The following is a 50,686-nucleotide window of genomic DNA, read 5'->3' on the forward strand; positions in this document are numbered from 1 at the left end:
TCTACAGCTGTGCAAACCTGGAGGTTCTGTTTCCCATAAAGCTCAGCTGGTTTTGCCAACACAAGCAGTTGGTCTAATAAAAACCCCTTCTCATTAAAACCTTGCCTTAAGCATCTTGTAAGCAACAGGGGAAAGCCAAAACTTAAAAGCTCTCCTTGGACCACATTGTTTATGATGAAAACAGTTTATAAAAGTCTAAATAAAGTAACTGATGGACAGCTCTATCACTGCCAGTCTCAGGCTCTGTGTTTTGGTGCTCTTGTTCAGTAACAACTGACTTCCACAGCTGCACTGCCCCCAGGGCAACCAGTAACTGTGCTCATTCCCCAGAAGGTCTGTGGAGCAGCTCCCTCATACCACCTTTTCTTCTGTCTCCACAGCACAGGCAATCCTGGAGCGTGCTGAATTCATGTAGCTCAGTAACTGTACCAGGTTACAGCCTGCTGTTGCAGTTCTGACATGGTAGCTCTTGCCTTCAGGGGCTCCAGGCCATCACTGTACTTTTTGGGGTGCCTGCCACTCAACCCTGGCTTCCATTCCAGAACAGACACCTTTTGTCACAGGGCCTTGGTGCTCCCATAGACAGAGCAACTTGGTGGTTCTGCTGGCTCTGCCAAGTCAGGAAATGCAAAAGGTGGTGGGCATCATGGGACCTCACAGAGGGAAGCTCTGAGAGACCCCAGGAGGCCCCTTGGCCCTACAAAACTGAGCAGTTTTATCCACGACTCCCTGTTGCAAATTCTGCAGCTTGTGCTTTTCCACAGAGACATTTGCTCTAAGTCACAGCTTGTAAACTCTTCGGGTGGTCTCCTAAGGCAGCCAAGCACACAGGCAGTGCTTTTATTTTAAGGAGAAATGGGAAAACCATTTGATTACAAAGGATGCTCATGGAGGCCTCTTTAATTTTGATTTCTTCCCGCTTTACGGTATAAATATAGCTGAAGATTACAAAGGGTTCTAAAGTAAATACCAAAAGACAACATTTAGAGTTTTCCACACAGCTACACCCTAAACCAATAATATAAGGGAATCTGTCCAAAACTTTGAAGTGTTATTATAGTTTGTGACATGGCAAAACACTGGAGTTTCTATGTATTTATTTAGCCAGCTACCACTCCCTCAACAAGCTTTTACATCTGTTTTTTTGCTACACCGAAATACACGATGTTAAGAGTTATAATATTTTCAAGGTATTTGTATCACAAACTCACGTTCACAATGTCTCCTTAGCTTTTACTTACACGATAAAAATGAAGATCTGTTTTCAATCTATTTTGAGAAGGAAAGGAAACCTTTGATACAATCAATCTATTTTCTCCTTAGTCGTTTCCTTCCCACTGAATGTTTTTCCCATGGTTCTAGCAATCAATTTTTCTATAAAATACTTTTTGCATTGGATCCTATTAAATAAACAAAAGAAGACAGATTAGTATTGTTGTTTGTGACCGCTTGGTAGCGCATAGAAAGCATCAATTGGTACAAATGATGTAATTTAACTGAATGATATAATAAAGCAATTGCAATTAGGTTGCTTTTTTCTTTTTAAATTGTCCACCATTTGAATTACAGTAACTCATGCGCCTTCTAAAATCAGATTCAGTAACTGAATTATTTCAGAAGACCAAGTTTTATGGTTTGTTTTGTTTTAGTGTTGGTTGATTGGTTTTGATTTGTTGAGATTAGGAATTTGTCAGACTATATTACTTATTATGTACTTTAATCTCCTTCCAAAATGACTTTCACCTGCAGTTCTCTGTAATATTCATACCCTAGGCAAAAGTGCACTCTCCCTTCAGGTAAATGTACTGCACTGCAATTTCTTTTAAGAGCACTGCCAGCAGATTTAGCGGGAGTTAGATCCCAGTTCTTTCCTTGCATAGTTTGGAGTACTGGAGTTTATGAAAACACCTTAATAGACTTCAGTATCTCAGTCAGGTGGGGACAAAAAGATCAGAATGTTTATTTCTCAGAAACAAATGCTAAACTTTACAGTGGGACTGAAGTTGATATTTACCATATATTGCAGCTTCTCTTTGCTACAATTATAAGAAAGCCATTAAGTTTATGCAAGAAAGCTCAAACATAATCCACTGAAGTCACGTGCAATTTGGTTTCTAAGGTTTTTATGGAAAGTCAAAAGAAAACATTTGGATAAAACATTGAATTGCAATGTTGGGTTCTTGGAATGAGAACAAAAATATTTTGCTATTAAACAAAAATATTTTAATTACACTGGAAGCCACACAGAGTTTGTGATGCCTGCTCAAACCCCTGCTTCTACAGAAACGCATTAACAATACATTTCAAGTATTCCTATCAGACGGGTGCTACGTATTGGATGGAGTTCTTAGCACATATAATTCTACAGTACTATGTAGTAATTGCATCTCAATGTTATTAGAAGCTATATTATTTTAAACAGTTCTGACAGTTCCTCAGTAAAGTACTATCCACATAAAAATTAGTCGGAATCCTAGAGCTATATGGATGGCTGTGCATGGGCAGGTGTTTGTTCCAAGCACCTCCATGTATTGATGGATTACTGGAGAAGTAAAATATATTTTTCAGGAACATGCAACAAGTATTTTCGAAACTCAATATTTATAGGCAAGCCAACCTGAAATCCAGTGTTTCTGCAGTACAGAGTTGCAGTTGCAAAGAGCACACAGTTTATTTCTTCTTTAACTTTAGACAAGTATGGAGCAATGCTAAATCATAAAGCCAACTGCAATTATTAAAGCAATTTACTGAGACTACCCAAGGATATAAATGCAGGTATGTGGAATGTGCTGTAGTTTTTATTATACCCGTAAGTGCATAAGACTCTTAAATATTCTTTGCTCTAAGGTTCAAAGGTAGAGATGGTAATAACTTTCTAGTATTTTTTCTTAGCCAACACAATGCATTAAGTGTAACACTGGCTTGACAGATTTATAGCATGTTGCTAATACAGAATATCAGTTCATTGCCTAGAACTATTGAAGAACATTTGAACTCTAAACTACAACAGTGAAGGTGAAAGGAAGAGAACACAGAAAGGAAAAGCTTCAAAAGTAAAAAAAAATAAAAAAATAATAAAATAATTAAAAAAAAATTAAACTATTACTTCATATTATACATAATACGCAGGCTGCCCACAGAAATGGTAGACTTTCCTTCTCTGAATATATTCAAGCCTTACCTGGCTGTCTACCCATGAGACCTGCTGTAGGGAACCTGCACATAAGGGGAGTAGACTTGGCAATATCTAGAGAACCCTCCCAACCCCTACAATTCATTGATTTTCTGTAATGAGATGAAAAACACAACAATGACAGCAAAAAAACCTACAGGCTACAGTAAGTGAGGACTTGCTCAAATACAACAGCCATGTAAATAAGGAAAAGAAACTGCTTACCTTCAAAAGGCCCCAAGTACACAGAAACCTCCAACAAAATAATTTTACCTCCACTGCCAACCCTTAAATGAGGTCTGGGAGGGGGTGGATCCTGTCTCCAACCCTTCTGATCACTCAGGTACATTGTATGCTGAGCTCCCTTGGGTTGGTGCTGCCTTCCCACCAGGTGCTCCATCACTGGTTCAAGCCCTGACCTGGCATTTCTACTATGTCTTTGAATGTTCCTGGATAGATACTCAAAGAAGGTGGCTTTTTAAAATATTTCCTATTTCACATAATACTCCTGCAACTACTAATACTGCCTGAAAGTTTACTGACTTAGTCATCACATCAACTGGGATATTATGAGGGTTTGTATGGGAGCTGTTGAATCACGGCCTGAACCACTGATTGATCACTTGAGGAGAGCACTGGGTCAGCAATGGGAGCACAGGTGAAGGCAATTCAGCTGCGTAAGCAGAAGGGGTACAGCCTTTTAAGGGCCCCATTTAAGGGCTGACTGCTACTGGGTAAGGATGTCTTTTTGTAGTTTGCTCCCTTTGGAGGTTTTTACTGTGAGCCTGGGGCATGAGTGACTGTTTCATTAATCTTTGATTATCTTTTTTTATCACAATAACCTTTCTAACTGTACAACCTATACTATCCTAACAGTACCACCCTACTAACTGCATATTTGTTGATTATGCATACAGGGTGTGTATGCAAGAACTGCACAACTTCAAGAATAGTTAAGAGAGATGCTTTTGTTGGCTCTTCTGAGTATTGCTGGCAGTAATCCTGATCCTAGATCCCTTCTTGATACTAAAAATTTTGTGACTTCTACAGATTAGGTGGAAGAAAATTGACTAAATTTGAAGTGAGAACTTGTTTATTACTGCTCACTTAACTTCAGGGTCAGATTATTTTAATTTCAATCTTTATCTCATTGCTTCTTTTAGGACATGGCAAATAATCTACTAAATTGTTCTCCAGAGATTTTAGTTCTGTGTATTTAAGTGATCCATTTCATTTAATTTTAGCAGAACGTACATTAGAATTAAGATGGCTATCTAATCTACATCTACAACTGTGAGGAAGAGAAGATAAATGATTTACCAAAGTTGCTTTTGGTGGATTTGCTTATTTTCTGTCTTTTTAAATTGGTTAAATAAAGTCTACATGATACACAGTAAATACTGAAGTCTTAAAACAAGTCAGTCAAAATAGATTTCATCTTTGTCTATATCTCTTAACAATTCCGAAGCACAGCTTTAAAAATAACTTAATATTTAGGAGTTATCTGCTTGAATATGTATTTATGTTTTAATTCTTAATAATAAATATGACTTATATAAACACTGAGAGGAGTTTATACTGAAGAGCCTGTGGAATCAGACAAGGCAAGGGAAAGCTGCAATAGGGTATTTAAAGCAAATTATAAAGGATAACTATTTGAATAACGTTAATCTATTTTTATTTTATAAATAGGAGTGGTTTAAATACAAAGCAAGTTAGATGGCTTGGGGCAACTGAAAAACAATGGGTTTTGTATTGTATTTTGTAAGACTTATTTTATTGGTATCCTCCCTTTTTACGTGTCTTTCTGGATATGCTTCATTGAAGTGAAGGGTGAATAAATATATCCAGGCTTGATTCAGAGTGGGTACAGATTTCAGCAAACTGAAAATCAGACTAAACCAAACTTCTTTTTTCAGAATACAGTCAATTTACCAATTCAGTAGTACATCTTTACTTGTAGATCTGTGAGGTGTTAAAAGCAGGAAAGGCTATTCTAGAGCTGGAGCAGTACTTAACAGTAAAGTTTTAAAACAAACAAACAAACAAAACAACCAAAAACAACAAGCTGAAACCAAACAGCTTTTACTTGAAGATGCAAGTTCCATATGGCTCCTCATAACATAAATCAACATCTTGGAATGCCTTGAGTATATCCTGAGGAGTTAATGTTGTTAAGGCATCTCAAGAAACACTTCTAAATCCAGCTGGTTTTATGCTCTTTAGCATGTAATCACTTCATAGTCATCATAGAGCAATTGTGCTTTACCTATAATGCTTTTTTCTTGTTGATATATGTAGCCTATTGCCTCGATATTTTATATGTTGTGGTAAGCAAACAAACAGTAATGGTAACTCAATGATAGCTGAAGCCATAGATTTGTAAAGTTATTTCTCTAGCATTTTAAATAGCAACAAGAGCTACATTCAAATGAACTAGCTCAGCTACTGAAAGTAGCGTAGCTATGGCAGCATGCAGTTCAGTGTCAGCTGTAAGATGTGCCTGTGAAAGTAAGTAAATATTTGGACAACTTGTTGGCAGAGTTCTAGTGCTGCAACAGTACCCAGCCAGCACATGTGGCACTCAGAAAGAGCTGGGCCTAACAGCACTGCTATACCTATCAGCTGCTCAGTGCTGCAGAGTGGGCTCAGGAGCAATCATGAACTGGCAAAGAAAAGGAAATAAAAACTGTACTCTGCTTATGAGTGTGTGTGGTAGACTCTTAATCAAAACTGTAAGACTCTAACAGTTGCTTCTGCCCAGCTTTGAGCTGTCAGTTACTTTTCCAAGTACACAAGCATGATCGTTATCTGCACATCCAAAGAACACTACTGCTTCCTCTCTATATGTTTTCTATAAATGTTTACATGTTCATCTAATGATGATAATAATCAGATGGTCACTTTACAAACTTATTTTAGTTTCAGTACTGCCAGACTGAGGAGCCCAAGCAGAGGGGCTTTGCCAGGAGTGCTTCAGAATGTTCATGAAAGGCCAGATGCCATTCCTCTAGAAAACTACAAACCTGGATCATTTCACAAAGTTGCTTTATAGTGCAGACCCAGTTCAGGGCAACATACTCATGACCAGTGTGTGCTAGTCTCAAACATCTAGGGTTGCTCATTTAATATCTATATGAGTTTGTTTTCTGCCTTGGAAGAGTGTAAGCAGGCTAACGCTGTGGGGGCAAACAGATATCCCACTGAAGTGCATTCCAAGGCCTGTCACTTAAGCTGACTTTGCACCAGTGCCTTAAGATTCAGTGTCTGAGGGTAGTTTTAATGTGCTGATTGAGGTATTATTAGCAACTAAATGATTGTTAGAAACCGCTCTAGCTAAGCCAGCTGACTTTACAACTCTGCTGCCCTTAAAACTGATTTCAGGAAAGCTTCTTTTTTTTTTTTTTTTTTTTTCCCTAGCATCTAATTTGTTTTAGATATGAATAATTTACAAGCTTTTTTTATGATACACCACAAAGGATCAATACAGATATAAAACATACTCACTACTGTATATGCCAGCTATTGCAAAATTCCATGCTGTTCTTTCCACAGTACAAATTTCAAATATATGCACCAATTCAATACAAATTGTTTTTCTTTATATCATAGGAGCTATGCATTAATTCAATAGCTAATAGTATTTCTTAGCTTTCTTTTATCTTACTTCTAATTACCAAGTCAGATATCCCCGTTACTTTCAGTGCTCAGCATAGGTATCAATAATAGCCATTCTCTTCTCAGGGTTCATTTGCTGGAAGTTTCTGCTGGGGAAAAATAAGGTAAACTGAAATAAGGACCAGTGTTCATAATTAGAACCTGTGTTTCCGAAATGGGGGTAGTATCAAACATTAGTGCTTGATACATATTTTATCATACTTATGCTTTTAGGTACTTACTATGCACAGACACTAGGAAATACTGTTATTTAGATGGCCTATACTCATTTGGCTTTGAGGTTTCTGACAGACAAAGGTATAGAAATGCACTTGCCTAAGAACATCTAAGTTCTGCAAAATCCATACTGTTACAGCTAGGCTTCAGAAATCAATATTGATATGGCTGATGATAGTTTGCACTGTCCAGAATGACTTGAATCTGATTATAAGGTTCTACATTTAACAATTGAGTTATTCGACAGGAGCAATTTACATAACAGGATTGAAGGGAACCTAGAGCATAGCAGTGCTTCAGTTTATAACCTGAACATTCAATTGGCACTAGTATCTATCTGGAATTTAGTTGGCTAAACACAAAAAGTGGACAGGAAGCAGAGAAAGTGGTTAGTTACTATACAGAACAACATCTGAAAGTACATGTAAGCCGTGAATGCTGAGTATATTAAACATTTTTTCCTCAAATGTGTATAAGCAGAGTTTGCCACCCACTGACACAAGATACTGTCATAGCCAAGATTTGGCTGGTTCTAAAAATAGCATAAAATATACAGATTTTAAGCTTCCTTTAGTTTGGAGAAAATAAATATTGAGAAGTTACGTTTATTTAATTTATAATCAAAACAAAATTTTGCCAAACTTCCAAGTCTGGCAGGTTTTACTTGTTCTTTATTTACAAACTTGTTTTCAGTGATGAATCAACATAGCTTTTGTCCTCGGGGTAATCGGTCTGGATAATGTCCAACACGTGGCTCTCTGGAATATAATACAAAGCCTTTGTAGGTCTGACCACTGTTGTAATATGCATCTACACTTTCATTTGACCCTGTCAGCTCTCAGTGTTTTAAACCATATTTCTCTACTTCCTCTGCTCCTCAGATGTTTTCTTGTGCATTTTATATTCTGTATTAAAACTAATGTTAGCCACCTACCCTTCTGGGGTTGTATACATATGTATAATATTGGAATGACTCACATCCTCCTGTACAAGGTCCTAAAACTGTTGTGGTCTATTGATGTGTTTAACTTGTAATCTTTCCTTTAAAATTCAAAAATATCCTTCAATTTTACCTCTCCTCATTCCCACTGTATATAGCAGAAGGAAATTTTGAAACAAAACAACCTCACTTCTGTTCACCATGGATACTTTAGTTTCATTTGTAATGTTGGCAGAAAAGTGCAGGGCTTTGGAAGGGATTAGTTCCTTTTCAGTGCTAGGAGCTCAGAGGTACCAGAAGCTGTGTATATAGCAGCAGTGAAGGCAGGCCATCACTGGCAATACCAGTTCTTGTCCCTGGGTTGGATTACACATGATTTTGAAATGCCTCACTAACCAAGCACATACCACAGAAATTCCCATTGGGAATTCTTATTCTAAAGACAAAGCAGAAAGTGGTACTTCTCAGGTACTGTGCCAAAATAAAGACTCCTACTTCTTTTTTTCAATACAAAATACCATAAGATTACAAAAGTCTTCAGTTAATACTGCTGCATCCTGGTAGATCTTTAAGAAGCTCTTTATATTTCACTTGAGCTATTAAAAAATGTATAAAATATCTCCCACTGCTGCAGCGTGTTAAATCATATGAACCTCTTTAATTGGCATTGCCATCCTGGGAGAACACTTGACGATGCCCCACAGGTCTTATTAATGATCACAATTATAATGTATAGAATAACTGTTAAAACTATACAATTTTAAAAGTTAAATTGATTTTCTTGATTGTACTGCCTGTGTGCAAATTATAAACAAATTGCACACAGATTTGCACATAATTGTTTCTTTTTCTTTTTTTCTTTTTTTTCTCATAGAATCATAGAATTGCTCAGGTAAGAGAAGACAGTAAAGATCAAGCCTTGTTGCCCTTCTTTGGATCTGTTCCAGCACCTCAATATGTGTTCTGTACTGAGATGCCCAAAACTGGACACAGTACTCGAGCTGAGGCCTCACCAGTGCTGAGTACAGGGGCAGAATGGCTTCCTTAGTCCTGCTCACCACACCATTCCTGATACACGCCAGGATGCCATTGGTCTTCTTGGCCACCTGGGCACACTGCTGGCTCATATTCAGCCGACTGTCCATCAGTACACCAAAGTCCCTTTCCATCAGGCAGTTTTCCAGCCACACCTCCCCAAGCCTGTAGGGTTGCCTGGGGTTGTTGTGACCAAAATGCAGGACCTGACACTTGGCCCTACTGAAATTCATATGATTTACCTTGGCCCACTGATCCAGTTGATTCCATGTACTAATACTTTATCCTGTCGTTTGATGTGTGACCACTTCAGCAAACTGTGCAATTCAGACAAAGTGTTTCATCTTTGATAAGAAAGCGTAACAGTTATAAAATATCAAAAATGTCCACTAGAGCTGTTTTCTCAGCTTTAATTACCTGACAGTATTTTTCACATTATCGAACAGAACTTTGAGATCAAAAGTAATAAACATTCCTGTGGAGATATTAAAAGAGAGAAATGTCAGATAGATAAAAAGGGGGGAAAAAAAAGTCCCTTTTAGGTGACAGAGCACTGGAACTTCTTGACCAAAAAAATTAGATAGACTGTCATTAGAGTTACCCAAAACTTGGCTGGACACCCCTAAGCAACCTGACAGAGCTTGGAATTTTGCTCTGTTTCTACAAAGGGTTGAACTACACGACCTCCAGGGGTGCCTCCAGCATAAGCTTTGTTGTGATTTACAGTTATCTGTCCATGTCCTACATTACCTTATATTTCAATCCCAGAAAGAGATGGAAATACTGTAGGCAACAACTTATAATAGGAAATGAATGCTCAGTATAAATTTATGTTTTTGTTTCCACATGTACTATTTTAAAACTTAGTTCCCAGACTAACTTGTTTCAAATACACTTTTTAATATGTTTATAGGCTGAGCTGCTCTGTATTAACTCTAAGAAAGGCATTCATCATGGAAAGCTTGACCCAGAGTTAATTTTAGAGGTGCTAGTAAATGCTGCTGTTATAAAGCCCCTTTTCCTGTTTATGGTAAGAACAGGTATTTTCTCCATATACTTACTATCTTGCCAAAACCAGGGGTCATTCGCAAGGTAAATCTCTGCTTCTTTAGTGTCAATAAAATTTAAGGAAACACACAGAACACCTCTACAATATATATTTTTTTAACTCATGGAATATTTAAATAGTGAAAGAAATAATGTTTTAGTCTACATTTTTTTTTCATTACTACTACTGATGTTATTTGTATTTAGAAGGTGGAATATTAAGATAACTTACTTTTTTCCAATTCACTTTTGAAACATGAAGAGGTCCTCACAGTTTATCTTGCACAGATAATTTCTGTGAAAAGATAAAGGTGACCACAAATAAGATAAAATGATGTAGAAGTATACATCCATTAGTGCTTTGAATATAAAGCCAACTGCCTATTTAGCAAACAGTCATGCAAAACCCTGGGAAGTCATGAAATATATATGGACAACAGTAACTTTTCAGCCAAGTTCAGTAATAACAGTGCAGACATACAGTCAGGTTTGTATTTTTATGTGAGGATCTCAAAATTACTTGAAAAAAAAAAAAAAAAGAAATGGGGAGAAAAATATGGACTTATTCAATACATGTAGAAATTATGTGTAGGCTTAAATACAATCCCAAACCCTCAAAACCTTTGATGGAGAAGGCTGATCTCAGGTCCCTTATAAATACATTCTCAAAAAACACTCCAAAAATACAGTTAGAAGCAACTTCTAACTGTGTGGAGCTGAAAATAGAACTCCAGTATTCTATTTAAAAACCCCAAGATAAACACTAGATTTACAGTGTTCCCAATAGACTATACAGTTGTTGGGGTTTTTTTTGTTGTTGATGTTGGCTTATTTTTTTGGTTGGTTATTTTTTAAAGTTCTTTTGGCAGGATAATGAAGTTCAGCATTACACTGTTGGCTTTTATGACCTTCTTTCCTTCTGTAGCATTCTTGGAGCAACGTTATAATGTGGTCATGTTAAAAGGATTTTTCCATTACCTTCTGATTCCGAGGTTGTTTCTCATGTTTTGTCTTCCATACTGACCTGCCTCACATCTCTCACATCTTTGCAAGCACACATGCTGACACTCCCCCTGACAATAATATGATATATTAAAAAAAAATATTTATTCTCATAATTATTATAATATTTTAATGATAATTACTATAAGATTTATTCTAGGCACCCTGTATTTTTCTAAATAAAGCCTGGATGCATATGAAGAAAAAAATACTGAATATGATGTTACAAATAACCAAATGCTTACAATAATCAACTAAATATCCATTACACGTTAACCTTTCAAGCAGGATTGAACACATGAAAAACTAAACTTTCTTTAATGCTTAAAATCTAAATACCTGTATGGTATGTGAAAAGAGTCTGATTTTGATTCAGGGTAACATGTCAAAATGCTGCTTATTCTCACTGATCAGAGTTAAGTAGTTACTTACCATGCATATAATTGTCAGGCCATTAGATGCCAATGCTTCCTCATAGGAGTTACTCAGTTATTTCTGATTGAGAAAGCAGCACTACTCTTGAGTAAAAACCTAATACGCCTTATCTTTCTTCATAACATGAGAGGAATCCAAGAATCGTCATATTTCTGGTTCTTATATAGTTCCTTCTTCAAAGTTGATCATCCTGTAAATGTTTTATACTTTTGTATGTTTTATGCCTATAATTGAACAGGCATAATGCCAATTCAGCTCAGAGCATACTTTGTCAGTATTGATCGTATTCAGACTAGATACAAGAGTCCCATCAGCTTCGGCCTGTAGGATGCTGTTCCATTGCCATCATACCTTCTATGGCCTTTCCTGGTGTGTGCAGCTCTGGAAACATCTACAACTTGTGATTAATTCATAAAAGAAGAAGAATCTTCCCTCTTAACATCCCAAAGGTCTGCCTACATATAAATTTGTAGTATCAAAAGCAAGGTTATGCCACGGTGTTTTCCACTGAGATATAGAATACTGTCAGCCTCCTCACCTCTTCTATGATCTGCCACTCTTAAGGTAATTTACTATTCATCTTTGTCTCACCAGACGATAGGAAGAACTGGTCTCCCTATGTTATGAGTCACCCTTTCTGCATTCTCCTCCAAATCAATTAAAAAATATTAATCAAAGGAAAAGACACATTAGAACATATTTTAACTACAGCAAATGTACATTTGGCAGGATATAACACTTCCCAGATCCCTTTACTTTGGCTTCATACCCATCATAAGCCATCTAGTCACATCTGTGTGATGATACATACAAACTGGCATAGAGACTCGTCAGGAAGTGTTTTTTTCAGTCTAAAAAGTCATCCATCTTTTAACTGTTTCTCAACTGAGGCCTTTGTGCCACATTTCTTGGGCATGACTTTCCATAAGTAGAATGAGGGCATTTTAGTGTTATGTAAGGGAGCTCTGAATTACTTCTGATACATTTCAAATGCAGTGGAACAAAGGCTTTCATGCACTTTTTTTTCAACAAGTTCATGCATCTTTTGGATCCTTTAAAACAGAAGACATATTAAAGGCCTGCTAATACACAGAATATCAAAAGAAGTGTGTCATGTTTGAAATTCAGACTGATCCATGAGTCAACCGTCTTTCACTTGTTCATATCTCCATGGTTCATGACTTATTCACTCTCTTGAAGGATATCTGTCAAAATGTCTTCAGCCACCACTTTGCTTTCAGTTTTGATTCTCCAGCCCTGCCCAATACGATGGAGAGATTTCATTTGAGATTATTTGTATATCTTTCAGTATTTTTAAATTATCAGAGGAATAGGTTTGGGCTTGTGTTAAGGCATTACATATTTGAGGAGCATCACACTACACTCAAAAAAAAAACCTGCACTAAGAGCAGCAATTTTTTTTTATTCAATGCATAACTAGATTAAGCTTAATTTGTTGGTTGTTGGTCCTTTTTATTTAAAAGTTTTTTAAAAAAGCAGCTCTAGTTGTGCTAGTCAGAAAGAAAATAACAAACAAGTACTGTGAGTAATAGACAAGCCACTGGAATAAATAAGCAGTACAGTCTTATTCTGCCACTTCTGAAGCTTCTTGCATTGCCTGCTATCAGAGCTAGGGGAGCAGACTGGACATGAGGTTAACCTAGTATTCTATTTTTCACTGTATGTTCCATTCTGAATTTACATTCAGGTGACAACAGCAGTCATATTTTTTAAGTAGGCCAATTGTCCTTCATGCAATTATGTCAGCTGCTTAGGTATAAAAATAATTGTGTCAAAAAAAGTCTTCAAACTAATAGAATCCTAAAATGTAAGACAATGAGATAAAAATTACACCACATAGAAGCCTCAGTGAGCTGTGGTAAAACTTAGTGCTTTTGGATTGCTCATTCTCCTTCAAGTCTTACTTCTTTCTCATTCATTTTCTCCTCCTTTCCCAGATTAATAAGAAAAAACTCTCCTTCATAGAAAAGGCACATACAGAGAACAAAAAGAGATTATCTAGCAACTTCTGTGTTCAGCTACTGCTAGTTTGCATTAGAATTTATTTAACTACTTTTTGTTTTGTATTACCAAGGTGGAAGGAAAGAAAGAAAGAAAACACTGTAGAGTTTTTGTTTAAGAGGATAGTCGCTAGCAGTGAAATCTTTAGCAGAACTATTCTGTTTCAGAGAGGCCTGCTGCTTCAGCAAAAATAGATAAGTAAATAAAAATCCTTAAGCTTAGGAGAAATCAATTGAAATCCTTAGAGGACATAAAAGGAGATCTGCACGAGGTCAGAGAGGTTAGATAGGAAACCCGTTCTGAAGTCTGGTGAGAAGATAAAGTAGGTAAGACTGAGTATCAAAGAAACTGGGCTGATTGTAGTGACTGTTGACTAAGTGGTAATTGTTACAGCTATGCCATCTTCTTTTAGTTTTCATGCATTTAATGTCATATCCAGAACTTCTAGTGATGTTAGAGAAGAGCATTAATAAGCCTTTTCATCTGCCTGGCATCTTCTGATATAGTAGTTGTTTCCATAAATGTCACCTCTTTTCCTAAAGAGGTTGAGAATATTTCCTATGCTTCTGCTTGACACAGTTTCCTAGAAACATCCTGATCTTCTGACTTGCAAATACAGAAGACAAACTAGAGCTGTTTATCACTGATACCATTTCGCTTCTGTGCCTTTTGTCAGGTATCTGTGCTCATACTGTTTCTCCCAAAGACTTGTTTCATATGAGCAAAGCCTTTATTCCAATGATACCGTGTACAGAAAGAGCTCTGAATAATAGAATGGTTTGGGTTAAGGGGATCTTACAGACCATTTAGCCCCACCCTGTGCCATGGGCTGGGTGCCCCCACCAGCCCAGACTGCCCAGCACCCATCCAACCTTGGGCACCTCCATGGATGGGGCACCCACAGCTCTGGGCAGCAGTGCCAGCACCTCACCGCCCTCTGAGTAAAGAATTTCCTCTGCACATCTAACTTAAATCTCCTATGCAGTGATTTGGTACGCACTTATTTTTAGATAGACAATCAATTTTTGGCTTCAGTAGTATGGAGACCGTTAAACATTTCTCTTATTTCACAGCTTCTAAAGCACTTTAGATAGTCCAAACACTAAAAGCATTCCCAAAGCCAAACAAACAAACAACACTCCCACCCAATACAGGAGGAAAATAACAAACAAAAGACATGGGAGTATCCAAAGGAAAAAAAAAAATAAAGCAGCATGACTTTGTGATACAGCTTTTCCTGGTTTTGTAGCTGCAGTGCTGAGAAGGAAACGCAAAGGTTTTGTTGTTTGTTTTTCCCAGTTCTTGCTTTGCTTCTAAGAAGATCACCTTCATCCTAAATCCGTGTTTCAATTTCCTATATGCTTTAGTAGGGAATGTAAGTTCAAGCAAAGCTTGAGCATTTAATTTCCCCCCAAAATTACACGAGGATGTTGTCCAGTAACGTATAAACTCCTGAAAACCCTAGTAAAACCGCAGCGCTTCTGCTCCGTTAATTTTGGTAACGACAAGAGTCAGCACAGCTGATCTTTGAGGCACACAAACCGCAAGAACCACTGAGCGCAACAAACAGCCCGTGGCACGCTTGGCAGGGTCCAGCCCCTGCCCGACCCCTCCCGGAACCCGCCCAGCACCTGAGGGCGGAGCACAGCACACCCCCCCCCCCTCTCCCCTCCGACCCGGCCCACCCCGCCCCGCTGCCGGCTCGGCGGGCGCCTGCCGCCTCCTTTGAAAGCCGGGCCAGGCGGCGGGGTAGTTGGGCTGCAGCATGAGGCCGCAGGTGAGCTCGGGATGTGTTGTTTGCTTTGCCTGGGGGGGTCTTTCCTAAGGCTTTAGGGCACATTAAGCTCGCTTTGCTCAGTTGCGCAGAAGTTAATCGGAGTTCTCAAAGTTTGTGCGCTTAGTGGAGTTTGCCTTAATAACCTGCTGTTTTTCAATGGGTAATAGTGTTCTTTCATTTGGGTTTGGCTTCCACCGGCTTGCTGGGGGAGGATTGCTACCAGGGAAGCTGAAAATGCGGTTGCCAGTTACTTCCTAAGGCCCAGGCTGTGATAGCAAGGCAGGGTCGTATGCTTCTGAGCTGTCGTTCTTGGGAAGCAGCAATGGGAAAACTTCTTGTACAGTCCTTATGGCTTGTCTGCTTCTTTGGTTGCCTGTCAAAATACAGTGATATTATTAATGGTGAACCTCTAAGGCAAGGTATGTTTTGTTGGTGGCGGCGTTTTTCCTCTTGTGTGTTCTAAAGTCCTTGGTAATAAGGAGGAATTAATGAACTGATTAAACAAAACCTCCCTAGAGACTGAGAACTCATCTCCTCTCTGAAAAGTGGCACTTCTCAAAGCTTGAAAACTTACTTTGTGAAGCACCGTTCAGTACTCTGAGTGTGAGCTGTTGAAGAATCTCTTTGTGAGTTGATCTCTTATGTGTGTTTGGCTTTATTTCATAACTGATTGGGAGTAATAACTATGGAGTTGCCTCATCTGTTTCAGGGCAGGAGTCTCAGCTCACACCTCACTAGATAGGAGGCTCTTGTGAGAATCAGGGTCTGGAATACAGTGTCAGGCCTGTGTAGAAGCAGTGTGCAGAATTACCCTCATTTATGTGCTACTTGAAGAAAAATGAACATGACCTATAAGGGATCCTATGGGGGGGGCATTATGGGACATCCATGTGGAACAGCTGTATGTTTCAGTCTGCCCTTAATGCAGCTGTCATAAAGGCTACAAGTACATGTGAACTTAGAATGTGTATGTTCATACCACACACTAGTTCTGAAACTACTTAGATAGGGAAGAACTGTGTATCTCTTTAGTATGTCTGTCTTGTGCATAGATGTCTGATGTAGCTTAGGTATGCAAGTAGGCTTTCTCTTTTCGTGCTGGTGTTTACTCTTTCTATAAACTGTAAGGTTAGCTTGAACCAGAAATTCCTATATGGCTCTTACTCCTGCCCTGCCCCTTGATCTCCCTCCTGCAGGCCCAGCTCTATCCCACGGCCCTGAGTAGGGTTCTGGTGGTAGCTGCCTTTGAAAACTGCCTGGGTATCTCTTTAGAAATAGAACTTTAATGCACGAGCTGGCTGTGCTCTTTTATAGAATTACCGTTTCCAATAATACCCCCGCTGATCTCGTGAGAAGGATAAATAAATAAACAGTAATGAAAAAGATGCTGGATTTGTTCCAAATGAAATAGAACAGCGATTTTTCTTCTCAAATCTCTCCCCCTCTCTCCATCTTGTACTTGGGTTGGGGCAGAAGGGGACACGATCTGTATCTTGATCTCCTCGTGGAACTTTTTTATGAGTACGGTTTCCCTCATAAAACTGTTCCATCGTTCTGAAAGATTGTTCTCTTCCTCCTTATTTCCATTCTGAAAACAACCTTTTTGAAGCTAATCTTGTTACTATCAAATAGCGATCGAGAGGTGTACTGCTAAGTCCCCTGCTGAGTTCTGTGACTTTACAGACGCCCCCCTTGCATAGCAGCAGGCCTTGAGATTAAGACTCCTGCAACCCAGTAGGTGCTGATGCCAGGCTTCCCTTCCTGGGTGCACCCTCATGGCTGAGCTGTGCAGCACTCAGCTGCTCACCCCCAGGGATGGGCTGGGTGCCCCTCACAGGGTAGCGGTGTTCCCTTTCCCGCTCTCAGGTGCGGTGTTTCAAAGAATAATGTTCTAAACTAAGGCAAGGACAGCACTTCATGTATGTCTATATTTATTATAAATGACGGCCAGTAACTTTTCCCTTTTTTTCCTTCTGACCTTTGGTTTTAAAGGGTGTTTTGGAATTTAATAAGGAAGGATCAGAGGAGGGCAGGAAGAACCCTCTGTCTAGAATTTGCTTGATGCCTTTGCCTGTAGGAAAACAAAATGCATATAATTTACCCCATGACTGTAGCTTGTACTCTGCTACTCGGTTAGCTGTTGCACAGCATCTTCAGTTAAAACCCGCCTCTGCAAAGATGCATGCAACTAGGTATGCAGTTAAGCTTGGGCATGTGTCTTTGTAAGGGTTTGGGAGCAGTCCCCCAGTTTCTGTGCAGCTTCTGCTGTTTAGGTCTGGGTAAAGGATGCATTGCCCAGGAAGTGGGTAATAGGGAAGCGGGTGGCGGAGCAGGTGGTTAAGGAGGATCGCTGTGATGTACAGGATAGGATTCTTTGGTTTGCTGCCACAGGTGTATGCGTGTCCGTCTAGCAGTGGAACAGCAGCAGTCTGCTTATGTTGCTTATCTCATAACATGCCACTCACATTAGGCCTGCAGAAGGGAATGCCTAAAATCCCACTGTCCTATGTATCCCTATGTATCCCGTTGGGGTTGGGTCCAGCTGGCGTTCCCCTGCCCGGCTGCAATAAAGCAGCACGCTTCTTCCCCGAGGATCTTCTGGAAAGAAGCTCGGAGCGCTGCCAGGTGCGGCCGTGCCGCGGGGCAGGCCGTGTCCGCCCGGTCACCGCTGCCTGCCGGAGCTCGGCGGCCGCGGGGCAGGTGTACTGCGGCCAACGCCAGTTTCGGTGTGGGCGAGCCGCCCATTTCCCCCGCCCCCATTGATCACATGCCTGCCGCGCTGGAAGGCTCCCAACAGAATGATGTGGAATGTTTTTTTTTTCATTGCTATTTTTTGGGGGGGGGGGTGGGGGGTTGTTTTTAACGCCGGCGTGGCCAAACGGGGGCTTCCCACGTCACTCGGCCTTCGGCAGCTCGGGTGCCGGGAGCCGAAGTTCCGGCAGAGCCGCTCCCCGAAGGCGCGGGGGGCTCCGCGCTCCCTGCGGCTGCCGCTGGGCCCGCCCGTCCCCTCCCGGCGCGGCGGTGGGGGGATCGCGCGCGCGCAGAGGCGGCGCCGGCACCACCACCACCGTTAGCGCGGGGGCCGGGCGGCGGCCGCGCCGGTTTTTCCGGCCCGCGGCGCGGTGAGTCACCGCTCGGCGATGGGGCGGGCGGGGGCGGGAGTGCGGGAGCCCGAGTGATGTCAGGGGCGAACGGCGAGCATGAGGCCGACGGTAACGGCCGCGGCAACGGCCGCTGCGCGCTGCCTCGAAGCCGCCTCCGACAGCGGCGGCGCTGAGGCGGCGGCGGGGCCGCTCTGCCGAGTGCCGCCTCCCTGACGCCCTCGGCGCCGGGCCGCTCGGCCGGGGAGGAGAAGCCGAAAGAGAAGGCGGAGGGGCGGCGAACTTTTCCCGCTGCCCGCTGTGGGAGTGTCCGGCCGCTGGCGGAGCCCCGGGGTTCGCGGCCGCCTCCGGAGGGGGAAGTGCCCGCAGCGCCGCTCCGGTGAGTTGGGAGCGGCACAGGTGGAGGAGCGCGTCGTGCCGCAGCGGGGAGCTCCGCTTGGACCCGGTCCTGCGCTGCCGCCTGCGTGCGGCTCACCGGAGAGACGCCCTCGGTCTGTTGTGCCGAAGAGGCCCTCGGCGGCAGGGAGAGCACCCGCGGGGTTCCTCGTGGAGGTACGTATGCAGGCGGCGCGCCCGGCTTACCGCCGAAACTGAGTGCTTGAGGTGGGCACCGCGTGCCCGCCCCATAGGGCTGAGGGCTTGGGAATGCCTGATGCCAGCTCTGCGAGGTCAGGGGTCGGTGTCGCTTCGTAGCGGTGTAAAGATGCGCGGCTGTAGGCTGGCCGATGCTGGCTCCACCGAAGCCAGGCTTCAACTTCATGAAGTGTAGCTGAACTTTACTTCTTGCCTGGGTGACAGGGTACTTTTCCACCCGCGCTGCGTGGCTTGGTCTCGGCTCAGAATCTGTGTGAAAAGTAGTTCATCTCCTGGCCAGGCTTAAGTAAACAAATCCTAGAATACAATGTGGACGAGCTGTTGTTCTGTTCAAACTGTTCCTGTTTATTTGCTTTTTCTTTTTTAAAGGACGCCTTTTCAATGGTTGATCTCTCTCCTTGAGCTACTAAGCTTTGTATGAGCTAACAGCTGTTAACTACACAGGTGGATGTCAGATTATCATACACAGTTCAATTTATGCTTCTTTCTGAGAGCCGAGGGCTTATGGGAGTGTTGCTGAGCTTTACTCTAAGGTGTATTTATTAATTAGTTTGCAGAAAGCCTGAATTATTTGGCGTTTGTTTTTAACGCAGTTTATGTCTGTTATTGAAGTAGGTGTTTTTATTTAGTTACTTTGTAAATGAAGCTTAACTTAGCTGATTGAGGACTTGTTTTACCGGAGTGATCAATGTGATTACTTCCATCCTTTTTTCTTTTGGCATTGGGTTTATATTGATTTTCAGTAGGGAAAGGTGTAATCAAAATGTGATTTCAAAGGACGCGCTTGTCTCAGTCCTTCTGAAGAGTTCGTTCACACATAGTGTGAATGACATGTGCAGTCCCAAGAATTATTTGGGGAAAGTTAAAGTAAAAGGAGGAAGCAAGTTGAGTAGAATTGTAAGGTGATGACAGTAGTTTGTAGATAGAGCTTCCTAATGAGATTGGACTGTCCTTGAAGTGAACTCAAACAGAAATCAATAGAAAAATGAGAATTTGAGGTGGGCAGAAATTGATTTATTTATTTATTTTCCTTTTATTCTCAGGCTGGTAATCTGAATCCAGAGTAACTTTATGTACCTCTGTATTTTAAATAATGAGCTATGGCTGGCATGTTGATGGGCATCTATTTCCTGGATGGTGAAAGCACCTTGTGTTTAATGGTGTAAGATAGGAAAGTGGCTCTGGCAATCCTGTTTTCATGAGCTACTTACCATATGAATTTAAAACTTGCTCTTCTAAGTAGACGTGAGAGGTATAGAGTTATGTATGTAGTGCTATAAAAGGCTTCCTTCTTCCATATCAATTTGAAGAAAAAACCCACAAATCTCCTCTCCCTGTCTCTAGGAGAGCTGAATGACGGAAGTATTTAGCCTTCTCTGTGTTAGTATACCCAATAGATGCATAAAAGCTGGCATTGTACTGATTTTTATCTTGAGGAATTAGTTAAAAAAATAAAACTGGAACAAGTGATGGACTTTAAAAATAAGCAGTTCTTCTGTTTGCAAGGATGAGGAGATGTTGAAGAAGGCTTTAAAAGAAATGTTTCCTCATAGAAAACAACTTTGAAAATGCAGCTATTTGTAACAATTTGGATTTGTTTTCTGATTTTGATGGGCTATTGACCTACAATGGTCTTTGATACTATTTGTGGGGAGTGGACAATACAGATGCTGTTAGGTTTTATTTAGTATGGGTATGGTATTGCAGTAGTCTCAACAGATGCTGGGAAGATTAATGCAACACTAGATCTACTGTGCCCAGAAATCTGTCTGCTGGGAGGATGGAAGGTTTGTACCATGGACACCACTGTCCCAGAAGATGCTGCGGGACACTGAGCATGTCAGGCACCAAGACACTGCTGTCTTAGTAGATGCTGAAGGTCTTAAGGCCTACCAATGGGAAAGGTTTATCTAGTACAGGTAGCTCTGTTTTGTGTAGTCTACACCTGTTCAAAAGACATCCCTTTAAAAGTATTGAACCCTACTTTTCAGTAAGGCCCTAAAACCTTATTTATTCAGATGACTCCTGTGCCAGGCTGCTTGCTTCGCTGCTTCTTTCCCTGGAATAGCTGTTATGTGAGGACGTGTAATACAGAGAGTAAAGTACTTCTGATGAATGCAAGTGGTTTTGGAAGTCTACTATGTAGTTACTGAACTCTGATGGACAAAACCCCTTTCTAAAACCAAATCAGGTTTAGGAGAACTCATTGTCCTCTAGGTAACATATGCTGTATCTTTAACAAAAGGGAATTGCTGTGCCTTCAGGGCATGCTAATGGTACCCAAGGTAAGCTTCCTGCCTTACTGTGCTTTGACCCTTCTAAAATATGTAATGTCAATTATAGGTCCTCTGGTTTGCAGTCTGGCATAAAAATATCTACTTTTAATCTGCTCTATGAATGAGGAAATTAAGTAGTTTGTCAGAGGTTCTGAACTGGTGAGTTAATCATTGAAAATACAGCGGTTCTTAATAAAACACTGGGTTTAAATTGAAAAGGAGGAAGTTCTGGAAAACTCAATTGAATTCATGAAATTTAGATGCCCGTTACAGTAAAAAAATAAAAAATAAAAAAAAAAAGTACTCAATACTTAACTGTATGATTGTCTAGATAAAATATTGTTTCCCACGTGTATAAATACAGATAAGAGCATCCTGTTCACTTGCAGGCGTCTGGGCAAAAAGCAGATCTCCTGCTTTCATTCAGTTTATGTATGTTAGTTTGCCATAATGTCTGTTTCAAGGACAACCCACTAATTCTTCATAGACTCGGTGAACAGAAACTTGCTTGCTGCTATCAGCGGACCTGTGATACTTCCAGAGGATGAGTTTTGCTGGCACACAACCAGTGTCTTAATAGCACTTGCTTTTAGAGTTCACCTTTAGCTGCTCCCTTCTGTAGCATTCTGTCTCCTTTTATCTCTGTGTACAGGGATTTCCTTAAGGCTGACTCCCTTACTGCGATCCTAGGCAACGCAGTGAGCTTTACGCTAAGCAGTGTGGTGTTTGCACATCTATGGTTACCGATGCAGAGTGGACTAGTGTTGTTAGCCTGTTCCTTGTTGAGAAAAGGTGCTGAGGCTCTTGGACGCAGTGCTGAATGTTTTGGGAAGTTGCATCCATGTAACAAATTCAAACTGAACAACTCCTACAGAGCATTCACAGGCATTTGGCTAAGAATGGCTGAACCTAAAATGGATTCATTCAAAATTAATTTTGATTTAGCACTAATAAGTCCAGAATTTGTAAATGAAATGTGTAGACTTGAATTTGTAGTCTTCTGTAGCCTTAACAGAGCACAGGACTGTCTGGCCTCCAGCAAGTCTCTGGCAGAGACCTGTTTAGAACGCAGAAGGGGGGATGGTTTTAAATCGATGCAGGGGAGATTTAGGTTAGACATCAGGAGGAAGTTTTTCACAGAGCGTGATGTCATACTGGAACAGGTTGCCCAAGGAGGTTGTGGATGCCCCATCCCTGGAGGCATTCAAGGCCAGTCTGGATGTGGCTCTGGTCTGGTGGTTTTTGAGGTCCTTTTCAACCCAGGCCAGTCTATGATTCTGTGGACTTTTAAGATTTAGCTTAGAGCCTTTGGCAAAAGGCAATGGTTTTTTTTGTTATTAAAGTGCTATTACAAGTGTCTTGGCATGTTACCTCCCCATTATTTCTTTCATAGAGCACCTGCATCCATGGAAATCCTTTATTAAGAAGTCATCTGCTTTTACTGTTCATGTTCTGGTTCAAGTAAGCTGTTTTTTTTTTCACTTTGTATTTTTAGTGCTCTCTCTTTCCATGCCGAGCCTCTTAGATCTTCAGCTGTTGTGTGAGGAGAGCTGACTAACTTCTCACAGTTAGTTATGTGAAATGTACATAACAGCAGCAAAATATTTACTTGTGCACACACCCAGGTTCATGCTTGTGTGTGCTGACGTGCTGGGTGAATGGCTAGTGGAGCAGTTCAGATTCTCCTTGTTTGAGGAACAAAACTTGGTGAAGAGAAAACAATGGGCACGCCTTAGTTTTTAATTGCCTTCCATATGGAGGACGTGGTACATTGTATGCCTGGTTGATATTCCTAATACATTTCAGCAGTAATTACTGCTCATCTGATTCTTGTCCTTCCCCCACATCAACCTTGTAAATGGGAAATGGCGCTTGCTGTTTGTAGATGCTTTATAAGGGTGCCAAGTACCACTGCCCATGTCTCAGTTTGAGGCTGAACACAGGCTGTATTGAAGCAAACTGTTCCCATCGCTGCTGCTGCCTCAAAAGGACATTTAAAAAGCTGGAATGCCGTGTTACTGTCTTAGCACTGCTGAGAACATGTTTAATGTAGTATTGTAGGATTTTGTCATCTGATTCTCTGCCAGTTATTCTGGTTTAAGTTTGTGTATTGTAATTTCAACGTAAAAATAAGCCTTTAAGCTGAAGATTTAGCAACTGAAGGAACTGGGGCTGTTTAGTCTGGGGGAAGAGGAGGCTGAGGGGAGACCTTATTGCTGTCTTTCATTACCTGAAAGTCTCAACAATGAGAGCATGGCTGGTCTCTTCTCATTGGTGACAGGATGAGGGGAAATGGCCTCAAATTGCACCTGGGTAAGTTTAAGTTGGATATCAGGAGAAACTTATTTATGGAAAGGGCTGTTAAGTACTGGAATGGGCTCCCCAGGGTGGTGGTTGAGTCACCATCCCTGAATGTGTTTAAAAACCGTTTGGATGCCATGCTCAGGGACATGATTTAGAAGAAGGTTGTTAAAGTTTGGGCAGTATGGTTAGGTTGTGGTTGGACTTGATGATCTTAAGGTCTTTTCCAACCTGAGCAATTGTATGATTCTGTGATTTTTTGGAAGTGTCCTTTTTTTTTTTTTTCCCTTTAGCTCAGCGTTGAGAGAAATTAACAACTGTAGATGTACTTTAGAGCAGTTTGTACTTCTAGTAACCTATCTACTACAGGTGTGTATAGAAGCTATTAATGTCTTAAGAGTGCCACATGTAGCTGAGAAGTGTACGTGTAACTTTTAGTTCCTGTGTTTTAGGACACTGGCAAAATTCATACGTGTTCTTTTATAGATTAGTGTAGTATTATGTAAATAAGGATGCTGTGTTTGAGTTATAACAAAACCTTTAACAGTGCTGTTGTTGCATGAAAATAAACCAACCCTTTACTGGATTTCACTGAGTTTGTACAATGATTGGGGTATGTTACTTGACAAGAGTTAATTCCCATCTTCTGGCATAGCCTCTACAAGACCAAGTTGTTTATTATGAGTGCAAAACCTGACTTTATTTGGTGAGTACTACAGCTATACTTGCTCATCTGTTCACTGAAGAAGTGTGGATGTTCAGCCTGCTGTATTTTCCTGGAATTACTTTGTTTCAGTATATATGTGTACTTTTTTTTGGGGGGGGAGGGAAAGACAACGAGAAATGACTGCACAATGGGAAGATACGCCAGCAACTCAAGTTGGTCTTCCAAAGCGAAGCTGTTTCTGTCCTGTGAGAAGGAATGCTGTCTGAAATAGTCTGAATCCCATTTTTACTACTAAAAGCAATCATGCAAACAGCTTTTCAGTAATTCTGTTTTTCCAGGAATGTTAACTTTCATGATGAACTTCAGTGTTGAGAGGAAGGGCTGTGCCCCTCCATTTGGCTATGAAGCAAGGAACATTAACAACATTGGTTCTTCTAATGTGCTCTAATAGCAAATCTAGGCATGGACAGGAAGAGAGCTTACTGATGTGTGCTTCTGTACCCCGCAGTGGCTGTATCCTGTGTTTGCAGACGTTTCTTCTAAAATTCATCATCTGAGCAGTGTTTACCAAATAACTGAATGCTACACATGCTGTGATACTAAATGAAATGCACCCTCAGCCGAGGACAGCTTTTTCAGTGGTAACCATGGTTGTTAACTTCGTCTGTGCAGTTCCTAAAATATGGCTAATTTATCCTTATGTGTGCAAGTAGACATAGTAATGATGACTAGTCATATTTCTTTAGTGTGGAACTGGTCAGTGTAAAGTAAGATAAAATAACATCTACAGTAGAAGCCCAAGCAACTTGCACTGACTTTTAAAAGTTAGAAAGATAAATGAGATGCACCTTGGCTGACCAGCCACAGGACAAGGCAGATGCATGTCAGATGCCAAAGCTGAACTAGTTAAAGGAGTTTTCATCTCTATTGACAGTCTAAACATTGCTAGAATGAGAAGTGTAATTTTTCATTGGTACATAAAGCTGTTTAAAAAAAAAAAAAGGTTATTTGACAGATCATAGTCAGCTTTTTGCTTTCCAGGGTATGCTGCATTCTAGTCACTGCACAATCACAGCAAGATAAGTAGCTGTCTGACTTGGTTTCACTCTGCAGGATAAATGCTTCTACAACTCTTCTATTTTGTTTTTGTTTTTAAACGGGGCTTAGTTTATTTTAAACTTTGTCTTAAGCATCTTTGATTTTGGACCCTTTGATTCTCTTCCAGTCACATGGCACTGACCAATCAAACGAAGTGAAGCTAGGACATAGACAGGAGATTCTGAGGGTGAGGGTTGAAGGCATGTGGTGAAGAAAGGACATGGCTCTGCTCTGTCTTGTTGCATTAAAGACAAACTCTAAAACATTTTTTTCCTTAGCCACAACTTTTTGAAGCATGTGTGTATTTCTTATTCTCTCTCTGTCCTGTAATGTAACCAGTGTTTAGCACTGCAAGCCTTCCTAGAACATGCTTAAAGCAATGCAGTTTATTAAAAATTGGATTGTGTAATATGCAAAGAAAGTTGTTGCTTATGGAGGCCTGTATTTGTAAACATTAGGACGTTAGCAAGAGAAATGCTGTAATTAGGGTTCACAGAGTTTGCTCAAATAGCTACATCTTGATTAATCTTTAACATCATTATGAAAATGCGTAATGCCATTTTAATGAGTTTTATTACTCAGCAAATGTTAGAGTGCCATTAGGTAGCTTGTAGTTTGGTCACTTGTTGCTAAAACAAAACATACAGAAAGTCTATTTATGTATCTGTAGCAATATTCTGTAGTGCTTTCAGTTAGAAGCTCAAATGTTGAGGCTTGGTGAGAACCTGAGTTCTTGCTGGAAGATATCTCAGAATGTGTGTATAAAGTATTTGCTGTTCTGGTGTCTGAACACGCTCAAATTGTACAGTGAATTCTGACCTGAGCCCTTGGGGTGACTGCCTCGATTGATTCCTTGTGGAATATGGGCTCAGTTTGTGTGAACGTGGTGCCTGTGCTTCTGTCTCATAGGAAAACAAGTGAATAGGTCTTGATTCTATCTGAACCAGATTCATAAATCTTACTGACAGACATGGGAAAGCTTTGAGATGCAGAGAGCTTTCTCTGAATAGTTTTGTTTCAGAGCAGGGCAGTCAGTTACTCAGTTTGAACTGTTTCATTGTTGAAGATGGTATGGCTTTCTTGAGCACGTGCTTTAGTATAACCAAGGAATGTAGGATGAAATGCTAGTGGTTTTGTAAGCTGTCTTTGCCTCTAAAGATGAGGCACTTCTATGCTTATGACCAGCATATCTAAGTCTGCTTCAAAAATTAAGGCTGCTCACAATGCGCATTATTCCAAAGGAAAGGAAATCAGTTTTACTTGGTGGCTGGATGTGATTTTTTCAGGCTTGACATTGATTGTATCCTTAGTGTTATTTGTCTTGAATGGGATGCTGAAAGATGGGGATTCACCTGGGCAATTTTAAGAAGGGATAGTCCATCTGCTGTAGAACATAGTTGCTGATTTCTGAAGGACTTAAATATGTGAGTCTTAGTTTGTATGTTGTGCCAGTACAGCAGTTTGCATTCCCTGTGACATGAAGTTGTTTTTCAGATGGCTTCTTTAAGGTTTTTTAAGTGTGTGCACGCTATTAAAAGAGCTTCTAGTTATTCTTGAAGGCATCCAACAGAAAATGTTTTCTGACTTGAAAGTCAAAACACCAGGAAGAAATAAAAATAGATTAACGACTCTGGGCCTTTGAATAAACTTAATTCCATTAATTTAAAAAGGCAAATCCCACAGTCTTACCCATAAGTAATTTGTGATCAACTGTCTTTATATGGAAATTGAATTGCATGAAATACATTTCTAAGTTGATGTTGGCCTGAGGCACGAATTCAAGTTGCATGGCCCAGGCATCCTGGAGGAACTCACTTCAGTTATTATTGTTGCTTTGAGGGAGCAATGTAATCTAGGGTGGGATTTATTAGTACTGCAGCATCATTTCTGCTTCTAGTTAAATAAAGGATGCCTTTGTGGATGACAGCTTGGCTGTTTTCTTAGGCTGCCCCAGCTGCTGCTGGTGTGTTAAAACAGATCTGAGATATTAGGGTAGCAGTTTAATGTGCATGGGTCTCTTCCTAATTTGCATTAGAGCTTTTGTTTCATTTGCAATACCGTAATTGCCAGCATGAAGATATTTTGTCCATTGCGCAATGTAGTTGATGTTCAGGTATGTGATGTTATCCTTGCCATGTTGTGTTACTGCTAAATAATGGGAGCATTAAAGATGAAATTGAAAATCTGGCAACAACTTCAGATGGTGACTGTCAGTTGAAGTTGGCTCGGCCCACGATCAAGTCAGTAAGAAGCTCCCTTTGTGCCCTTTGCCATCGTGTAGAATCAGTCACTCAGGTTGGAAAAGACCTTAAAGATCACTGAATCCAGCCATGCCCTAACAATACTACTTTAACTAACAACCCTTTGCTAAATCATGTTCTTCCACTCTGTGGAATAGGTGTGAATGCTGAAGGTTGTGTTGGCATCCTTGATGCCTGGGTGCACTGGTCTGACTTTGGACAAGCTGTTATCATCTGTAAGGAGAGTAATGAAGGGCAGGAGCATGTGTGATGGCTTTGGCTGAAAAACGACCACTCGACAGTACTTGCTGGACTAACTGATTTTGGTAGAGGCTTGGTTCTACAGCCCCTTTTAAAGGCTCCTGCCTTGTAAGGCACAGACCAATACAAGAGATCTGGATTGATCTAGTGCTTTGTTCACAGGCTGTTCTGAAATAGAAACCATTACAGTGTCTAGCCTTCAAGTTCTTCTCTAGACAGTAATTCTCTTTTATTATGTTGATTTGTCCTGAGGTTATAAGCTTGGTCCCAAGCTAGTACTTGAACTGTCCTTGCTGATGAATAGGAATCTTCTGCCATAACTGGGGTTTTTGTGGAAGACTCGTGCAGGAGCACAGCAGAAATACCAATATATTCATATTTCAGATGTTTCTTCCTTCCTGAGAAGACATAAGTTGGTAGCCCAGAATAATAATTGTTTTTTTTCCTGTACACTTATCTTGCTCAAGTTCTGCTTTCTCTTTAAGTGATTCAATTAGATCAGTTTGAACACTTAGCTGTTCCTCTTGTGGCTGATTATGCAGGTGAGATTCAGCACTAATTTCCTGTATGCCATGGTTACTTAGCATGCCTGTGCAATGTTGCTTGTCTTGATGAGTCTGTGAGTCTGGATATGACCCACAGTTTTGTCAGCTGCAGCCCTGCGCTGCGGGCGGCTTTTTTTGGGGTGGGGTGAGGGGAGAGCTGTTTACAGCCAACGACTGTTGTGTTGTAGTTGCTGTGTCTGTCCTGGTGTGGAGTAGAATGCTTTAGAATGCGTTTTTGAATCACTTTGCTTAATATTTAGGCAGGAGTTACAGTGTTCTAGAGTGTAGTCGGTAAGATGAATATCAGTAGACTTGAGTTCCAGCTTGTTTTCTACTATAGAAATAATATTTTGGCTTGCAGCTTAGTAATGATAGTTGTGTTGCTGGCAGAGTCTTTAAACAACAAGAAAAAGGAAAACGAACAGCATACAGTTGCACATGCAGTACAACCAATGCAAGCGCCACTTAGCAGATGTTTTGGCAACTTGCTTTTACATCTCACATCCGTACCTTTTTAGTGTGCTTGCTCACTTACTTTCTTTGGTAAAAACTTCAGTGATAAGGAAGAGATTCCTTTGAGTGTAACAGGTTGCTAATGAAGTAGGAGTGGCTACCTGAGGTGCAGGATGGATTGTTTGTTTGGAAAAGACTCAGTGTAGATTAACTTTGTTTCCGTTACCCCACACTTTACCTACTGGTTGGATAAGATCAATGTGACCTGATGATTATGTTACTAATAGTTAATTGTTAGCCCTTTTGTCATGGTCTTTGCCCATGAGTGATACAGATATTACAAAGGAATTGCCTGCTGACCTACATAGGAGAATTCAATGGTGGCTTTCCCAGGGGTAATGCAGAGGACTGGTACTCAGCTGTTTTCTTGCAGGAGCAAGGTTAAAATCTTGTAGATTTAGTAAATGGTAATTCAAGCATAAGCATCACTGGCTTGTTTTTTTAATTGTTTCTAACTGCTTTAAGCAGTAAGCCTCTCAGTCTCTCTACGTATACAATAAACTGAAATATGGAATACAAGCCTCAAGAGCAGCTAGACACAGATTTCATTACTGCAGTGATATTCAGTGCTGGCTTATGAAATGCCAGATAGAAAATGCTTCTTAACAAAGGCTGCAGTTTAGCAGGGAATAACGGGGAGAAGCTTGTGTTATTCTGGAGGTGTCTAATCACTTAGGCAAATAATAGCTCTGTGAGAGGCAATAAAAACATGCTAGTAATGTTCTCAGCACCTCCTCCCACTGTTAGGTGCCTCAGATGGAAATAGCAAACTGGTAAAAGGTTTCAGAAAGCATTTCAGTGATGCTTGCGTTACTTCCTCCTGCTGGCCCCACCGTTACCATCCACTAGAAATTGTATTTAACAGTGCTATCTGGTGTTGTGGGGAGATGCCATGACAGCCAGAGGAACAGGCAGTTCCAAGGAAATGCATGTTCTGTTCATGAATCTGTGGGGAAGAAACAAAAATGAAGAAGGAAGTGTTGAAGTGCATAATACTTGGGTGTTGTATTCCATGACTAACTCAATACTAAAAGGAAATAATTTTTTTCTTGTCAGCATAATGTGGAAAGTATTTTCTGCTATTAATAGAAAATCTTGAGCTAATGGAACAGTTGAACGAGTTTGAGGAAGACCATGGGATTGCATTGGAAATCTGGGATCACAATGACTTTATTTAAACTGTATAGTGTTTAAACTTGATGAGTAGCATTTTGCTGGGCAGGGAAGCAGTTACATATGGGAACCCTGATATAATTACAGTTATGACAAACTGAAAAATAACTGTCAAGGTCCTGTGCTGGTGTGCTAATCTCCACAGACATCTGTGAGTATTGATCATGGCATTCATTATTCAGTAGCCTGAACATATCTGGTTTTATTTCTGAAAGATCATGGCAAGAAAAGCTGTGAACAAAAAAAAATCAGAACATGTGATGGTGGGGAAACCAACATTTGATGTGTCAACTGCGGTGCCTCAGCCTATGAGCAAACAGCTTGAAAAAGAGCTGTGACTGTTCCCTTTCAGTTTTACAGGGGGTGTTGGTTGCAGTGCTGGAGCCTCATGCTGTCGATGGCAGGTGAGGTGGTGGCAAGATGAGAAGTTGAAGGAGACCGAAATGGGGAGCAGGTCATGTTTCATCAGCAGTTTCAGCCAATCTACGTGTTTACTGTCAGTGACAGAGGATATTTTACATACGTCATCATTTCAGCTAATGCTTGTGAAGTTTTCTGTGCAGCTGGGCCAGCACTGATCGAGCTGAAAGCTATTTAAGATTTGGGAGGGGAAGAGGTGTTCAGACTACTTGGTGACTCCTTCCTGATCTGTTTGACAGCTTGTGGTCTGGTAGAGTATCATCAGTGTGGGGTTAGACATCAGTCAGGATGCATGCCCAGGATAGCCTCAGGGTAGGGAAGGAAAATCAAAAGGAGAGAGATTGTATTTGAAAAGGGTGTTTTTCATTGCTTGAGTCTTTCAACACAAGTGCTGCTCCAGTGCAGAAATCTGTGGCTTGTTATGTGGGGCGTGAAACTAATGTGATGTTTTTGTAATGTGGAACTTGTGGTACAGCGATAATCAGTTCTCAGTGAGCCTTGTGCAAGAGACTGAGCTGAGCTAACATCTCAAACACTCAACAAGATAAGGAGATGTTGCCATTGACTGCAGGAGCATCAGTGAGAGCTTGAGGTGTTGTGGTTACCAGAAGAGGGCCAATTAGCACCTTTCTGGGGCTAACTTAGGGAGGGAAGAGCACAGGAGTAGCTCCCCATTCCGCTGTTCTGAAAGATCCTAGAATGACAAATGGAACATGTGCAGCCTGGAAGGTCCCAGAGCATGTAGGAATCAGCCTGTAAAAGGCACAAACGGAAGGAGCTGTGTGCTTTTCACCACCAGAGGACACAGACCGCTGTTTGGCTTTGTTTCTGGGTAGCATCATTTGGAATTGCCATCTTGTTTCTGGACATTACTTAGCAGTTGTTGCTATGCTTCTATTTGGGAGTAGCATGGGGGGGGAGGGGAGGATGGGGGAACTTAACAGGTGTTATGATTAATAATTGCCTCAATACTTCTAGGATGTGTCACCAGTAAACCTACTGGAAATGTGTGGCATCCTTTCTAACTGCCTGCTGACCAATAAGCTGTACCAGAGTTGCCAAAGCACAGATGAGTCAGTGCTATTCCTCACCTCTGTGTGTGCTGATGGTGGTGACTAACCTCCCTGTGTGACTTTCATTGTGAGGCACAACCTTTGCCCTCTGTCACTGGGTGGAGGATTTTAGAGAACAGCCAAGCATTGCTGCCTCCTGTACTGCTCCCTGCTCTCAGTGCTGATAATCTGCACAGCTTTCCCTTGATCTATAGAGGGTGTGGGTTGTCAGAGGTGCTGCTAAGCTGCTTAACAAGTCTCTTATCCTGTTTTGAGAAGTGTCCTTGGATAGTGATTTCTGATCTATGTCTGGAAGCTACAGCAAAGCAAAAATGATTAGCACAATAAAGACTCAGACAGCAAACTACATGTGTGACAGTCTGATCCCCAGTTGCCCTTTGGCACCTTTCTAAGTTATTTTTACCTGGTAAGACTGGCAGTACAGTAACCTTCTCTGTTTATAGAATGTTTATTGTATTTTTTTTTTTAATGTGTGGAAAAAAGTGTGCAAGCCCAGTGTTTCTTTGCAACGTTACAAAACATGCTATGATCAGTATTCAGTTTTGTCTCTACTCAAAGACAGGTGATTGAGAGCTTAAATAGCATTTCAGCTTAGTAAATTTAATGTCTGTGAGTGTTTATTAAAGAGCTTGGTCAGCGGAAATGATCTTTTGGTGCCTGGGGATCAAATAGGTGATGATTTTGAAGGTGACTTGAAATGATAAAGGCAAACAGGAGGAGCTCCAAGATAATGTTCAGGTGGCTGTTGGGTTATTGCTTGAGCAGTTCTAAGGGAAAATTTATTCACATACAGATATGTAAAAATTGTATATTTTTACATTCTTCTGGGGAGGTGGTGTTCCACATCAGTGCCAGGTTTCTAAAACACTATAGGTAGTATATGTCAGGAAAATCAAAACTAATATCCTTCCTACTGTTAAGAGGTTGTTCGCTTGTGCAGTCTTTATACCAGTGATTTTGAAGCTTTTAAGGACTCAGTTTACTCAAATGAAGAAACAGTAACTTCCAGAACTTAGTGTTCTGGAATGATAGAATTGTAAAGAATGCCTGGTCAAAAACCACTCCCTTCTAAGAGGTTGGGACCACCTGCTCTATTTCTGCTACTGAGAATAGCTTTATACAGGTCAAGTAGTTAATGCTTTTTAACAAAATTGAGTGTTATTGCAAGTGGCAATAAGGTAATCTGTTCTGAGAGCACTTAAATGAGCGATGCTTTTGTAATCCAGCTTTATTTTACTCATGCTTCCTTAGCATCATATCAGTGAGAAGTGTTGGCAGCCTATTAAAGGAGGTAGATAGACTTGTAACTTTGATTGTCAAACAACAGTTCATTTTTTTTTGCATTCATTTGTACAATGTAAGCACATGCATTATGCATCTAAAATATGGATGTGGCTCTGGAAGTACTTTTGCTGCAGGAGAAATAAAAAAATGGGCAGATCTGTTAAACTCGGTCCTGTTTTTCACACCTCGCGTCTGATTTAAGTTACTTTGTGTGTAGAGTGTAGTAAGCATACAGGATGGAGGAAGTGGTACTCTTAAAAACTGAGACCTGAAATGTAAAGAAAGATCTTCAGGTTCCCATTTACTGCTGTCAAAGTAGCAGAGGGTACCCAGCATCTTTTTATATCAAAAGTGGTCCTGAAGACTTGGTCTGAAGAAAATACAAACTAGCTAAATGTTGTTTCTGCTAACACCTTTCTCTTATGTTATCGCCAGCTTCATAACTTACTTCTGCATTACATTATTTGCAGACTTTTTACTGCAGTTGCTGAATACAATAACACCTTACAGTTGTATCGAGTATTTGAGCAAAACCTAGTAGGTGAATGAAGTTTAAGAATATTATTGCATAGAAATTTTGTCCATCTTGAGTGTGATTGTGTGTATCTTTAATGTTAGAATAGATCGGTCTTACTTTACACGCTCTTGTTCAATGTGAATGTTCATATTTGGAACAGCATGTTAAAGTCTGCCTGTTTGGAAAAGCTGTTGAAAGTGGCTCATTGGTCCTTAACAAATTCTAGAACTTAAAGGATTTTGAATCTTTTAGGATTTCCAAATATTGAGTGAGACTCAGAACTGAGGGTTAGCTTTATAAAAAGAAGTGACCTTAATGTGGAAATGGTGTGATTAAGAACCTAAATAAAACTGCTGGTTACATTCTATCATGAAAAGCCAAACCTAGACATGCTTTCTCATACTCCCGGTTACTTATCTCTGTTTGTCTATCGTTTAAAAGAAAACACAGTAAACTAAAGGGGCTAAATGTACAGGAGCAAGTAGAAGCTCAGGAAAAACAATTAGGAATGCCTTGCTGTTCTTGCATCTTTTTTGCTCTTAAATTTTTCCCTGAAATACGTAGTTCACTTCTGCAATTACTACTACTTTTGTAATATTGCTGGTTGAAAAACTCTGTTCCTTGTTGGAGGTAGATGTCCAGGTTTAGAAAATATTGAATTGGCTTAAAAAAACCACTTGTTCCTAAAACCTGGGTGTATCTGTTGTAGGAATTTTGTTTATACCTCAAGGTGCCTTGACTGGCTTTATGCAAGTCTTTGTCATGATTTCTGCCCCAGATCCCTTCCCACACCCATGAACACTCAGTAGGTTAGAGCAGTTTTTTTAACTCCTGTTTTTCTTCCTTCCAAGCCCCGAATATTTGCCAGAAATCATGTCTGAGCATTGCTGCCCAATACTGAAGAAGTCTAAAGCCTACTCCTAACAGTTTGTGGGCACCTTCTGTCTAAAGGCATTGTAGGCAAAAGTAATAGGACATTTTATGTAACCTTAAGGGCAACACAGAAGCTCCAAGCCTTGTGAGCTGTAGGGGGCAGAAATAGGGATCTGTGTGTTGGTTTTGGTTTTCTTCTTTGGCTGAAAAACTTCCATGCATTTGAAGAGTTGCTTTCGCAGCCTGAAGGAGAGGATGATTAGCCTTATGTCTGTCGCTTCTCTGGGTAGCCACTTGGCAGCAAGGAAGTACAAGCTTCAGACAAGGCTAGTGCTTTTGTTTTGTTGGGTTGTTTTTTTTTAATTGATAAAATAAGCATTATTTGAAAATGCAAGAGAAACAGATTGAAAAGTCCCTGTAAGGGAAAGAAAGCCTTTGAGTTCCTGCAAATCAAATGATGTGGTACGTAGAAATTTTATTCTAAGCTCACAGTATGCTTTCAGCTTGAAATAATTTTGATGAGACAACAGAAATGGTAGATCGATATGCCTTGCAATCTTCTACAAGTACCAGAAGGGAACACTGCTTTGTCCTCTAAGCTATAGGTATATCAGCTTTTAATAAGTTAATATAAAAACCTGAATGTCGCTCTCCTTCTATGTTGCTAGGTTATTGTTTGTTCGTTCAGATTTTCTTTGGCCTTTAAGACTGAATTGTTTACAGTTCTAAAACGTACAACATCTGGGCAACTCTGCTACTGGATCACTTATATAAACTAAAATCTTCTGAAAGTTCTTAGTATTTACATTGGAGTAAAGATGGATACATTTCAAAAAGAGTTCTGATTTTGAAGTGTCTGTGAGCCCATGAATGGACCAGTATCCAAACTCTTGACTCTTAGTCTTGATTATGATCCTGTTCCGTGGAAGTCTGTGAACATTAAAAATTGGGGCTCTTGTCTATCCACTGCTTTATTAAGAGAAGGCTACTTTTCATGTCAGTGTGTTCTCATTGAAGGATGATTATTCAGGAATAGAAAAAGTAGTTTGGGAGAAGAAAAAGCCAATGGTACATTCTAGGAAGTGGAATTAGGCACTTTCTAAGGCCGTGGGTATTTTACAATGGATTTTGAAGAAACTCTTGAGCTTTGCATCTCTCTAAATCTTTTTACTTCTGGTTGGAGGCGAAAAATCTCATTTGGTGGAGAAATGGGAAACAAAGCTTCCTCTGCACAGCATCGTGCAGAATCAAGTGCAAGGTAGAGCAAGCTCGCAAGTGGGAGAAAAGATGAGAATAAACCACAAGCGTGACATAAATAGAAATGTTTTTATCAGCATCATCTTTTCTAGCGTAGTGCTGATTTCAGTGTCAGATGACAAGAGTTTTAAGTGCTTTCAAAAACACGAAGGCCAACAGAAAATGGGGTGGATTGTAGGCCATAGTATTGCTCCTTGAGTCTCAGCTGCATACTGTAGCATCATGTTTAGCTGCTTCCAGTGCTGAAAGCTGCTTCAAGAAGTTGAAAGAAGTTACAAATCAGAACCTTTACTTGTTTGACAATGGGTTTGAGATATTTTGAGGTTGCCTTTATCTTTCCTTTCAGTTAAGTGGAACAGATGGTTCTTCATAAAAATTCCTCAGGCCTATTCCAAAATGCTTGTAATTCACTAGCAAACATTATTTGAGTAATAGTCAAGAGAGGAAGCAGGATGGAATTGCAAGTGTGTGTGTTGTAGCTCAGCCCTTGCTTCTGTGTGAAAACTTCTTGAACATCCCACTACCATTTCTGTCAGAGAATCGTAGTGCACCACAAGCATTAGGAGAAACTGCAAGACAAGTTGAACAAGAATGTGTAAGCATCTGAGCGCTACCTGCTTGTGCAGCTGCAGGAAGAGCAGGAAGTACTGGGAGGTGGGCTTCAAGGCTGTGTGACTACAGCGTACAGCTGGGCACAGAGAAGCTGTGGAGATGCTGCTTGACTCTTTCCATAGCCTACTAAGGAGGCACCTTGAAATAAGTTTTCTTATTTGAGTCAGGAAGTGCTTTTAGTGCTAAGAACTTGGTGATTTAACTGTTAAGCCGACTTCCTCTGTTGTGGGATAACTTCTTGCATAAAGCTGTAAAGCTACATTTTTAGTTCAGTAACTTTTTATTTCCTTATTTTGCAGAATTTAAGATGTATGTTCTTTAATTGATCTTCAGGGATCAAAAGGAATGTGACCTCATGCAGAGTAGTTTGTTTGCAGTGATTTAGTGATCTTTGAAACAGTTAGAAGATAGAGATTAAATGTTAGGAAACCAAAAGGGTGACTTCTCACCAATGAAGCAGCCATAAGTGATGTTTCATTTATGTTTTTTTAGATTAAAACTCTTGACAGGAAAACCTGGAGCTGTGTGCCTTCATTTGTTAAAAAGCTTTGATGTTGTATTTTGAGGGTTAAAATTGGTGTGTGGGGGGAGAATATACTTCTTCCCATGTTCGTATGTCTTTGGGTTAGTACGATTAATAGGAGTGTGTGATCATATTTTCAGGTTGGGAGTATACAGTACTGCTGGGAAACACATACATTTTTATGAGCATCAGGAAGCAACAGTCAGCTTGTAGGATTTCTTAAATGAAGAGGCTTAAGCTGTTCCACTTCTGCCTATAGAATACAGTTTTCTATCAATGCAGTATACTTCTGTTATTAGTAAGAACAGTGAGAGCCTGGGAGAATTCTGAGCTCTGCTTATTGAGATAAGAGTACATGGTTTTATGCTTCTTTTGAAGCAGAGGAAAACAATTTTTCTCTTCTTCCCTTATCCATTTTATGGGAACTTGAGGCAGATCATTGTTTAGACTGAGGTGCTTACAGAAGTCCAGAATTGTGGATCAAAATGTTCCCATGTATATATCACAGTATTTTTACTTAGCAAAATTCCAGAACTGAACTGAAATAATACCTGTTGGGACAGAGTGTATAAGAGCTCATTTTCTGTTGCAGATTTTCAGGTGTTAGCCATCAGAAACGGAGCACCATTTCAAAGCTATTTAATTAAAGGGTAGTTATGTAGGAGGTGAGCATAAAGAAACCTTCTACAGAGCAGCTTAGCTTGACATAGGCTTATTTGCTTTTGAAATCAAATCATGTTGAAATGGAGAAAACAGACTGATAAACTTGAGATAAGCATTGAGTAGGCTGGTTTTTCCCTTTACTACTCCAACTGGGTTTTCTATTTTCACTGTAACTAATAAACATACTGATTCATGTGAGCAGACAATACTTTGCTTGATCCAAATAGACGTGCAATGTTAATCTTAACAGGGAAAAGCTAGTTGTAGTATACCCTTGCTGATCTCCCGCTACAGTGATCTTGTTCTCAAAAATTGAGTTTTTGACAGTCTGGAGATAAAGCTTTGTTCTTTCCTTTCTTTCAAATGCTAATACCTGGTTCCAAACACATGAAAAATTGTATGAATCTTACTTTACTTGGGACCGGTTAACAATCTCTTTCTTATTCTAGATCCAGGAAGATTTAATGGAGATATCCGTTGAGTGAATTTTGTACATAATTGACCAAATATGGTAGTGCACTTCTGTTTTCTTTCTCACCATCAGAACTAAGATTTACTGATCTATATGGATTAGCCAAGGTGTAATATAGAGTGAATCTTTAATCAAACATGAGGAATTTTTGTACAAAATACTTTTAAGAAATAAAATTCAATATTGCAATATTATAAAATTCAATTTGCAATAGGGAAACATAAATAAACGTTTTTAAGGTTTGCTCACCATCGCGTTCATCATTCTCAATAAGTTTGCTTTGGTTTTTGTTTTTCGTTTTTTGCAGGTGGTAGAACTATAGGGGGAAAAAGGACTTGTCTCCACAACCTGCTTTACACTGTCTTTTGGCACAATGGACACTTTTTAAGAGTTTCTCCAATAATCAAAAATCATCTAGGAACACAAACGTTGGACTTCAGGGAGCAAGAGACTTTAAGGAGCTCCTCGGAATCAGTTGCTTATAAAAACCTGGTTTAATCCTACAGCTTGGGAATGAATACTATTGAGACCGCAAAACTTGAAGACCATATGGAGGGTCAAAACAATGACACTGCTAATGGATACACGCGACCTACTCTCTCAGTCAGTGAGGAGAACAAAAATGGCAATAACAAACCGAAGGGCTTGTCCAACGGCTTGCGAAAAACGGCAAAGAAATATCCTGATTACATCCAGATTGCTATGCCTGCTGAATCTAGGAACAAATTTCCTCTGGAATGGTGGAAAACAGGCATTGCCTTCGTCTATGCTCTCTTCAACTTGATTTTAACAACTGTCATGATCACTGTGGTCCATGAGAGAGTACCTCCAAAAGAGCGTAGCCCTCCCTTACCTGACAAATTTTTTGATTATATTGATCGTGTGACATGGGCTTTTTCTGTATCAGAAATAAATGGAATGATACTAGTTGGATTGTGGATATTCCAGTGGTTATTTCTTAGATATAAGTAAGTAGCTGTTTCTATCTGCTGTATACTTCCAAAACATTGGTTTCTCTCATTTGATTTGGGTAGAAGAAATCTATGGTAGAGTCTGTAGCAATACTATAAAATACAGTTGGCAGAAAAATGACAAAAGGATGACATAATTAGAAAATATTTCGGTGTCCGTGCTTGATACAGAGACATGGATGTCTCCTCTTTATTGTGTAGTGTTTTAAGATTCAAATTTGACACTTACGTATACTAATTTACTTTGGAATTGAGTTCTCTAGAGTGTGATTATTGAAACGATGTTATGTAAACAGAGAAAATCACGGTGATGTTTTTTTTGAATCTGAGGAGAAAGCTATTATTTCCTACAGCTAACCTGAAAGCTTTTTCCGTTGTTGTCATTTGCTTAAGCTATGGATATTATAAACATATATTTTAACTTTAAAATATGGGGTGAAAAAAGAGGATCACTGAGTCAAAGAAAATGGTACCTGATATCACACCTAAATAAGTTAGATAGGTGTAAGTAGGGCCCCTATGGCATTTGTTGTATCTGAATATAACAAAAATCAAGACAGAAACTGAAAAAGGCTTCTTAGTGTTTGATATTTAGAGAACTGTGTGGCAAGGAGCAGGAGATGGAGCTGCTCTGTAATTCTAGTGACTTAACTGTCTAATAAAGCTTTGTAACTGTTATGTATATATATTGTATATGTGAACTTTAAACTTAATCTTTTTTCCCCCCTTGCTTTCAGATCAATTGTGGGACGCAGGTTTTTTTTTATAATAGGGACTTTGTACCTGTACCGCTGCATTACTATGTATGTTACCACCTTACCTGTACCTGGAATGCATTTTCAGTGTGCACCAAAGGTAGGAGCCTTTGCCTCTTAATTCTTATCTTAATCTTTACCTGAGTCCTTATGGCTCATTAGAGCAAATACTAAAGCAAATATGTTAATTCCTTGGTTTAGGGTCTCATCAGTCTTGAGGTATAGCATCATGCCTGTTCACTTCTATTATTTCCAACTGAGATAACTTAAGTATTGTCTGTTGTGTTTCCTTCTTATGATTCTCTATTTGAAGATGCTTAATTTACATATCACTGTTGTATTGCTCCTTGACTGTTCAGCTCTAATAGCTTGCAAAATTACTTTGCCTGTAGCAGGCTTTATCAAGGGGCTGGAAGGGTAGAGACAAGGAAAACTTAAATGCCCTTCTAGCAAAGATGCTTTACTGCCATTAGAAGGAGAAGGTTTAATCAAAATTTGAAAGACTTGTGATCGCTGTCTTGGATTATCTTATTTCTTTTTTTCCACATGAATATTTTCTTCCTGATTCTGAAGAACTTGATGATCCCCTTTATTTTTGCTCTCTTCAGAGTTATCCTAAGGTTGCTAGGTGATGCTGAGTTGCTTAACTTTTTGTATAATTGCAATCAGTTCTATTAAAAGCAAAAACAAAACAAAACCCAAACCTGCTCTAAATCTGAATAAGTACTGAGGTAGTTACCTCATAAGTAATTCTAAACTTAGTAAACTGAAAATTGTTTGAGAGTGGAGGGGTGGGATGAGGAAAGGGGGAGGAATGAAGATACATGTGTCACTTTCTTCCTAACTCCTCATATGGTTGAGGAAGACGTTTATTCAAGGTACTTACTGTATCATAACTTTTCTTGTATTCTTTTTCTGGTGGTCTAGTTGAATGGAGATTCTCAGGCAAAGGTGCAGAGGATCCTGCGGCTGATATCTGGTGGCGGTCTGTCCATAACTGGATCTCACATCTTGTGTGGAGACTTCCTGTTCAGTGGTCACACTGTAGTACTAACACTGATCTACCTGTTCATCAAAGAGTGTAAGTTATGGTGTATTTAAATACACTCTTCTTGTTTGCATCTGTTGTGCTAAAAAGCACGTGTTGAAAGAGCATGTGAAACTGCTGCCTTCTGGAAGTTACCAGTCAGCTGTACACAAACTGTACACTTACACGTGTGAAAAGAAATTGTGACTTTGCTGAATAAAAATGGAACATAAGTGTAATAAAGGAGTGTGGGCTTTAAGGGCTTAATGTAACTAAGACATTTGACTTCTAACATTATAAAAAGTGTTTTTTTATTTTATTTTTTTATTTTTTTAAGCATTTCGTTGTTCATTGATAGGTTATTCAAACTGGCTCAAAACACTGAAGTGAAATATGCAAGGTAACCTTATTGAAGGCTGGCTGCTATACCGTAGGCTTGAAGGGATTTTTGTGGCTTGATTACGTAGTCACTGCACATTTGTACTACATCCAGAAGCAGTGTTCTTTCTTTAAGTGTACAATAGGTTAATTATATCAAGCAATGGAAAGCTGAAGGTTTTTTGCTTCTTGGATGTCTTCTGCTAGAGTCTCTTCCTTATGCCTTTGAAGTTGATAAGAGTTTGGTGAGCACATAGGAGATATAATTGGGGTTACGACTTCCCTTTTTGTTGTTTAGTATTGTGAGACACTGGGACTGTGAAGAATTATCTTTGCTGCACACACAGCATTGATTCCAGTTCTAGAGAACTGAGCACCTACTTCTGAATCTGATCTTTGGTAAGCTGTGCTTCTGTCCTAGGAACTTGATTGCTTATAAATGCAGTACTGAAGAGTTTTCTCTTCAGTTTATATACTACAAATTGGAATCTTTTCTTACTGTCATGTTCTGACCCATGCAAATGTTAAATTGGATTATAGTAATATGTAATTTCTACTGAAATATGATTAGCCAGCATCAGTTGAATTCCTTACTTTATCAAAATGCTGAGGGAGAGACGTTGCAGTGCTATGCTATAAAAAAGCATAAATTAAGAAAAATACCCCGAAATGCCAGTTCTAACATTACAGTCTTGAAATCTTTGCATTTAAGATGGTTTTTAAACAGTAGTTTAAGATAAGAATAATCAAATTAATCAGTTAGGCCTTCAAGTGACTGTTACTGGATGAATAGCATATGTAACACATAAAAATATCAGAACAGTATTGGGAAAATAGCCTAAGCATTGATTTGTTCTTTACTTTGTTTTGTGGATGTAGTTGGAGCTGCATGCTGTTCTGACGTGCTTTAGTATAAGGAAGAATGCAGGTGACCCACTATTTAGGGGCACAATTGCATATTCTTTTGACATGGTACATGTCAGCAGAAGATGCATTAAGTTTTTATTTCTTGTTCAGTTTGGGACTTTTTTTTTTCTCTATTCTCTTCCTTTCATCCTTCACTGTTTCCTTTTTTTTTTCTTACATCACTAAGTTTAGCTTTGTAATATTTAGAGGGATTTGAGAACTTATTTTGGCATATGCATTAAAGCCAAATTCCTTCTGTAGCCACTGTTTCGCACAGGACTATCAAAGTGCTACTGGGTAGGTTTCAGATCAGTAGCTAGTCTGCTAGTATTCTGTAAAATTATAGGGTGACCATTGGACCACGAGGGAAGGGTTGACCAACCTCCTACTGTGAGTGAAATGGGTCCTGTTAGCCTCTCAGAAGTTAGGAATGGTCATTGTGACACTCAAGATATTTTCCAGTGGGGTGAGAAGAGGATGGGAGTTCAGCCACTGAAGTAGCTTAAATGCCTTTTGTTGAATACTTTTACTCCCACCTCTTATGCTTTCATTAAAAATGAGCTTTGCATACTGTGCTTCTCTATACAGTGTATCATTTCAGAGTAGATATATCAGTAAAGAAACTAAAACTAGGAATTAAAGGATGTATCTTTTTTCCCTGCTTAATCTATGATCTCTGCACAGTTTACATTGATTCTATATATTTGACTTATGAATGTATGTTACTTGATGTACAGAAGACAGAAACACGACCAGAGATTCAAAGTAGGCAAACAAAATAAAAGTGTTTTTTCCAGGATATGTGGGAAAGAGAGCTGAAGCTAACTAGAGAATAAGTGATAGTGCATCTATTCATCACTGATCTGTGTTCTGTGTTTTACTATTCAGTGGTTTTTAATCATCTTTTCTCTTTTTTCCAGTTTACCCACTGAATTGCTATAGTAATAAATATGTTTGGTTTTGTTTTCCCTTCACCTCCCTATCATTACAGATTCACCACGTCATTTCTGGTGGTATCACTTAATCTGCTGGCTGATGAGTGCTGCTGGCATAATTTGTATCCTTGTTGCTCATGAACATTACACTGTAGATGTCATCATTGCTTACTACATCACTACACGACTCTTCTGGTGGTACCACTCAATGGCTAATGAAAAGGTGAGTGGCAAAATATGCTTAGAATCAATGTATGGCATGCATTTGTTAGTTCTGTCCCGAGGCCAAAATGAGTTCTTAACTTTGAAGTAAAAATAGAGGGCCTGTATTGAAGTTTGAAGAAATTGGGCAAGGAGTTTGATTTTTACTGTGATTTAAGCAAGTGTTTCATGCTCTAAGATATTCTTTTTGATCTGTTAGTTTTTAAAAAGTGTTCTTGATATTTTGACATAATGAAATCCCAAGAACAAAATGGTTTTTGTTATTGCTGTTGTGGATGTGCAAAATAGCTCTTGATCATCTAAGCTTATGCTAAATATTTCTTACCAACCTGAAATAGCTAGACCATGCATAAATTCCCATAGCAGTTCTACTGCAAGTGTCACTAGAAGGTATGTTTCAACAACCTTTTCAAGTAGGAACGTAGAATATTAGTTCTGAAGCCCTTTTAATCTAGTTTTAAAACTAATAGTCATCAATGAAAGCATGACATGCTTGAAAGGACGCTCATTCAAAAAAGACTCCGGTGCTTTGTCTCCTTAAACGATACAGATTCTCTAAACTACATAGCATTAGGGTATCCCTTTTGTGTTAAAGATGCTTAGTTTGCAGTACATGCTTGTATTATGATGCATATCTTACCTGAATATTCACTGTTTTTTTTTCCGGAATAAATACAATGTATTCACACGTGTTTCTGAAAGACAATGTCTTTGCAGGGATGTACTCTAAAGTAGATTTCTTTTGTTGCTGTTGTAGAATGCTGTAATCAATTAAACTTATTGTCTCTCTGTCCTTTTCTTCCTTACCTGCTTCTGCCCATACAGACTCTAAAGGTTTCTTCGCAGACGAATTTTCTCTCTCGGGCTTGGTGGTATCCAATATTTTATTTCTTTGAGAAGAACGTGCAAGGATCTGTTCCTTGCAGTTTCTCCTGGCCAATATCTTGGCCTCCCAGCTGCTTCAAATCTTCATGCAAAAAGTATTCACGGGTTCAGAAAACGGGAGAAGACAATGAAAAATCTACCTGAAGAAAAGGAAAGCATCTGTTCTGTTTTTTACCAAAATATTAATGCTGTAACCAAAGTTCTCAAGAGGACTATATTGTAACTGAGGAGGTGGACCAAACGTCTGTGCAAATTGATTGGAAATAAATTGTAGACAAAAATATTGCCATTTCATAATACTTTCCTGTGATCACGCTGTGCAGCGTGATGTGCAATAGAATGCACCGCTGATGGGATTTTTCCTTAAAGAAAATGGAGCAGGACTTTCATTTACTAATGAGATAGAGGTGCCAAAGACCTTATTAACACTTTCATTGCTAACTATCACTCATCCACAGAAGCACCCAAAAATCTCATCCTTAGAGTTCTGGAGTGTAAGGGCCAAAACATGCCAAAACATGGAAGCATGATATCTGTGTATTGAAGTATACAAAAAAAACACAGGTAATGGGAAGTGATTTGTTGCATTACCCTTGCTAATGAAGGTAAGAACTTAGTGTGACTAGTACAGCTGGAAGTAAGTCCTGACCATTCTGTGGGTATGACTATCTTATGACCCCAAAATACTGCTACCACTATTCCATATATTCTACGATGTACCGATTTTTACATTTTTATTAGCATTTTATATTTAAACTGTTGTGCTACCTGATGACTTTGCAAATTAGGAGTAGCTGCTAACATCAGAGCTCAAGGAGCCTAGAACTTTATTTTTTAAAAAGGGCACAGTTTCAAAGTCTAAATCTTTAACTGCAGTTTGGCCTTGTGTATATAGCTATACAGTGACTGTTGGTGTATGTATATGCATACGCACACAGAAGCACATGCTGATGTGTAGGTAGACGTGTAAACAAAGCTACTTAACTGAAAAAGAGTGGTCATACTGTTCTTAATTCAGGCAAAAGTCCCATCGATTTCACCTGCTTGAGAGACAGAATCTGGAATGGGGCTATATTCAAAACAGACTTTTAATTTTAGTATCTATTTCCTGTTGAAACTATGTAGCAAGTTTGCTTGGGAGCCATAGTTCTGCATTTAATTTGGTTTTTGTACCTTTTGATGCATTTTTGTGATTTCATTAAAAAAAAGCCAAGGTAAATGCCTACGACAGAAGCATTTCTTCAATTATTATATGAAACCATTTGGGATTGCATTTCACTGTGCTATAACTCTTAAGGGCAAATTCTTCTCTTTTTTTCCTACTGATTTTAGTTCAACTAGAATGGCTATATACACACGTTGGCTGAGAATGTCAGAAACTTACCAGTGTAAACATGTAACAGAAATGCCAATTAACAACCACCTGATTCTTGTTGCTTTTCTTTGCTTTGTATTGGTGAGAAAGCAAACTAGAAGACTAACATACCATCTTTAGCAATTCATTTCTGCAATTCATTTTTTTTTCCCCAAGTCTTCAAGTTAAGCCTGATAGCAGAGCAAAAACTGCATTAAGAGTCGAAGTTATACTAGTATAAAGGAAATGGTGTTTAATTTACAAACGTCTTGAACTGAGTGGCAGGTATGAACATAGTTTATGGGAATTTGTTTTTATGATAGTGCAGTTAAAGTATTAAAATGCAATACAGATTATTCAAAATATATATTTTGTTTTAGTTAAGGGGATCAGTAACTGTTGTACATAAAAATGTTCATGTTCTTCTCAAATTTTTGTGCATTATCAAAGTACAATACAATAAAAAAATATATATGTTCCTTACAATACATCCTTGGTAAGAACTTAGCTAAGAAAGAAATTCTTCTCTTGTTTGTTTTATTTTAAATAAGCTGCTCAGCATTTTCAAATATGCCCCGGGAATCTGTGTGTGTAGACATGGCTGTGTATTTGCTTGATCCTGGCAGAACCTGAGTAACTAAAAAGCTGGTATCAAAACACTTCTGTGGAAGTACAAGTACAAATGAATTGGTTCAATGAGAGACTGTCAATTTCACAAGATGGTGTTATGTCAGTGTAACTTTGCAGAGCATGTCATTTTTTGAAGCTGGATACCGGCTTTGATATCTTCGATATGTTCATCTTAAAGATGGTTCTAGTAATGCTCCCAGAAATCATGAATGGATTTCACTGTTGTTACCTGTGCCTTGAAAATAACATGATGTAAAGCATTCCAGTAAGGAGCTTGAGCAGTGGTATTCATCTGGTGGCTGAATAATAAACACTTTGATGGCATAGATAACTAATTGTCTGCATAGCCACTGCTGTGTCTCAACAGGATTTCTGTCACGTATCTGCCAACTAGGATTTCTACATGGAGGATTAGGTGGGTTTTCCTGTTGCTATAAGGGAAAACGTGGAAGAAGAAATGCGGAACAAAATGAGGTTTTGCTTCTGTTTGTGTGAGCTTTTCATTCTGCTGCTGAATTTGATAGAGATTTCTGTTGTAATGCTGAAGAAAATTAGACAACAGCCCTATCTCAAAATACTTGATTCCTGTTCTAGCTCAGTTTCACCGTAGGTGCTTAACTTTACTGCACTGTATTGAATGCCTCAAAAGGGTGCCTGCTTACTTTACGTTTAAAAAAAGAATTCCTCTACTATCTTTGTAGCTTTAAACTGTTCTTGCAAACATGGTGCAGATGTGCTTGAAGACTTTTTATGCCTATGTATGTATGGTGATGAAGTAGGGTAACTAATTACTTATACAATAGTGCTTACAGCTGTAGTAGTCTATCCAATACAGAACAGCTGGTAAATTAAAAACTCTTTTTAAGAACTTGGAGATCATCATATAGATTCTGTGAAGCAGACAATATGGTTTCCCATATGGTTCCCTCCTAGGAGTGAAAAGGGGAAAAGATTGCAGTGAATGAAAACAGAAGAATATTTGGATTATCTTAATGTACAAGATGCTTGACCATAAGCCTATTTGGGCTGTGAAGGCCCACTGTTTTTTGTTATGTCATTGTAAGTATCTTTCCTGGAGTTATGATGATCTCTTACAGATGTCACGAGCTGCAGCTGTACTATGACTAAATAAAATGTTCCTTCTCTCTACTGAAGAGCATCTACATGTTGAACACTGTAGGCACTTTAAAAACAAAACAACAAAAAAAGCTGCAATTGTGTACATGTCAGTATGATCAGAATGCTGTTGGGTGCTCTGCATTTACAAATCAGACTTCCAGGAATGTTTAACTTGAAACCAGGATTTCTTGAATACCAAATTGGGATTTAAGAGGTTCACTTCAGCATTTAAAGAAATGAGCTGCTATGTGATGGTGCTGCAGATGCTTGTTTCCAAGAAAACGTGCCAGCCAGAAGTGGCAAGCACACTTGAAAATGCTGTAAACTGACATTTCTATGCGCTTAGCGCTCCCGTGTGGACATAAATGTTAATCCTTGTTAGTCATTCTCCGTTGCTGTTTTCTTGGGAAGGTAGCTGCAGATGGGGTAGTAACAAAAGGCTGTGCTAAACGTTGCTATGAACTCTAGCATTGGATTTCTTTCTTCCTCCCCAGCCCCACTATTCATTTTTTTTAAGAGGGGAGGAAAAAACTTTAAAGCGTTGGTAACCTTCATATAATTGAGAAACAAAGCTCTATTAATGAAGATGGAACTAGAAGGTATCTTAGGACATGAGAGAGAATTCTCTTAAGAGGATTTGCAGTAATCTGATTATCTGTTTCTTAAATCTGAATCTGTTTAAACTTTCACTCATTGTTAGTGTCTGGCTAGACAGTTTATCCTGCAAAAGCCCAGTACCAGACCAAATCCCTTGTTTCGTTTTAGTAGACATGAAGTATGATTTACAATTTTGAGATCAGATTCATTCATTTCAATGCAAGATGAAGTCTTTCACTTCAGGTTATGGGAAGGTTTCTTTAAGCTTTTACTTAACAGAACTATCTTAAAGATTCGGAGGGTATAATCTTAAATGCACGCTGAGTGTATTAGATGCGTGATCAAGTTCTTGGAACTGGTTTTCACTACTGGTTGACTTCACAGGCATTGAGCTCCATTCTTTATTTTCTTTAATGTTTTGAACTTGGCTAGGAGTCTTGTACAGATATGCAACACTAAAATGATCTGTAAGAGTGAACATTTCTTGTGTTCTAGACTGGGCGCTAAAACTAGCGTGACTGAAGCTCAGTTTCTGGAGAGGGGAAAAAAGAAAAATCTTGAAGAAAATTACTTCTGTTGACTGCTATTCCAAGTGTCTGTCACTGCTTTAGAGTACATAAATATCTCTGTGTGCCACTGAAGTAATTTTGCTTGTATGTTAAGCTCTTTCTGTTCCTTTCTGGTGCTTCCAAGTGCAAGCAAAAGGTGCTGAGAATGAAAATGAAACAATTCTGGACTACAGGCATCTTAAGCAATTGGAAGCTCGCGGGGCATGCCTGTGTGGAGTAGTCTGCTGTGTAGGGCATGCCTGTAGTCTGCTGTGTATACACAGCACTGGATGCAGAACGCAGAGGTTTCTCTTTCTTCTGGGAGGATAGACTAGGTTGTACCTGCATAGTAGGCTCAGCCATCTTTGCTTGTTCTTTTGGGACCCTTTCAGTCCAAGGCCTCAGCATGGAAGGCACCAATAGCTAGAAAGCATAATAGAACTTAAAAAGAGAAAACTTAAGAAAAAGGGAACCACTGTAAAGACAGTTCTTATTCAGTGCTATATCTGAGCTGGCGTTACTTCAAGCATGGGAGTTGCACTAGAAATGAATATGTATGTTTGGAAATTTTCTATGTTAGGGGATAGCGGGATTGCTGATAATATTAAGGGGAATTTTATTTCCTTGCTTACTTGTAACTGCACCTGTGAATTTTGTGTGTCTGGATCTTAAGCAGGATTTTGAAACTTCAACACCTCTTCTACCCTGGATAATATGTCAGGACTTCTTTGCTTTTGTGAAAGCTGTTCTTGCATTCCAATTTTTCATAGATTGTTGCCATTCAAAATGGTGCTTATGTGTAGCGTAAGCTGCCTTGTGCATCTGTCTGTCTTCTCTTGCCTCTGTTGCTTTCTAAACGACTTGATGCTGTTATTAACGTTTAAGAAGGCTCCGTAATTACCAATAAAGCCAAAAGATACTCTTGTCAGACACATACTTGCACTACTTAAAATTACTTTCAGGTACAAAACCTAACATCCTGGGGAATGCTTGTTCACTTGCATTGAGAAATTTTTGCTCTTCGAATGTTTTATGTTCATTTTTGGTTTTTGTTCTGGCTTAAGATAGCACATTTGGAGTATGATAAAGATGAGGTCTGGTTGTTTAATTGAGGTCAGGGTTGCAGCCAGAAGCCCGAAAGCAAAAGAGGAAATAATGTTCTGATGTCTGCAGTTCTCACTGTTTCCATGTGACTTGGAGGAGAACTCTAGAGACTTGGGCAGGACATTCCTTTCAACTGCAATGTGGTTTTCATTCTCATCAACCAGCAGCTTTTCTGGCATCATTTTTTCCTAGGTTGAATTCCTAGCTTTGAATGTTAATTGGTGCTATGCATCCACCCTGGGGAAAAACTGTGCCAGGAAAGCTGTTGCCTGCTGGGTAGCTGAAGATGGTAAAAACAGGAGTGCTGTGGTTTGTGCATGCTATGGAGCTAATGTATGGCTGTTTTCTTTTTTTCCTTCCAGTTTTGAGGTCCAGTTCTGCAAACACTGTACAGCATAACATTTCTTTAACAAGTGGTACTACTTTAGGCCTCTTGTGCTGTAGTTTTTACAGATAGCTGTCAGCTGGACCTCCTTTTCTTGTGAATAATAATTCACAATTAGCAAGAGTTGGCTCTTAAACTGGAAAACGTTGAGAACATTATGATGCTTCCTAGCATGTCAATTTTTGGTTAAGCAGATGACAACTCAGTGTTGTTGTTTGCTGTACGCCATGAGATACTGGTATTGTGATTTGTAAGACATTGCAATCTATGTTCACTGTATGTTTAAAAAACAAAATGCACTGGCTGTACTTAAAGCAATAATGTAAGCATCTTAAAGCTTCTATCATGAAAGGTGCTATCTGTCATGATCACTTGCACTGTTGACCATGGATTTGCTAAAGAAAATGTTAAAGAAAATTGTCCTGATGTCAAAGAAGCTTGTCCTGTGTGGTTTGCTCACTTGGCACATAGAAGTTGAAACTTGTTATGGTCAATGTATGTACTAAACAAATGAAATTCTTCGGACTGACATGACCACATTCATCTTTCAAAAAAAACCAAACAAACCCCAAACCAGAAACAATGTCCATCTATGGTGCTAATAATCTCCAAAAATATCAAGAGCTGGTATTCTCTTATCACCCTTGAACACTAAGCAGAGCTGTTTTGACACCTTTTTCAATAAAGCAATTTCTCTATATTTTAAGCTTGTTCCAAATGCTTTTTTTTTTTTTTTTTAATAAAAAATATGACCCTTTTCATTTTGTATAAAACCTACAAAATATTATTGTAAATATTTTAAATGTGGGAAGAAGGTAGGAGTGCATAGAGTGGAGGCCGGTCTGAGATTGGATTTTCACAAGTGCTTAGGACAGCACCTTTTGAAACTTGATGTGAGATGTAAAGGATGTTAGATAGGATTCAGGCATGGACTTAGTGTCTGGCTTCATCATCTTTGTTGAAACCTTGAAGACAGAAAATTGTATGAGGAAATGCTGCTTACTCTCTATGGTAGATGCACCTTCTGCTGGAAGTTTTGAGAAATAAACTTGTGAAGGAAGATGCCCGTGTAACCATATCTAA

At 39.5% G+C, this 50,686-nt stretch overlaps 1 protein-coding gene across 2 annotated transcripts; it reads left to right on the forward strand.

Annotated features, from left to right (window-relative positions):
* Positions 1 to 15,236: 15,236 nt before the first annotated feature.
* On the forward strand, positions 15,237 to 50,280 carry SGMS2 (sphingomyelin synthase 2). Of its 2 annotated transcripts, none has more exons than XM_072334164.1 (6): positions 15,237 to 15,324; positions 38,095 to 38,755; positions 39,496 to 39,613; positions 40,441 to 40,594; positions 42,816 to 42,982; positions 43,807 to 50,280. In XM_072334164.1, the coding sequence occupies exons 2-6, from the start codon at positions 38,301 to 38,303 to the stop codon at positions 44,008 to 44,010; spliced, it is 1,098 nt and encodes a 365-aa protein (XP_072190265.1). In that variant the 5' UTR covers positions 15,237 to 15,324; positions 38,095 to 38,300; the 3' UTR covers positions 44,011 to 50,280. The 2 variants fall into 2 exon arrangements, with proteins under 2 accessions (XP_072190265.1, XP_072190264.1); XM_072334163.1 differs by lacking the exon at positions 15,237 to 15,324 and adding an exon at positions 18,495 to 18,977.
* The last annotated feature ends 406 nt before the right edge of the window (positions 50,281 to 50,686 follow it).

This window comes from Excalfactoria chinensis, chromosome 4, assembly GCF_039878825.1.
Source record: "Excalfactoria chinensis isolate bCotChi1 chromosome 4, bCotChi1.hap2, whole genome shotgun sequence".
Classification (NCBI taxonomy): Eukaryota; Metazoa; Chordata; class Aves; order Galliformes; family Phasianidae; genus Excalfactoria; species Excalfactoria chinensis.

Excerpts from the sequence above, each read along its gene's own strand:
- SGMS2 (XM_072334164.1), top strand. The coding sequence starts at position 38,301 with ATGAATACTATTGAGACCGCAAAACTTGAAGACCATATGGAGGGTCAA. Across the intron at positions 40,595-42,815 it reads CTACCTGTTCATCAAAGAGT|ATTCACCACGTCATTTCTGG; the intron begins GTAAGTTATGGT and ends CTATCATTACAG. Across the intron at positions 42,983-43,806 it reads ACTCAATGGCTAATGAAAAG|ACTCTAAAGGTTTCTTCGCA; the intron begins GTGAGTGGCAAA and ends CTGCCCATACAG.